This window comes from Miscanthus floridulus, chromosome 1 (assembly GCF_019320115.1).
Source record: "Miscanthus floridulus cultivar M001 chromosome 1, ASM1932011v1, whole genome shotgun sequence".
NCBI classification, from domain to species: Eukaryota; Viridiplantae; Streptophyta; class Magnoliopsida; order Poales; family Poaceae; genus Miscanthus; species Miscanthus floridulus.
Genome location: NC_089580.1, coordinates 202,399,006 through 202,470,250, shown reverse-complemented (window position 1 = coordinate 202,470,250; position 71,245 = coordinate 202,399,006). Strand labels below are relative to the sequence as shown.

Below are 71,245 nucleotides of genomic sequence, written 5' to 3'. Positions count from 1 at the left end.
ACAATCTCAGAAGAACATGGAGGATCTTCTCCGAACCATCGCCAACAACGTTCAACGTGGTAACAATCAAGGTGGTGGCATGGGAGTAAACCAGTACAGCAGCTTCAAAGATTTCATGGACACCAGGCCACCCGTATTCAAGGAAGCAACAGAGCCACTCGATGCTGAGGAATGGATCAACACGATGGAAGATAAATTCCGTGTGTTGAGGATGACTGAGGTACTGAAAACGGAGTATGCTGCACTTCAATTGCAAGGACCGGCGGGAATGTGGTGGAAGCACCATCGCACCACCTTCCCTCTAAATGCTCAGATTTCTTAGAGAGAGTTTGAGGAGGCCTTCCGTGGAGTCTATATTCCACCCGGGCTGACTGAAATGAAGTTGGGAGAGTTTCTGGCATTGAACCAGGGTACCAAAACCGTGACGCAATACCTGCATGCTTTCAACAACTTGTGTCGCTATGCTCCCGACATGGTAGACACAGATGCCAAAAGGATAGCCAGTTTTAAGAGGGGTCTAAATCCAAAAATGATGAAGCATGTTGGTACCAACAACCGCGTCAGATTCAATGACTTCATCAGCGACTGTCTGAAGCAGGAGAAGAATAACAACGCCAGCACCGCAGCCAAGACACGCAAAAGAGCCTTCGAAGGTGGGCCATCTCAAGCTAGAGCACCTATGGGAGGTCGTCCTCCTTATCGCCCATCGGCACCTAGTGCTAGATTCAGGCCACCTCAGCCAAGAAGCCAGAATTTCCGTGGACCTCAAAAGCCGTACAAGATGGCAGTACAGCCCAACAAAGCAGCCGCAACTGCGGTACAAGGCAGTTCCAAGGGAGCTGTGGGATCTGCCGGGACAGTGAGAGGACCCTGCTATAACTGTGATCAACCCGGTCATTTCTCGAGGTTTTGTCCATACCCGCCCAAGAAGAAGCAGCAGACTTATAATGCTAGAGTGCACAGTACAACAGTGGATGAAATTCCAGAGGGAGAGCCCGTCACTGCTGGTAAGTTTACTGTCAATGAAAACCCTGTAGTTGTTCTATTTGATTCTGGATCATCGCATTCTTTTATGAGTCAAGCATTTGTACAGAAACATGAACAACTATGCACAGAATTGGGTTATGGTTACCGTATAAGTTCAGCAGGGGCTGATGTTTTGACCAACCGGATGGTTCGAGGGGCAACCCTTGAATTAGGTAGCAGGAAGTTCCGAGTGAACTTGATAGTTATGCCTGGGTTAGTCTTGGATGTCATTATAGGGATGAATTGGATGAAGGATTGGGGAGCAGTCATAGATACTGGAGGTCGAGTACTTACCCTTAAGGATCCCCTGGGTGAGGGTACTTTCCAAGTACCATTGCCTCGAAGAACAGACCTTATAAGTGTTACATGCGCTACGGCAGTCATTCCTATTCATCAGATTCCGGTAGTGTGTGAATTCCCAGACGTATTCCCGGATGAGCTACCTGGTCTTCCGCCAGATAGGGAGATTGAGTTTGGAATTGAGTTAGTCCCCGGAATAGCTCCGATTTCAAGGAGGCCCTATCGGATGCCTCCTGACGAGTTAGCTGAGCTAAAGAAGCAATTAGAAGATTTATCGAAAAAGGGGTTTATTCGGCCAAGCAAGTCTGAATGGGGATGTCCAGCTTTGTTTGTGAAGAAAAAGAAAGAGGGCACGTTGAGAATGTGCGTAGATTATAGGCCACTCAATGCTGTGACCGTCAAGAATAAATATCCTTTGCCACATATTGATGTTCTGTTTGACCAATTATCCAAGGCCAAGGTGTTCTCAAAAATAGATTTGAGATCCGGTTATCATCAGATTAAGATTAGGCCACAGGATATACCAAAAACTGCATTTTCCACCAGATACGGGTTGTATGAGTATCTTGTCATGTCTTTTGGCTTGACAAATGCTCCCGCATATTTTATGTTCTTGATGAATACGGTTTTCATGCCAGAATTGGATAAGTTTGTGGTAGTATTCATCGATGACATTCTGGTGTACTCCGAGAATGAGAAAGATCACGAAGAGCATCTGAGAACTGTCTTGACCAGACTTAGAGATCATCAATTGTATGCTAAGTTTAGCAAATGCGAATTCTGGTTGAAGGAAGTTCCTTTCCTTGGTCACATTCTGTCAGAGAATGGAGTTTCAGTCGATCCAAGTAAGGTGCAAGAAGTTATGAATTGGAAAGCACCGACCTCAGTTCCTGAGATTATAAGTTTCTTAGGACTAGCGGGTTATTACCGTCGCTTTATACCAGATTTCTCAAAGATCGCCAAACCGATGACGAGTCTCCTACAGAAGGATCACAAGTTTGGGTGGACAGAGGAGTGTGAAGCAGCTTTCCACACTTTGCGGAAACTGTTGACCACTGCTCCTGTTCTAGCACAACCAGATATAGAGAAACCATTTGATGTGTTTTGCGACGCATCAAAGACTGGATTGGGTTGTGTTCTTATGCAAGAAAGGAGAGTCATAGCTTATGCATCACGTCAATTGAGAAAGCACGAGGTCAACTATCCAACACATGATCTGGAACTTGCTGCAGTTGTGCACGCCCTAAAAATTTGGAGACATTATCTACTTGGTAATGTGTGCAATATTTTCACGGATCACAAGAGTCTTAAGTATATCTTTACCCAACCAGAGCTAAACATGAGACAGCGTAGATGGTTGGAATTGATCAAAGATTACAACTTGAATGTGCAATATCATCCTGGTAAAGCCAATGTAGTGGCAGATGCTTTGAGCAGAAAGTCACATTACTTGAATGTGCAGCCATTACTTGAAGATGGATTCGATCTAATGCATCCTGCTGTGTTACATAGTATTCAGATTAGTTGCTCGTTGGAGAGTAAGATAATAGAAGGCCAGAAAACTGACAAGGGAATATTCCACATCAAAGAGAAAATAAAAGAAAAGCCGTCTCAACACTTTAAAGTGGATGAACAGGGCGTGTTGTGGTTTGACAACCGTCTTGTGGTTCCCAAGGATCGAGAGCTTAGGAATAAACTCATGGATGAAGCTCACCTTTCTAAGCTATCTATCCATCCTGGAAGTAGTAAGATGTATCAAGAACTAAGATCTCGCTATTGGTGGACCAAAATGAAGAAAGAAATTACAGCATATGTTGCCAGATGTGACACATGTTGTCGAGTGAAAGCCATTCACATGAAACCTGCTGGTATGTTGCAACCCTTATCAGTCCCTAGTTGGAAGTGGGACGATATCAGTATGGATTTTATCACGGGTTTGCCCACTACTCAAAAAGGACATGATTCGATTTGGGTAATTGTGGACCGTCTTACCAAGACCGCTCATTTCTTGCCTGTCAAAACAGATTATCGACCACCTCAATATGCCGAGAAGTATATCGCAGAAATTGTGAGGTTGCATGGTATACCAAAGACCATAATATCTGATAGAGGCTCACAGTTCACGGCTCATTTTTGGGAACATTTACACAAAGGCTTAGGAACTAGTTTGATTCGCAGTACCGCTTATCATCCTCAGACAGATGGTCAGACTGAACGAGTAAATGCTGTTTTGGAGGATATGTTGAGAGCCTGTGTATTGTCTTCTAAGGGATCATGGGAGTCATGGTTACCGTTAGCTGAGTTTTCTTATAATAATAGTTATCAAGAAAGCATCAAGATGGCCCCATTCGAAGCTTTATATGGCAGAAAATGTAGAACACCATTGAATTGGATCGAGCCTGGTGATAGAAGGTATTATGGCATTGACTTTGTAGAAGAAGCCGAGAAGAGAGTTCATATTATTCAGCAGAATATGAAAGCTGCCCAATCACGTCAGAAAAGCTATGCGGACAAAAGAAGAAGACCCCTTGTGTTTGAAGTTGGAGACTATGTTTATCTGAAAGTCACACCAATGAAGAAGAAAAGGTTTGGAATCCGAAGAAAGCTTGCCGCAAGATTCGTAGGACCATACAAGATCTTGGAACAAAGAGGTCCGGTAGCCTACAAGTTAGAGTTACCTGAGACAATGAGTACAGTTTTCCCAGTTTTCCATGTATCACATCTCAAGAAATGTTTGCGTGTTCCGGAGGAAAGAATAGAACCTCGAGGTATTCAACTCAAATCAGATTTGGTGTATCGTGAACAACCAGTCCGAGTGTTAGACACTAAGGAACGTGCTACTCGGAATAGTGTGGTGAAAACATACAAGATACAATGGGATCATCATGATGAGGGAGATGCAACTTGGGAAACAGGAGAGTATCTACAAAAGGCTTATGAAGATTTTTATAACAAATGGTTCGTAACCCAAATCTCGGGACGAGATTTTTATAAGGGGGGAGGGCTGTAACACCCCGGTGTTATGCCTGCATTTAGGCATTGCTAATTATACATATCGTGCATCATCAAGCATCCTATTCATACACGCATAATCTTGCATATAACAACTGAAACATTACTTCGAAACATACGAAACATGTTTGTGAAAGGAAAATGATGCATACACTTATTAGAGTTGTTTTGCTCTGATTCTTGCTTGCTAGTTGAGTAGAAATTGTTGGTTATGCTTGTAAATCATCTAGAATTGTTTAGCACAATTTTTGGAGCAAGGTTTGTATTTAAATTGATTCAAAATTTTGCTTCCAAAGTAAATTCCCAAAATTAGGGTTTTGAGTTAAAATTTAACTTTGATTCTATAATTTACAATCTAGATAGAATTGGACTTGGGTCATAAAAGCAAAGTTGTAGGGAATTAAATTCTAAGCAACTTTCATTTTTGGTACATTTTCAAAAGAGGTCATTTTCTTGCTCAAAATAATATTTGAAAACTGTTATTTGAAAATTTATTGAAAATGGAAATTGAAAAGAAGGTTTTCTGTGTTAGCGGGCCGCTGCCTCGCTTCTGGCCCGCCAGCCGAAGCCGGCCCAGCGAGCCTCCCGCGCCGCGCGCGCCTGCCTGCGCCGCGCCGTGTCGTGCCCCGACCGCGTCAGAGCGCGCTCGCCGCGTGGCCGCCTTGCGCTGACAACGCCCGCCGCGCGGCAGCCACGGCCTGGCTTCACCTCCACGCGCGCGCCTTCTTCTGCCCCGCAGCGCGCTCCTCTCCCCGCACTCCTCGCTTTCGCCGCCTTGTCTCCCTGCCTCTTGCTCAGCAGCAGCAGCAGCGCACGCGCTCGCCACCGTCGCTGCCCCGCCGACGACGTGCTCCACCGCCAGTGCTTCATTCTTCGATTCATCTCGCCCGGAGCTCCACCTCGCCTAGCTCCTTCGCTTGCGCTCACTCGCGGCTGCCATCGTCAAGGTAAGGGCCGAGCTCGGCCGTCCCCCTTTCTCGCCGGCGAGCGGCTGCCGTGGTCGCGTGGAACGCCACGACGCCGGGCCACCTCTAACCTTCCCGTAGGTGCGGCTCCGCGTGGGGAGCCCGCTGATGCCGCCTGCATCTTCGGAGGAGCTCGCCGCCGGCGAGCACCGGCCGGCGGAGCGCCTCCCCTGCTCTCGGTCGCTGACCGGCAGGGCCCAGCCGCAGTGGCGTGGCCTTGCCCGGCCGAGCTGGGCCAAGCTGGCTTGGGCCGAGCCCCGAGCCAGGCCGCCGCTCGCCCCCTTTCGCTCGGTCTGAGCAGGCCGGCTGTGGCCGTGGGCCAGTTCATCCGCAGGCCGGCCCAGTAGAGTTTTGAAGAATTGATTTCCATTTATTCCTTCTTATTGGAAAACAGAAATGGTTTGCAAAATATTTGGATACTCAAAGTTGCTCCAAATTTGTTGAAACAAATTTTTCTAGGTTCCTTATTACCAGATCTACTTGGGAAAATTATTGCATGTCATGTTTGATATACTTTCCTATAGGATTTTATTTAATCTTGAATATTGCTGATAACTTGAAAAATATGTAGAAAAATATATAGGCTTCAGAAAAATATGATTCCAAGTTTGTTAATCTTCTTATGTCATGTACTTCCTAAGGAAAATCTGTTTCATGCATGTGCTGTGGAAAACTTTGGAGGTGTAGTTCAAGTGCCTTTAAGGGCTGATTTTTGTTATTTTTGATAGAGAGCAAACTTTGTACAAAACATGCATGTGGTAATTTTAGTACAGTCATTATATGCTATGAAGAACCTAGGAAAAATATTAATTCTGTTGTTTGACACTTTTCATAGTACAAAGTAATTTCATGCTCATTTTCATGCTATAGCTTGTCATTTTTGTGTAGGATGGTTTACTTATCCAAATGCCATGAAATTTTTATGGTAGTCTGTTTAGGGTAGTAGTATGCTACTGCAATTTTCTCAGATTTTTAGGAGCATCAGAAATATAGGTTGCTATTCAAACCTATTATTAACTAGGGTTTAAGCCAGTGTCGCTTTAAGTGTGATTAAGAAAGTCGTAAAGCTTTGGTGTATCTTTGAAGCATTTCATAAGATAGGTTAACTTAACATATTAGTAGTAGAAGAGAATGCAGTAGATGACATGTGCTTGTAGTATAGTTCTTAGATGATGTTGACTACCTTGCATTTCAACATATCCATTGCATTCATCTCCTTCGATGCACCGTTTGCATAATCACTTACACGCATTGCATCATACAGGATCGCAAACCGAGAACCCAGTCGTCATACCCGAGGAGCCCGAGGAGCAGCTCGAGGTGCAGCAGCAGGAAGTGCCAGAAGCCGACGAGGAGGACGTTGAGGAACTTCCGGAGTGCCCCGATCACCGTCCGAGCTCCTTCGAGAGAGGCAAGCCCCGGAGCATTTTTCTCCCGGTTTGCAATGATTTAATTAAATGCTTTACTTTAATTGATGCATTACGTTCAGGAGTTGTTTGCAACCGTTGCTGCATTATACCTTGTTTACCTTTGTTATACTATATCCTTGTTACCCTGGTATCCGCAGTCGAGTCAATGCTTAGCTGGCTTAGACCGGTAGAAGTCGGGTGATTTCCTGTCACCTGCGAGCTATAGGTGGTTACCTGGATCTGCTTGGATGACTATGAAGTCATGGTATAACTAAGTGTTAAATGAAGTTGAGACCGGACGGAGACTTGCAGAGTTCTGGACTGTAGTGTTTCCGTCTGTGCCGATTAAGGACCGACCGTTGTTGGGCCTCGAGTCATGTTGAACGCATGCCTTACATTTAGCTGGCCAGATAAAGTACCTTCCGACCGCGAAGCTGGGAGATTTTTCGGGCCGAGTAGATTGCCCGCAACGCACTGTACCGGAGCAGGTGTGGTAGGACACGGGGGCGGGATGATAAGACCAAAGTGCAGTCGGTCGGCCCCCGGGTACATGTGGTTCCTGGCAAACTCGAGATTCCTGGAAAGTTGACTCGGTGATCAATATCTCACTTTAGCGGGTGAGTGAGGTTTGTGTAAGGAATAAATCACCAGCTGGTTAGGAATCGATTCGAATCGCCATCGCTCCTGGACAGTGAGCACTTGACTTGAGTTACTTCATCGTAGTAAATGTTATGGAACACTTGGACAGTTATAGTGAATATGACAGTATGGAAGTTGCTTAATGATCATTGGTTATCATTATCTGCTTAATCACATGTTTACTCTAGCATAGGTGCAAACCTAGTTGACAGGTTAATAATAATTAACTTGGCAATAATGCTTTTAGACAGGTTCTTAAAACACTAAAAATGCTTCTTTTTGCAAATGAGTCAGCTACCCCACTATAAAGCCCTTCATAATCCTTGGCGTCATTTATTTTCGGTTATGTCGGGTAAGTCTGGCTGAGTACCTTCTCGTACTCAGGGTTTTATTCCCACTTGTTGCAGATGGGCAGATGTACTATGGCTACTGTATCAACTGCCTGTATCCTGCGATGGGTGATGCTTAGGACCATGGGCATGGTCATTCCTTACGTCTCATCTAATGCTTTTGTTGGAGATGATCATCCGCTGGCACTATATTTCAACTCTCTGTGTGTGTGTGTGATTTGGACAAAAGACTTCCGCTACTTTTTATTCGAACTTGTTTTGTAATAACTATGTTTAAACTCTGATGTATCTGTTATGCAAACTTTTATGTAATATGTGATTGGTGACCGCTAAACTTATTACGATCATGGCTGGGACACGAGTTGGTTTGAAATCCTTCGTGATTTCACGGACTACCGGGTTATACGGGCTTAAGTTTGCTAAAGCGTCTGCTCTGGCGGATGGTTTTTCTTACTTAATTTCGTATAATTGGTCGGTTCTGTCATAAGGACCGTATTTTTTCAGTCAATAAACAATACTTTCTCTCGCAGATCAGCCAACAGCAGCCATGTCCGCTACGCATGTGGCCGCGCCTTGGCCTCGTTGCTACGCCAGGATCTGCCTCGGCAGCTGCACCTTGATGTGTTGAGGTAGTCAGCAGCCGACGCGTAGGCTTGGCCCTGCTGCTGACGAGGAACTGCTTCAGGTACCGAAGGACGCGGCAAATGGAAGGGGACGACGGGTGTTGCGCTGGGTCGGCGTGGGCGGCTAGGTACTGGGGTCTTGTTTAGTTCTAAAAAGTTTTCTTAAAAAATGCTACAGTACATATCACATCGAATCTTACGATACGTGTATGGAGTATTAAATGTAGACGAAAAAAAACTAATTACACAGTTTGGTTGGAAATCGCGAGACGAATGTTTTGAGCCTAATTAATCCATGATTGAATACTAATTGCCAAATAAAAACGAAAGTGCTACAGTATCCATATTTCTAAATTTCACCCAACTAAACCCAGCCTGGGCGCCTGAAACAGGGACAGCGCCCACTCGCCAGCGAAGATGTCTTGCATTTAACTCTCTCTTTTTTTGTCAGCCCAGGTAGCACGCATGCATTTTCAGACAATTTCAGAGGGAGCAGAAGAAGCATTTCGCCAGTCCTGGTGGGTTTTAGCCCTTGTTTAGTTGGACCCTAAAATCCAAAAAGTTGCTACAGTACCTGTCGCATCGAATGTTTGCGGCCCATGCATGGAGCATTAAATATAGACGAAAAGAAAAACTAATTGCACAGTTTGGTGGGAAATTGCGAGACGAACGTTTTAAGCCTAATTAGTCAATGTTTGGACACTATTTGCCAAATAAAAACGAAGATGCTACAGTAGCCCTAAAATTCAAATTTCGCGAACTAAACAAGGGCTTATTTCCCCCTCGGTCCCCAAACATTTTTTAAAGCTTGTCAGAAAGAGAGGTTGTTTGGGAACACGTGGGAATATACATTTTTTTTAGAGTAAGGTACGCATATGTTTTCATTTCAAAATGTTTACGTCAAGGAACATAGGAGGGGGACCAAGCCAAACATGTCGGCCAGTTCCAAGTGAACATGCATACTTCGCAAGATAATGAGCCTCCCTGTTAAACTCCCTACTTTCACATGTAAAGCGCACATAATCAAAGGATTTAGATGTTTGATAAATATCTGGAAGGATCATCATATAAGCGCAACGAGGCATCTACTTTATATTATTGATTACATTTAAATAATCAGAAGCTATGATCAGTCTATAGACTCTACAGTCCTCTACAAGCGCTAGTGCCTCCAAACAAGCCATCGCTTCTAGTGTTTCAGGATCAGTTATATTAGGAACCACCATAGCACTGACTACAATAAAAATGTCCTTGACTACTCCGACATACAGCAGCCATAGTCCCTTTAGAACTAGCTCTATCAACAGCAGCATCAACATTTATCTTATACATATCCCTCTCAGGAGCTATCCATCGCTGAATTCTTGATTTTGACTGAGGTTTAATACATCCCTTAAACTCAAATCCCTTGACAAAATCAAATCCTTGAATTAAGCGGTTAACTATTGCCACAATGGAGAAAGGGCTATGGAATATTCCTTCATGAATAGCCTTCCTCCTTGCATTCCAAATAGCCCACGAAGTAGCAAGAATCTGTTTTCCTTCCACATGCGGAATATCGCAGCACATAAATAAAACTCAATGCCTTGGATCAATAATATGTAGAGTAGCCAACAAATCTGTTAGGTTCTCATGTACCAATGCCCAAACACATCTAGACATTGTGCAAAACAGTAAGGAATGGTCCCATGTATCTTTTTCTGCGCCACAAATTTTACATTCTGATGTTTTTTCCAGATTCCTGCTTCGTGATTTTAGATGGTAGCTTCATGCTCCACAATCTATTCCATTCTTTTTTATTTCTCTCAATATCAGAGCAATTGGCCTTCCTATCAAAATAATATTCTCTAGTTTTCTTGGTTTTAATCAACATTCTGTAGGCGGAATGTACAGTAAAGATCCCACTTTTCATGGAGCCATGCCCAACAGCCATCTTGTTTTCTCATACTTAGTGGAATCTGGAGAATTGCTTCACTGTCTATCTCATGGAAAAAGTGCCTCACCATATCAACTTTCCATGTCATAGAAGTATGGTCAATTAGCTCACTTACTCATGTCGGAGGGTTAGGTTCCTTTGAAGCCAGAGGTCTGTACATTCCAAATCTTGGTATCTAGTTACACTCCTAAATTTGTGTGCTTTCATCATCACCTATGCGTTTAATTAGTCCATGTCTTAATACATCTATCCCATCACAAATAGCCCTCCACGTCTTAGATGGATTATTCCCGGTCTACGCACTAAGAATGTCATCTGAGGGGAAATAAATAGCCTTCAACAACTGGGAGCAAAGTGATTTTGGCCTTGTGAGGAGGCGCCATGCCTGCTTGGCACGCAAAGCTAAATTAAAAATTTCTATATCTCTAAAGCCCATGCCTTCCATATATTTTAATTGGATCATCTTTTCCCATGCCACCCAGCTCGTTTTCCTTTTGCCTCTTTCACTGCCCCACCAAAAATTTCGTAACTGAGAATTTATATGATCACACAAGCCTTTTGGAAGTCTGAAGCATCCCATAGTATAAGTAGGAATTGCTTGGGCTACAACTTAAGCCGTGTTTAGTTTCAGGAAGTTGGAATTTTGAGCTATTGTAGCACTTTTATTTTTATCTGGCAATTAGTGTCCAAACATGGACTAATTAGGCTCAAAACATTCGTCTCGCAATTTTTCACCAAACTGTGCAATTAGTTTTTTTCGTCTACATTTAATGCTCCATGCACGGGCCACGAATATTCGATGTGATGGCTACTGTAGCAATTTTTGGGATTTTGGGTTGGAACTCAACATGGGCTAAAATTTTCTTCCCTTCCGTGGATAGAGTTTGTTCTATCCGGCCTTAAACTTTGTTCCAAACTCTATCTTTAATGTACCGGAAAGCTCCACCGACCTCCGCGTGGGAATATACTAGAGATGAGGGAAGGTGCAGTGGCAGTGGTGTTGGGCCGACTTGGCAGGCCCACCTTGGGTGTGACGTCGCCCATGCTTGGGGCCGCCCCGCCTCACCCTTTTTTTCGTTTGTTTTGCTTATTTATTTATTTATATTTATTATAATAAGTATAATAAATAATGCAGAAAATGATATACAAGAAAAAAAGATGCTCTCCTAGCCTGGTAACAATAATTGTGCTTTCTATCTAATAAGAAATGACAATTGATAATATAATAAATATACTACTCAGGATGTCAGGACACGACGAGGGTGGGACAGGACAGCCAAGGATGTCATGATGAGAAAGACCCCCCGCGGATCCGATGCAAGTCACAGTCAGGCGTGCACCTACAATTCATGTCGAAAAGTGTATTATTATTATTATTTTATTAAACCCGGTGGAGTTAGGGGGTTCGTATTTACATACTCCTGTCTCAAATTATCTGTCTTTTTTTTCGTGCCACAAGTTTAACTCGATTTATAGAAAATACAGGTAACATTTATATCTTCAAATAAATTTATTAAAAAACTAGATTCAAGAATCTTTCCAATGATACCAATTATGTATCATAAATATTAATATTTTTAATATATATTTTATCAAAATTGTCTCTCGAAAAACAAAAACGATAAATATTTTAGGACGAAATGAGTATATCTTATATATTATGGAGTATTAAATTAAATAAATAAATGTGGTGTTGGGATCCTATGCGCATCAACCCCCTGTCCTTGTCGGAGAGGATGAGGCCATCCGCCATCAGGGGATGCATATTGCAATTGCAGTTGCTTCTAGTGGAATGGAGAATTAGATCGGTGGACCGCATGCATCTGCACCTAATGTCGGCGGCGTCAAGCTTTTCCTTTAGAAAACACACGGACACGGGCTATAATCGCCGCAAACTCCTTTGTTTGTTTGCTTCAATTATTGCCCTTTCCTTAAAAAAGCTTCTTTTGAAAAGAAGCGCAAACATAATAAAAGAACAGATAATGCTTCCGACAGTAGGAGTTGCGTCCAGATCGCATATGCTTGCAAAGGCGTCAATATAATATGCTAATCTGTAATTAATTCTATATATAACCCGCCGTTCAAACTCAAGTCGTACGGTTGGATAAACTCGTGTTTGCTTCCTCTCTTTTTTCAATAAAAAATATATTTAAAACACGTTTGCAAAACAGAAAGAAAGAAAGAAAAAAAAACAGAGATTTTAAGTTTTTGACTTGGTACGAATGTTTCTGTCTCTCTAGATCTACTTCCTCTAGCATAATATATACCAGCGATTTGATTTGTTGTGATCTTCAAGATCACATTTGAACTGCTGATTTTTCTTATATATAATATATAGAGTTTATGATAGAAAAATTTGTCACAAGACACCGTTAAATTATGGCTTTTGCACAGGCCACTAAAGAAACATGTCTTTGCTAAAATACATCCTAAATCTGAACTAATATGCCACGAGACGCTAAACTTATTATTTTAGTTTATTTCAATAGACAACCACGCGAAATGACAAATATGGCCTTGCCTTTCCTCTTCCTGAATGCCTGTGCGGCCCGATTCTTGCAATCCCGCTGCTCCGCGCAACCGTCATCGAGGGCCGCAGCCGCCGCGGAAGGACGTCGCTGCCGTCGTCTGCGGGCGCCGCCCCCATGGAAGGACGCCACTGCCGCCGTCTGCGGGCTCCGCGCCGCCGCTGGTGAAGGACGCCACTGCCGCCATCTGCGGGCGCCGCCGCTGTCTCACAGCCGTGGGGTCCGCTGCTGCTGTCTGTGGCCGCCGCCGGCAAGGGAGAGGTGCGCCACGCTGCCGCTTTCTTCCATTCTTCGTGCGACGCGAGCATACGAGGCATTTGGGATTTGGGAAGAGAAGGAAAGAGCATGTTCGTCATTTCACGTGGCTGTCTATTAAAATCAACTATAATATTGAGTTTGGTGTCCTGTGGCATAATAATTCAGATTTAGGATGTCTTTTGGCAAAGGCAGATTTTTTGAATGGTTTATGGCAAACGCCACATTTCCACGGTGTCTGCTGTCAAATTTTGCCAAAAAAATTTGAATACAAGATTTTCTTTTGTAAACATATAACTCACAGTAGACTAATTATTGACAAAAGAATAAAAAAAGTTTGAATTCTGAACGTGGGAAAATGTACATACATGTAAGCAGAATGTGGGTGAAATCGGATGTGATTGTGAATAGTGCATGCTTAGAATACAAACGTCAGGGCCTTTTGGTCACATCTTAAACGTGATGGAATGAATCGACCTAAGCTCCTTTCCCTGTACTAGGCCCATGCTGGATGGATTACAGCAGTACTGCTAGTAGTACATTTTGCTGGCGTTACGTTGCAAGGTGCAGGCACGTGCTCCCTCCGTACAGGGAAAAACACAATTCAACGTAATTCTAGCTTTAAACCTAAACACAGGACTATAGATGATAAAAATAACAAGCCAAAACGATAGCAAACCACTGCTACATTCACTTGCTTATCTACCAACGGAGATCAAAATCACTAGCGATGTTCCAAAGTGCTACCACCTGATCACAAGCAATACTGTCTCGTTCGGCTGGCTGAAACTTGGCTAAAAAATATGGTTCCAACTGATTTGGTGTGAGAAAAAAAACACTGTTTAACTGGTTTGATAAACAGCAAACTAAAAGGGGAACCGGCTACCAGCGAACGGCCCCACAAGCACAAACATAGAAGCAAGTACAACAACAAATACGCACTACAACGCTCCAAACCCGACATTTAAGCATCTCCTGTTTACGCTAGCGATCAAGATAGCAGCACTATTAAAGCTCAAATTGCGTTTTTTTTGATGGGTGAGTAGTACTGCCGGCATGACTGATGACTTGCTTTGCTGTCGTCGGCGTGGTCGTCTCCTTGCGTTTGCATTCGGCTTGCCTGCACAACTGCACGTGTACTGCATGCACTTGCGGGCGGCGCCCGAAGCAAGCTTATCCTTGTGCTTGTCAAGGTGTTGGAGACGTGGAGTCTTCCAGGAGTGGAACCCAGCGTGTGGTGTGGGTCCCATTCCAGCCCAGGCCCCCCCTGGCCCTAGTAGCCAGCCAAAAGGCACCGCCACGACGCCACACACACAAACGGTGTTCAGTTCACACGGACACGGTGAAGCCGAGGGCTGAGCCAAAACCAAAACAAATTTCTCACCGTAATATAATCAGCGCCTGTGCAGTGGCACGCACGCATGACTAAAAAGTACGATTGACTAATTTATTATGAGAAAAAAAAATTATTTATTAATTAAAAAAATACGGTTTATAAGCCAGTCGAACCAGCCGCTTGTTGCTTCTTTCTCTAACTCACTGAGTGTCCTGCGAGTGGCGCGTGAGTGAGGTTCTCTTTTAATTTGGTCCTTCACAAACGTTTCAACAAATTTATACTACTTAGAGATGGCACAATTTAAAGAAAACGAGTCTGATAAATAAAACTTTGAAGCATGCCACAATTTCAGACATTACATGCTCATAGTACATTCTTACAACTGTTAGATAAATTCTTTTTTTTGTAAAAAAAAACCATAATTTACATTCAAAAAATTTAACAAACAAAAAGTACATATGTTTCTTCCATCCATCCATTCAACAGATCTCGATTTATACCAAAAATGTGCACACGCTGCCATTTGCATTACACTTTGTCATGTTCATTTCTCATTCTCTTTTCCCAATGACAGAAGGAACATAAAAAAACATTCACAGTCACACTTAAATCAAGGATAAGTATACATCGATTCTGGATATTTACTGTACTAGAAAACACAAGGTTAAGGGGAAAATAATGAAACACACACTGTAGAAAATTCTAATCTCTACAACTGACAAAAAGATCCCGCGCTGACCAACTTGTATTTAAATCTGAAGCCAAGAAACTCACTGAGAAAAAAGAAGCACCAGTGTTGTTACCATTTCCTTTTCTTAGTTACCACTGCATTGCCTTTTTCACATGCACAAAGATGCAAAATGTTTATGAAATTATGCCTATACAAATAAAGCTAAACAACATTCTTCTATCCCATCTCTAGTGATCTCAATGAATTCTGCATTAACTAGTTTCGAAAAACAGGTTTAAAAAAAGTAGATTCAGAAAAAGGTACAACATGAAGTAGAACTGGACATTACTCTCTGCCTTTTACAATTTCCCCTCATCTTCTACTACCTTTTTGTAGCCTACAGAGTCTTGGTAGATGTAAATTGTTGAATTATTATTTGATCTGGTCTGACTATAAGTACGTTGTTCCTCTGATATTCCCAAACTTAACTTGGTAGATGTACATTAAAGCAGAGTACAGTATTATATATATAGGATATATAAAGAATAAAATCCATCCTTGGGAAGTGATGAGCAGCAATTCACCGACCAGGGAGCGACGAGAATCGTGGTCTCCTCCATCGATCCAACCTTGTCCGGCAACCTCGCTTGCACCTCACCAGACCCTGATCGCGATCGGTGGAATCCAGAACCTTCCCATGGTTCCAGCCATGGATCCGGAACTGCCTCAGCGCACGGGGAAGCACATGAGCTGTTGTAGGGGTGGCGTGCCTGGATTGGATCCGACGACTTGGAGGGCACTGGGATTCAGGTTCAGGTGGCTGGCTGCACATCTTGGAGTGGGTGGGAGCCGCCATGGGAGCAAGAGGACCGGGATACATACGTCCGCAGGGAAGAAAGAAGAAGAAGACAGAGGAGGGAGAGAGAGAGGCGAGCGATTGCTGACGACAGCCTGAAGGAATTGGTAATTAGTAGAGTATACAGGCCCGATTCACTTGAACTTATCAACAGAACTATTTCATCAAAATAATAATAATTTTTTTCAAAATAAATCAATATCAACATATATCAGCATCAACTGTTTTTTTAGCCCACCAAACAGGACCTACTTTCCTACTAATCTCACCTTTCTCTTCTAATATATGTTTCCTTTCTCCTCTCTATCCATTATACTATAGGAGTATTGATTTGGAAATTGGAATCCCCACGTCAATCCAAGGAAAGACACCAGGCAAACACCACGTCAATCTACACGGAGTTCACACGGCTCGCAAGCGCGAAAAGGAAAAAAAAGAAGGAAATCTTTCCTGCCTTTCCTTCCTTCCACGGCAAGGACTGGGGAACGCGTGCGTCTTTTCTCCCCCACACGGCCACGCCCCTCCTCTCTCTCTCTTCCTTCCCTTCCTTCATATACCACCAGCCGGTCTCGGTCCACCACCTCACAGGCTCGCTCAAAGCCGACCAATACCACCAGAGAGTCCACCACCCCGCTCGCTCAAAGCCACCATGTCCGCGTCGCCCGAGTTCTTCAAGCCCGCCGCGCCGGCCTTCTCGCCGGCCTGCGCCGCGCAGCCGCCGCTCGTGTTCGCCGGGGACGACGACGACTACTACTGCAAGACGCCGACGGGCAGCAGGATCTCCTACCTGAGGGAGCCCACCACGTGCCCGCCGGCGCCCAGGAAGCCGCCGCCGTGCAGGAAGCGCCTCTTCCAGGGCCAACCTCAGGCTCAGGGGGATCAGCATCAGCGTCAGCCTGCTGCCGAGTTCTCCTCCATCCCTGTCATCAGCCTCCGCCTCGACGAGCTCGAGCGCCTTTTCCGCCCGCACCCACCACCACCGACAAGCCGCTCCAGCTCCAGCTCCGCCTCCGCCTCCGCCAACAAACGCTGCGCGGTTTGAATTGATCCTTGATGAAGTTCAAGCTCAAGCTCAAGCTGAGGCTCAATCTTCACCTTAGCGTAGCTTGCAAGCAGTCACTTTTATTTATTAGTTTCTGCTTTATTTACCACTGCTTGTTGTCTTGTTGCAACAAGCAAGCGCATTTACTAGTAGCACTTCTTTTTATTTAATTCGTTTACTAGAGTACTTGTGTAAAAAATCAATATTCAAAGTTGCCGCCTAGCAATACTCCACTCCACTCCACTCCACTCTGTAAAAATCAATTTTACAACTCTTACTTATATAATAAATAATAAATGGAATCAAAACCTTGCTGCTTATTCATTGATTTATTCTCTCCAGAGGAAAGGGAGAATGATCCTTGCAGTGTTTTGCTTTGCCGCCAACGCCAGATTTTCATTTCGAAATCTTTGGTACGATTGCAAATTCGGTTTTGGTACGGAGTAGTAGAAGGATTGGTTGGCCTGGCCGTCTGGGTGGGCGCGGGTCACCTTCCACCGACCGGTCCACCACCACTCGCTCTCGCCTGTTGTACCCGAACGCCTGTCGCCTGCTGATGCGGCCGCCCGACTTTGACTTCCACGGGAAGGAACAGGAACGGCGACTTTGACACTTGACTCTGCCCACAAGTCCACACACATTCATCGCCATTCACCAGTTGCGAGCCAGATTGCATCTCCAGTGAATTTCATTTTTCATGTTGTTTGCAATCTCAGGCCTCACAGGCACAGCACAAACTCGGTAACATATTATATATACGGAGATGAAGTTGGAAACCATCTCATCTTCAGCCTCTCAGGTGACCAGACCAACAACTAATAATCACAGGAAAGGATGACAAAGGATCCAAGAGATTACTCTTTATTCATTCAAGAACATGCACTAGTAACTTTATTATTGTTTTACGCTACTACTTATTATTCCTGCACAGCTGTTCAACAATACGTACAATTTGCTCCTTCAACTATGCGAGCAGAATGTGCCCTTTTCCACGGTTAAGCTACTAGTATTGACAACAGGGGGAGGAGAAGCCCGACGTTTCCGGGAAGGAAGGAAGGAAGGTGCGGTCAGGTCGGCTTGCTTCAGTCGGTCGTCTCGTCTCTTCATCAGTCATCACCATGGTCTACTGTTCTGCTCCCAGAGCCCATTCTTCTGCAGTTTATGTCATACTTACATACTTATTATTAGTACCCAGTACCACCTAATCCCAATGAGCTTGCTTGTTTATACACCAGCACATAGGAACGTGAATCGTCTCAACTGGACCTTCCTAGCGCTCCCCGGCATCCGCGTACTGTTCCAAGTACTCTCTGATCATCAGCCTTTCCTCGCCCGTGAGATCAGGGTCTGGACCAGTCAACCGCTCCCTTAGCTCCTTCTCCTCGTCACAGGTACCGTCTCTGATGACCTGCAACCAACAAAAGCATGCATGCAGCCGTTAGTTAAAAAAAAAAGCATGCGGCCTCAGCCCTCAGATGTGACATCTATCTGGTTCATTCACAATAGCGCCGGCAGATCGACGAGAGGATCTCACCTGGACATAGTTGTTCACGTGTCCATCAGCATTCGGTTTCGTTAACATCTCATGCTCGTTGCATAGCCACTTGCCATCCACTATGTATTTGTATTCGTACCGTCCTTCCTTCAGGAAACAGATATCCCAAAGGTGTAAGATATAGCCATATGACGAGTACAAAATTTAACTCCTATGTTATGTTCAAAGGTATCACAGACAATATTTTGTTAAGAACACTGCAGTTATCATCAGGCTTTATGGACACATAGGATTGTCAGCAGTGAGAGACAATCTTTCCTGACTTTCACAAGTTCGAACCCCCATTTCCTCAGGTGGTTATTCAAGTGTAAAGATATATATAGTATAAACGATCAGGATGGATGTCAACACATGGATGGTCTACATATACCATGTATGGTCAAGAGCTGATTACTTTCGACAATGCAATTATGAATATTGATGAACTTTTAGACGGTTCCTAACATATGCATTTTATACTCACAGGCAACTCTTTCTCAAGAAACCAAGCTCCTTTCTCTTCATCATATGTCAAAGGAATTCTCTGAAAGGATAAATAGCAACCAGTTAAAGACTTTTGCATGGGATTATCCAACAAAAATATTTAACAGGTAGACGGGCTTGTTCAACCATCATAGCCCCTAAGCAGGTGAGGGGAAATCATATTTGTAATTTTGATTTAGGCATATCTATCTAAAGCAGATTGTAAGACACAAGTTGTGCAAAACGGAGCAGATAGTACTGCATACATATCATTTTCTCGATAACTGATATTAAACAGGTGAATTTGTGAGAGCCTTTTATTGTAGTCTGCAGGTACAAAACGTTAACTGTCGAGTGCATACGACAAAACGAATAATATCCGAAACCTAGTTTAAAGTAACCTGCTGCGTTATTGACAACTTGACAGCTGCATTAAAATTATGCTACTTACAATCAGTGCCAACATTAAGAGTTAACTAGGATAACGGCCTTCCTGTTCGAGACAATGTTTCTGAGCTAGCATGCTGAAACCCAGACGAATGGCCTAGTTTCATCCACAAAGCAACCACATAGGGATATATTGCCAGTTTAATCCACTAAGCCTCATACAGAATATATATGTGCTCACTCCAGTGCAATATATATGACATCCCGACCGCAGGGGCCAGTTCAGTTAACAAAGACAGCTTTGTCGGAACGTCATATAAATATGGCCAGAGGTAGACAGGTAGAGGTAGTAGCATCTAATTTATTATGCAACTTCAATAAATGCCCTAATCCTATTCACATTCAAAAGGGAAATCTTTAAGCACACGATTGAAGGAAAAACATACCTGGCCCCAGCCAATGTCGAGCCCAGAAATTTCAACAGAGGAAGAACCATCGTCTTCCCACTTCAAAGTGATTGTGTTTTTGGATAATCCTGTCAGCTAAATAATAAGACAGTCATCGCTTAGTAGAAAAATCTTTGACTCGCTATAATATGTATCCATCTTCTCCATCATAACTACAACTGAGAAATTAGTACAATATTCGCTTACAATGTCAGCAGTTGCAAACTTAATGGCTTCCAACTTTGGAAAGCAAGCCCGTTTACTCTACAAAATGAAAAATGAATTTAAGAACAGATAAATCAACAGAACTTGTCTACTAGCTGTATGGTAACAGCACTAAGGCTACCAACATAAATGGAGTATAGAGAACAGATGCGGGGGACCATCAAAATTCCCACAAGCAGGCAATCATTAGATGTTAGTTTTCCAGTGCACAGATAATCGGCAAATTATCTTTTCTTCCAACAAACAGAACTGCTGAAATATTCCAAAAAGGATGTACCAACTGCAATGAATTACCTGCAGCAGCTGATGTCCTTCGTTGAGACTGTACCCAAGAATCCAGAACATATAAGCCAACTGAAATTTTACAATAAGTGCTCGGACTTAGAAAGCTATCAAACAACAACGCTCAAGGCTGTGGACAACAACAAATTGTAGCCAATGATGTGTCCCCCTAAGTACTATTTTCTAATTAAGTTACATAACTTGGAAGAAATTAGACCCAGTCAAATCTTGAGGTTATTAAAGCGCTACAAAGCTGTGGATTGTAGCATTTGTATTTATGTCAGTGTGTTGAGGTTATTAAAGCACTGCAAAGCTGCAGATTGTAGCATTTGTATTTATGTCAGTGCGCCATGGGATGCTCTTTTTTTTATCTAGGCAAAACTTTGTAACTTGAGAGGATTGGTACTTAGTACTGTTTCTAAAGCACAAAAGCATGGTTTTCTCCAAAAGGTTTCGTTTCATTCAACCTGGCTATGAGCAATATAAGAAAATTAATGTAAACCTACTGCAGCAAAAGGATCTCTAGAGAAACAAAAGAACTCTGTAAAACAATAGGCTGTCTTGGGAAACAAAAAAAAGGGTTATGTAAACCTACTGCAACAGCAGGAGCTCTTCCAAGTCCAGCAGTACAATGTATATATGTTACACCACCATTACAGTTGATAAGCTTGTGCAGTTTGCTAACCACAGCAGGAAGCCTCAATCGCAAATCAAAAGCATCAAAATCCCTGTTGTAATTAAACATAGGAACAGTTTAAATATGCAGAATAACGGCAATAGGGGAAAAAAGGGGGCACTTAGATCAATGCTAGGAAAACAAACTGGCAACTGGCATATAAGTGTCTTCGATGGAAATACAGATCCTCTATTTCCCCAAGAAACTATACAGCTTATAAACTTAACTAATGGGCATTAACCCATGGTGAAAAGGATTTGCTTGATTGCATATAAATAAGGCCAGTGATTTATGCCACAAAGTTCTTGGCCCTAAACTTCCAAAAAGAAATAACGACTGTTTGGGTACCTAATTTCAGCACGGCAGTGCATGATATCTTTGAATTGAAGAGAATAATCTTGAATGGCACCGATGTCAACTCCAAAATATCTGAACAAGTCGGTTGGTAAAGGAAGAAAGATATATTCACGGAATGGAAGCATCAGATGGCAGTGGAAACAACAAAAGACCATTTTATTAAAATACAAATAAACTTTTAGAAGATGTTTTGTGCTGCATTGACCAACATGGACGCATAAAAGATTTGACTACTAGGGCTGATAGATATTGATATCTAACAGAGTCAGCATGAAAAGGGAACCCAGGTAGTTTCTCAGTTCAAATCAGAGGTAGCATCTATTAGTTCATAACAAAATTACAAAGACTGGGTGACTGTTTTGTTGTGTTTGTTGCTGAAATGAAAGGATTAACTTTACAACTGCTAAACGAGCTGTCTGGTTTAGCAAATTTGAGCCCTTAAAAGGGCAATATGAAATTGATGGTTTCAAATCAAAAGATTGGTAAAGGTAGCTGATTATGCGTTACAAAATATTAGTGGGGATACTCAAGATCTGAATCTTGCTGCAAGCAGAATACAGTTTTTACACCAATCTTCCGAAGCTTATCAACATCAAGTGGGCTCTGCACATGAATGCAGATAATCAGACAGAGGTAGGGACTATGGAGCGATATTTCTGTATAAAGAAGGATGTGACAAGCACCTGTAAGCAGGATCCTACAATCAAATCTGGGCGTATGAAATTGTAGTTCATTCCAAGTTCATGTCTATATGTCAACGCTATAATAACAAGGAAAAAAGGAACACATAGCAGAGAAGTTAATAGATCAAACTTACTAAAAGAGTAATGCAATCACAGGGGTTAGATGGCGAGCACAATGTTGAAGCATGAAGTGGGAACACAATTGTTATTGCAACAAAACTACATTTGAAGCACTATCGCAGGATCAGGTTTTGGCAGACTGGACATGGTAAGTTAAACATTCAGGAACAACTGTTCATAATAGCCAAAATGTGTTCGACGGAAATGGAGAGTGAGTGTTTGTTTCACATGTGGTCTGATCACACTGACAGCTCAACACTCTGATTGTGACACACGTAGGAGTCTAGGAAATATTTTATTTCCCGGCTATAAATTCATCAAGTCAGCAATCAATTTGCCCAGAATGTGATAAGACAGTTAGCGTCTAACATGGCCTAACACTACAAGCAGCACACGCAGAAGCAGACATTCTATTTACCTGCTCCCATAGCCTGCGTCATGTTAGTGGTGTACACTTCAGACTTCTCGGTGCCCATCTCCACGGCGCTGCTCTCGGCACCAGAAGTGGACGCCCCTGGTGCCTGCAACTGGCAACCCACAACGTTGATTCAACAGCCGAGGGTCGTCAACGAGGTAACGAAACGACACTCGCAGTGACAGTAACAGTAACCGGCGATTCAGCCATTGCAGGCTGCAGCCTATATCGAGACACCTTATCCTCAGTGTGAGGATAAGATTTCCGTAGTCGGAATGAAATCGGAAATGACGAGGTGGGAGTTAATGCTTACAGTTTTGACGGTGTTTGATCGGCGACTGCCGCCGCGAACCATCGCCTAACCGCCCAAAGACAACCAAATCAGGTTGAGAGAAAACAAAACAGAATGTCCACACAAACGCAGGGATGGGTCCGAAGCCTCACCAGATTAAGCGGAGAGGGCCGCCTCATCGACCTGGATCCCACGATTGGAGGCTCCCTGCAGGAAAATCCATGAGCGGAGCGGACGGAGCAGGCGAGCGCGTAACCGGAGGACGAACCGAAGCGAATCGAGGAGGCAGGGAGGGAGACAGGGTGGGGAGGGGGCGCTTACTTGAGCAGGTTCTGGAGGCAGTTCATGGCTTCCCCCGGGCGGGCTGGTGCGCGCGGGACGGCGAGGCGGGGCAACGCGGGTGCCGTCCCGTAGAAATATCTCGCGAGACGGGGCCGAGCCGAGCTCGCAGTGGCAGTGGTGGACGACGGAGAGGGGAGGGACGACGGGGACGGGCGGGCGGGCAGGAGAGGAGTAGGGGGGAAGCGTCCTCATTGCGTGGACCCGGTCTGTTAAGCCCATGACGTGCGGCCCCTCGTGGACGTGGGCCACGCCGCGTTCCGCGCTGCGGGTGCGGGGACGGGGAGGGGACAACGGTCTATGGACCGCGCCCACGCGAGGCTCTGAGCCCGTGACGTGGGCCGCGGTGGTTTGGCTTTTGGCTAAATCGAGTGGGCCCACCCTGGTTTATAGCCTTTTGACCCGTTCCTCGGTTCCTCTTCCCGCAGCGTGAGAGCGATCGGACGGCGACGGGTCACGTACGCTCCGCTCCCCGGGACCCCGGCGCGCGTCGCATCGGACGGTCCGTGAAGCCGCACGTGTCAGGAGATCGACCGTCCTCGTCTCCTGTGCAGCGTGGATCACGTCTTGTTTATCCGCCGAGATGTGCTGGCGCTCGTCTCTCTCTCCTCTCACGTTCTTTTTATGATTTTCTGTTTCCCACAAAATGGGGTGCGAAGTAGTACAATTGATAATTCAGTTTGGCCATGCATCTTGTATCAGACTGTTAAACTACGTACAATATTTTTGTAGCATGTGTAACAAACTAGTATACATGTCCGTGTTAACGCTAGGAGAAAAACAAAAAGATAATATATTTCTTGAAAATAAAGTAAATATCAGGTTCATTATACAGATATTTGTAGCCTACTCAAGGTTTAAGCATCGAAGCACTGATTTGCACAAGAGGGAAACTGATTTGCTGGCATAATAACAGTGCCTATTTGTACTAAATTATTCCATAAAGCTTGATTTGCATCTAACAAATTTATAATCAGTACTCTAACGGATATAGACATGAACACATGACTCAGTCTGAAGCCTTGATTTCATCACACAACTTAACATGAATCAGTACATGTAGGAAAACAAATCCAAAAACAAGAATGGTGCGGATCTAATCCCCACCTAAAAACATCACAAAACCTGGATATTTGTCCTCATGGAATGAAGCATTGATTTTAGATCTGCCAATAACATAGAAAGTTGGAACTCAAATTAATTAATGGATGGCGACTTCAACCGGATATACAGTGTGGTTTCTCTGTCATACCTGCTTTGTGGATCAATGTAGCACTGCTCGAGGAGGAAGTTTCATCATCACAAATCAAATGTCTGCTCATCTGTCCTATTTTGCATACAAGAGCCCATCATGTTCAGAACTTCGAACACAACAATGAAGTTCCCATGAGGCCATGATCGATTTTCACTATATATCAGGGAATAAAATTGTGCATCAAAATAGATGAGTGCAGCCTGCAGATAGACCCACAAGTAACATACATTAAGTGGAATACCTTAACTTCATGCCCGTGCTAACGCTACGGGCCATATTAGATCCAAGTTAATTCTATCAAATTTAAATTACTTTCTTAAGATTCAATCAAAAACATATTTTCTGTGGCTCAAAAAAATTCAAGTGTTGCAGATACTAATCACTCCAAGATGGACCAAAACACGCCAATTATATTGGACAAGAAAAATATCCCACCTGTTGCACATAGGGATGATATTGCCCGTGCTAACGCTATGGTAGCATCTGTTAATGCAAATCAAACAAACAACGAATATCTTTTAGTAATCAAGCATAGATTCTCACGTCATATATGGTGTATAACCAAATATTTTTGTCATATATATATCAACTCAAGCAAACACAATTCCATTCAAATTGATGATACTCCTTTTGATAGTGCATACATGTACACTTCATGTATCCACTTAAATAAATGTGTATAAATACTCTTATGCCCGCCTCAAAAATATTTTTTATCATTTGACATTGAACAGAATATTTTTCTCATAATAATTGAATGGATGGGAATACCATTGACTTCATAGCATAATCAAGAATTTTTAAAGTAAGCAACATCTCTAAAGAAAAAAAAACAACCAGTTACCTCGCATTGTCAACATTCCAAAAAATTGAGCATCAAATTGAGATACTCGAACCAGAGAAGGGGTCTAAGACTTGAACATACTAAGCTCGAATTGTCAACACCAATTAAAAAAATCAACACCATGTTGACTGAACCAAGCATCCAAGAACTCTCCATTCAAGAATAGAGAATTTCATCGAACACCTTGCGTGCATATGCTTTGACAAAGAGACAGTCACAGACAAAGTAGTTGGCACGCGAAGACGCGGCATACTGAGTTACTGACCCGCATGTCCCTTGTGTGGCCAGCTCCTCCTCCATGTGTCCTCTGTGGCGGCCGCCGCGCGCCTCACTGTTGACTGCCTCCATGCACACTTGCACAGCCCCTAGTGCCCTCCCCAGCTTTAGCTGCCACCATGTCCCCTTCATTGCCAATGTCGGCTTCAACTGTTAGCTCAACTTTCTTGGCTTCAGTATGGCTTGCATGTAGGTCTGGTGGGTGGCAGTGGCCGGTGCACAAGGCCACAGTCACCTAGAGCAGTGGCTCATAGCCAAGCTATTGTCATTCTCTGATTTTATCAAGAATCAATCTGTTGAAATAGTAATATGAAATAACAGATATATGAATTGCTAGTGCCTGATGATAAGACTAAGATACATGTTTCCAGTATTTGAACATCCCGCAACCAAAGCGGTCATTTTACTGTTAATATTGCCTTTGGATTATGCCAGAGCATATCAACCCTCTGGAGGATATTAAGACAATTAGTGGCTCCAACGGAACACTGATTATTTACTTTCAATCAAAGCATTTGTGTAATTAAGTAGTATTGCCAAGTAAGTTTGCAGGTCTCATGGCTTATTTTCTTAGTTAAATGCACTTTAAATTCTTTTTCTTAAGGCCTTATGAGTCTCTTAATTAAGCTTATGGTCATGTTTTTTGTACTTGCTCCTATTGAATCAACTACATAAAGTGGCATGAATTAATTTAACTGGATTACGGATCTGGTGTTAATGCCAAGTAGAAAATTTGAGCTTTGAACGAATGAAAATAGTTGTAATGTATATCTTGATGGGAAAATAAAAAGTTTCAAATATAGCTATTGACAAGATCTGTAATTCAGAGCTTGAGGTCATAAGCAGTTGTCACTGACTTTTGTATTGACCTGTTGCTTAATTCCCCAGTTGTTGGTAAACAACATTTACTATTTTAAGATAATAAAGATGAACAATAGCCGACCAAGGTAAGTGCTCATCAGGTTGCAACTTGCAAACTTGGGGATAGTTTCGATGAAGCCCATAATGACATTGTCTATAGTTCATGGTCTCAAGAAAAAATTCAGAATCAATAGGCCCAAATATTGATGCAAGTGCAATCGGACTGCCACAAGAGAAGACATACATTAAAAATCCCATGTGAACAAAAGGTATCAACCTGGCACAACCAAACTGGATGCCCAATTCACACACATCCAAAGTCGTCCTACAGGAGCAAAATTCACTTTAGTAATCAAGGGTAGGAATTTGACGCATCGATCAGGAAAATAAGGATGATAAGCATACTTCACACCAAGACTATTTTGGAGTCCATTAGATGATCTGATGTACGCCTTCTCAGACATCCCTCTCGTATGCACAACCTCCGCCTGGTCAAATATCACCTGGAACCACAGCAATCAACAAACGAAATGACGTGGGTTACAACAGGACCTAGAAGATTCCTTACATGGGCAATTCATCGAATAGTTGACCAACAAACCCAGACTCACTTGGACGCAGTGATCTCTAGGTAGATGATGGCCCTGCAGGCCTAGCCTTGCAAAAGCACACATGTCTTAGGCATGCCTGCTCGGCGTAAGACGGACGGGAACTCTAGAGAGGGTGGGCATTTCGAGCCACTTACGATGTCGAGGATAGAACAGTCGAAGTTGACGTCATAGGGGCGACGAAGCTTGCTCGGCCTTGCAGATGATGGAGCATCGGTTCATCACGCCCACCTCATTCCTCGCTCCTCGATGGCCAACTCCCATGGTGGCGGCGACAGGAGGCCCTATGATGGCCGACTCCCATGTTGGCGGGGGGCCATCCCACCTGCGCCGGTGGCTCCCTGGTGCTGGGCGTGGAGGAGAGAGGGGGATAAGAGTCGGCGCGTGGGGGAGAGGCAGGGGCGGCCCGTTGCCCTACGCCTGTAGGTGCTCAGCCAGCCCCACACGGCCCCCTCCCACTAGCGGCGGCTCCCTGGTGCTGGGCGTGGGGAGAGTAGTCGGCGCGTGGGATCCAGATCCAGGTTCGGTGGTCGTTTGAGCCGAGAAAAGACAAAAAAATAAAAAAGACTGAGGATCCATGAATCGAACCGTGGCTACAAGGTAGGAGTCGCGCGTGGGCGTGCGAGGAGGGCGCAGGGGTGAAAAGCCTGGCATCCCACGTCTAATCATGGTCATTGGATTTGGTTTAGGTGTTTTATTAGCCCTTGATTTTAATGCAGATGAATCACTGTGTGCATTTTTCTGGGTGCACAATAGTTAGAGGCTCTTAGCGGAGGACTTTTTTCTAGGGGGACTAGTACAATTTTGATTGGTCCATTATAGTAGAGATGCCTGGGGCAGGGGCCTTGGTGACCATTTCACAAAACCACAAAAAGTATAATAACAATTTAAAACCTCTAGTAACAAGAAACTACAACCCTAACAAGGACCCACTTGCATCTGTCTATATATTACACCTAAAAAATAGGTAGAGGTTTCGTGCAACAACAAAAATGTTGCGCACACCTCCATCAAATTCTTGCCCGACTTCCCTGTGTCCTGACATGTGCCATGCCGACATGTGAATCCAGTCGCTCGCACGCCAGGAAACTAGGCATACCCGAGACCCCGACTGATCTACTCCTCGTGCTGCTCAGGAGACGCCTCATGTACCATAGCTCCGACCTATGAGGAAGTTCCTCTACAAACTCGCCCAACATCCTTGCTGGCCCTCCTCGCGCGCGCACCGTCGTGTGTCGCCGCAACAACCGTCTAAAATCTCTTGACTCCTCAACTGGTTCGCCCTCGCCGTCATCGCAACAACCGCCCCCACCGCTCGACCACTCGCTTCCATCTCTGTCGAACGAGGACGACGCGATGCGGCATAGCATGACGCGAGGTCCAGAGGAGAATAATAGGATGTGGTGGTTGGGCGCGAGGAGAAGAATGAGATGCTCCTAGCCTCCTAGGTCACGGACTCTCGGTGAATGGCGCCGGCAGCCCAGGAGACTGCTTTTTGGCAACATTTCTATAATATATGGTCCAGAAATACATGAATTTTGAAGTGTAGTTTTTACAAGATCATTTGCTATAACACTTATATAAATCTGATACATCTATATCCCATTGTGACTATGAACCACATGTTCTCATTCTTGTTTTATTGGTTTTGAATTATTCGGCTCTGGTGTAACGCACGGGCATAAATCTAGTTGACATAAAAATCACTCCATGCCTATTTTTTGATGACAAACAAAATCATACCACCACTATGGCTCTATTTTGGATATGTGCTCTGCAACTTGTGGTGCAGTAGTGGAGCCACGGTATGCGAAAATCGGACTTTCAGTTTAATCCTATGGTCGGCGAGTCACTGACGGCTATGGAAATTGCAAAAAACGCAAGATCTTTGGTGCGATCATTTGTGATCTTACCGTTGGAGATCCATAATTTGATTATAAGTGTGTCTAGGCTGGGTCTATGTTCCTCGAGGGCTTTGCTTGCCTCACACATGTGGCTAAAGTTGTTGTACTTTTATGCAATGACAACTAAAGGGTAAGGCTCTTTGGTAAAGCCATAAATAGGTATATTATTGCAAAACTAATAGCATCTCCACTAGATATCCTATTTCATCTCCTATATCTAAAAAAATGGTGTTTTAGAGGATGTACGTGTTGCTCCTATCATATCTTCTACACCTATGATTCTTACGAGATTTCCTAAAAAATCGTCATTTCTCCTGAATAAATGAGACAACTCGTGCTCCCCTATCCCTAAAGAAATATTGGAGAGAAATTTTAGATAATCCGCTAGTCTCTCTTACTCCCTCTATCCCAAATTATAAGACATTTGACTTTTTTGACCCCAAGCTTGACTACTCATCTTATTCAAAATCTTTGTGCAAACATAGTCAAATTTAAGTCATTCTTGAAGAACTTTTATTAATAAAGCAAGTCACAACAAAATAAGTAATATTTTGCGCAAGTTTTTGAATAAAATGAGTGATCAAACTTGGTGTCAAAAAAGTCAAACGTCTTATAATTTGGGATGGAGGAATCCTAAATTGACTTTAAGGTACTCTCCTAAAGTAATTTATAGGAGATGTAATATAAGAGATCAGGTGAAGATGCTCTAACCTGCTTTTTAATCACGTGATGTTTTAAGTTTTGCTTGTTCTTTTTTCTAAAGGATAATTGAACAGAACGTATGTGAGGTTCTGAGCATCTCATGAATATGTTAACCGTTTGTGGAGGATGCATTGTATAATCGATATAAAGAAATGTCTAAAACTTGAATCAGTGTACATGTGTATAAAACATGCTCCAATTGATGGTTCTGTTTGGTCAGAAGAAAAAAACATTGAAATAGAAATTACTCCAATTGATGTTTGTTCATGTACTTGACAAAATGCAAAATCCAAATAGCCACTTTTTTTGGGAAAAAGGAGAGTTATATTGATTACTCAAGGAACATGTTGCATACTTTCGCAATAAGGCACTCCACGCACTGGGAACTTGCACACACCACATTGTTGAATGTGATGTATGTTTCGTCAACTGCGCAAGCTCATGAGCGATTTTATTCTGCTCTCAACTCATGTACTGGAATCTCACATCTACAATGCTCTAGACATGAGTCTCATATCATTTACAATAGAGTTAAATGCACCGTAGATCTATTAACTTTTAGTGGTGTGTTATCTGGGTCCATCAACTTTCAAACTGTATTTTTGGGCCCATTAACTTTTAGTGGTGTGTCATCCAAGTCCATCAACTTTCAAACTGTATTTTTGGGTCCATTAACTTTTGGTGGTATGTCATCCAGGTTCATCAACTTTGAAATTGTATTTTTGGATCCCTAAACTTTTTAACTGGTTCATCGTAGGTCCATACCCCTTCGTTTAACGAATAGATCGGACATGGCACGCCAAATAAGCAGCCACCATGGAGTAGGCGATTAATGAAGACGGGGATCCCGATCTTCCGTTAGGTGATGATAACTATCGTTGTGGCGGAGAATGACACACCAATCCGGCTTCAGATCGAAAGATCGAACCCTGCAATCTTAGCACCACAGCTCCTCTAGTTATCAACCAAGTCTCGGCCTAGGTTGACCTCGCCAAGAAGGCTAATCCCTGCCTGTGCAACGAAGAACACAAGCAAGAACAAGAAAGATCGCAACCAAATTACAGATGTATGATTAATCTCACGAGTTGGGGTCTCACAAACCGATAAATGGTGAAACTGTTCTTGACAGAATAATCTAAGCAAAACTCAAACCCTAAAGTAGGTGGTGGCTACTGATTATATAGCCTAAATGATATCCAAGGATCCCTATTCACATCCTAAAGGTGTCCCAATACGTTACAAGGCCCAACGGCCCAAAAGAAGGTGTTGTAGCACCGTGATAGATTCTGGATGCTGACTTATTTCGACGATTCCTATTGATTCCGAAGAGATTTTGATGTGAAACCACTTGGATTGGCTTTCTTATCAAATTATCTTTTCATCCATATGTGGATCATCAAAAACGGAGTTCGGATGCGTCCTGGGCGTCCATTTTATTGCAGACTATTCCTGATGGCCGAGGCAGACTCGAACTCGGATTGGACTGGGCCTCTGGCTTGGCTTGGACATCCTTACTAGCCTCCTAAGGTGGTGGCCAAGGAGAAGGACGTCCAAGGCCATCTCTTAGGCATTCTCCATCTTCTTGGGGCGTGCTCCAACTTAGGCCTGGGTCCCAAGGATGTCTAACAAGCCATGACGACAGTGTAGCTCCCGCCAGAAATAGCAACAAAATATATTAGTAATTTGGAGGCTTTGCCGACGTGATATTGAGATGGAACTAGATCTATTTGAAGGCTTATCAAACAAGGTTTCCATCAAGTGCTCATTGACCTCAATCGCACTCCGAATGGATGAGTTATGGCCTTCCCAATGAGGCACTGTCGGGCTGCCGACGAACCAAAAGTTCAATTTTGATGAACTTTCATTATGAAACACATTTGAACCTACAATCAAATAGTGACATGTACATGTGGAACCAAGTGAATTATAACCAAAGCCACTATGCAAATGTAGGAATGAGCGCACCTTATAATCATTGTTCGTATCTGAAGGTGCCATGTCCTCCTCATCCTCCCCTTCTTGACAACAAATCGTCCTCGGTTTGGGATTAGATGAAGAAAACATTGTTGGTAGTAGCCAACATTGCTCCTCTTCTTGAAATTTAACATGTTTCTTTATAACAAAACTAGGGGAACTCGATATGACAAGATTATAGCAATTGCAATCCTTTGGTTGATCATACTTTTACACAATATAAGGAGATTTTAGATTTGAACAAATATAGACACGATGCTCCATATACTCTCCTTTACAATTATATTTTCCAATAAAGTGATATGTATGTCTAGAGAACCATGGCAAATCAGCATATGCATAAAGTTTATCCTCTAAAGAACTAAGATTACACGGAACATCAAATTCAATATAACCCAAAGTATTTAAAGAAGACAATAATTTCAGCTCATCAACTTTACTAGCATTATGAATAACAAGTCTATTTTTAGCACAAGTGCTCATTTTTAGCACACATACAGCGTGATCATTCTTCAATGATTGCATGGGTATAACATAAATATCATCATGCAAGTCATCTTCATCACAAGAAACATCAAGCAAATCATCTTGTGACAAAGGTAAATCAAGCGAATGCTCCACTAAAATTTGCTCTATCATAGCATGATTGGTGGAAAAATTCAACACATCAAGAGAACTCTCACCTTCTGTGAGTTTAGCATCATGGGCATTACCTTTGCTCTCATGTTCAATAGGGGTAATAGTTGATGGTTCTGAATTTTCACATGAGGCTGTGAGCTTCTCATTTTCTGTCATGGCATCCTTGCTCTTTTCTACATTGTCCTGCAAAAGTTTAGGCATAGTAGAAGGAATAACAACAGACTCTTCCTCTAAATGGTGCACCTCATCATATAAAGTCAAAACAGGAGGTGGATTAATAAAAGTTTTTCGCATAAGAAGTTTCATATCATTCCAAGTTTGAGGCTTATCCGAAGGATCTAAAGACTCCCACCAAGATAAAGTAGAATGTCATAAAACACTAACTGTATTTTTTACCTTCCTCCTTGGACACATAAGGCGAGTAGCAAATATGTTATCGATAGCAATTTCCCACTCCATGTACTCATCAGCACCTATACCATCAAAAGTCGGTGGATACGAACAACCTGTCATTGTAAACACAAAAACAAGGAACAAATAGTGAAGGTTATCCCTAATAATCCTACTACGCAGGTGGAGTGGTGCTGCCTCTCAAGATCACAGCAAAAGGAAACACCTTATCAAGCTCTTACAAGGTTCTTACCAACGCAAAGCAGTGGACGGTACAACCGGTGGCTGGTACGTGATACCTGTGAGGGTGTGATACCAAGATTACAAGGGTCTTTTTCTGTACCGATCTGAAGTATATGTGGAGCTTGAGAGACACGCAAAAGAACAAATATGTATATGTGGCACACAAGTCAATGACAGACAGCAATATTGAATAAATGTCCAGAGCACTTGTTCAAGTTGCTGCCCTATACGTGTTCCTATCACCAGTTGTGATAAATAAGAGAGAAAACAAGGATGAAAGAAAACAAGTATTAAAGGTAGCAACGGATATGAATAAGGCAAAAGGTACCACAAACAATAGAGCTATTGAGTGTTCCTTATGTGCTCCTTTTCGATATCTTATATTCTCTTTTACTATTTTTTTCTTTTATTTTTTTGTCCAATCTTTTTTTTCTTGCTTTTGCTCTTTTGATATTTTTTTCTCAGCAAGGAGCACACAAGAATAAACCACAAAAAATTTGAGCTCAATTGAATAAAAGATGTGGCCTATAGAAAATTAGGACTGTGCTCTAAAAAACATAACAAAACTTGTGGGCCCAGAAACTCAATTTTCCTAATCGAATTTCGCAAATCTAATTTTTGCGAACCTAGCTATGCTGGGATGAAATAGATCTAAAATTTTCTGGCGTTCTCCATAGATATAAAATTTTCCTCGTTTCAAGTTTCGATGCAAAAGTTATGACTGTTTTAAGAAAGCTGCTCGACTAAGGGTTTTAGTGAACACAAGATGCAAACTGATGGTGATACGGAATAACGGTGGGTGGAGGGATCAACACAAACTAGAAAAGAACATAATCTAAACCAGCAACAAGACTTTAACTTAGGACACAAACTCAACAACAGAATCTGAAACTGAAATATGCAAAGGCTATGGCACGGAAGGTTCTAGGATAGGAAATAAAAGTATGGCACTGGACTATAGGACGAATGCAAACTCTCAAACTAGGGAATAAAAGTGAACCTGACGGTATACCTTAGCTCTGATACCACTTAATGGAGACGGGGATCCCGATCTTCCATCAGATGATAATAACTATCGTTGTGGCGGAGAATGACACACCGATCCGGCTTCAGATCGAAAGATCGAACCCTGCAATCTTAGCACCACAGCTCCTCTGGTTATCAACCAAGTCTCGGGTCAGGTTGACCTCGCCAAGAAGGCTAATCTCTGCCTACGCAACGAAGAACACAAGCAAGAACAAGAAAGATGGCAACCAAATTGCAGATGTATGATTAATCTCACGAGTTGGGGTCTCACAAATCGATGAACGGCGAAACTGTTCTTGACAGAATAATCTAAGCAAAACCTAAACCCTAAAGTAGATGGTGGCTACTGATTATATAGCCTAAATGACGTCCAAGGATCCCTATTCACGTCCTAAAGGTGTCCCAACACGTTACAAGGCCCAACGGCCCAAAAGAAGGTGTCGCAGCACCGTGATAGATTCTGGACGCTGACTTGTTTCGACGATTCCCGTTGATTCTGAAGAGCTTTTGATGTGAAACCACCTGGATTGGCTTCCTTATCAAATTATCTTTTCATCCATATATGGATCATCGAAAACAGAGTTCGGATGCGTCCTAGGCATCCGTTTTATTGCAGATTGTTCCTGATGGCCAAGGCAGACTCGAACTCGGATTGGACTGGACCTCTGGCTTGGCTTGGACATCCTTGCTGGCCTCCTAAGGTGGTGGCCAAGGAGAAGGACGTCCAAGGCCATCTCTTAGGCGTTCTCCATCTTCTTGGGGCGTGCTCCAACTTGGGCCTGGGTCCCAAGGATGTCTAACAAGCCCATGACGACAGTGTAGCTCTCGCCAGAAATAGCGACAAAATATATTGATAATTTGGAGGCCTTGCCGATGTGATATTGAGATGGAACTAGATCTATTTGAAAGCTTATCAAACAAGGTTTTCATCAAGTGCTCATTGACCTCGATCGCACTCCGAATGGATGAGTTATGGCCTTTCCAATGAGGCACTGTCGGGCTGCCGATGAACCGAAAGTTCAACTTTGATGAACTTCCATTATGAAACACATTTGAACCTACAATCAAATAGTGACATGTACATGTGGAACTAAGTGAATTATAACCAAAGCCACTATGCAAATGTAGGAATGAGCGCACCTTATAATCATTGTTCGTATCCGAAGGTGCCATGTCCTTATCAGCGATGAGTCCATAGCTCCTCAAGATGTTCATGGAGACTTGTCTAGCAATAATTTAAATGTAGCAGCCGGTAATTCGTTAATATCCTCTGGTCTTAAATTTGGGACTATTATTTTTAAGAATAAATATATTGTGGACATGGAGAAATTTACAACTGTTGAACTGTCATCAAAGATATTTTATAGAGGTGCCTTATTATTGCATGGAAAGGAGGAGAAAATGAAGCCAACTAAATATATCAGTACTAATTTTAAAGAGGTGGAGATCATCAATGGAATTTTCTCAACGTGATTAGCATCTTTGCCGTAGTATTTTATTATTTCCATGCATTAGTTTCCTATCCAGTTGTGACACACGATCTTTTATCTAGCATCTAGCTTTTAGTGCCTACGTAAGTCAAATTGGTGGTTGCGTTTGGGCGTGCCGTGCATGTTAGCCGAATCAGGGACTCAGGGTCAATCGGTCCTAGTTGGGCTGGTGGAGTCCGAGTTTTGTTTAGGTTAGGTGACCTGCATGCCTATACCTGTGGCCTTTGGCCTTGTACCAGGTAGGTTAGACTGGATTTTATTGTGGAGTTTATTCTCCGTCGAACCGCCGCTCGAGAAATCGTAGATGGTGATCCCATCAGGTTCTTCGTATTGAAGATTATCTCCGGATGGTGATCTCGTCCTGTACTCCACGGTGGCTGCTTTTTTTGCGTGCCATGTCAGATCTATTCGCTAAACAAAAGGGTATGGACCTATGGTGAACCAGTTAAAAAGTTTAGGGACCTAAAAATGTAATTTAAAAATTGATGGACCTGGATGACACACCACCAAAAGTTAATGGACAAAAAATGCATTTTAAAAGTTGATGAACCTAGATGACACACGATCAAAAGTTAATGGACCTACCGTGCATTTAACTCTTTACAATATATAAGAGGGAGAAAACTCCAGAGATAGAAAGCCCTGTATGGTGAACTATAAGTGACTAACTGAAATAGCATACCATGAATTGCTACTCTAGAAAAAGTCTAGGATGACAAGGAGATTGGAGTTTTTAAACTAACCTTTAGAGTGATTTGCATACCTTACTTGAATTGAAATATATATGGTACTATGACACACCCCAATCCAGTGAGTAGCAAGGTTATCGAAGCACGTGCTCACTTGTAAACGAGGCTGGAGTGCTCACTTGTAAACGAGTCGTTCCAAAATTTAGACTTTAAATTATTATTTGGAGAGTTATTTGAGTAAAAATCATGTTCTATGTCTTTGTACCCTCTAACAACTGTTCTATATCTTATGCGTACTATAAAAAGTCGAAATCCGAAATATAGAATATCTACATTTGAAAATCTAATTAAAGAGGCTTGCGAGTATGTTTCATTAAAATATTTATTCCTATAAATTAAGAAGGATATACCGAATCTGTTGGAGTTGTTGCTCTAAGTATTGTTTTTTAAGGAAGTTGTTATATTTTAGGTGCTAGGTTTTCAGACTATAGTCTTTGACAACAAGCTTTATAATTAAAAAATATTTCATAAGCTATAAATTAGTCAAAGAATAATAAAATAAAATTAAATATAATCTGAAAGCACACAAAAAAAGTAACCACCTGAGATAAAAGAATACCTTGCTTAATCCCTTCACATCTCGGGATAAGAAAGAGACGAGTAGGAGTAATAGTAATAACGGAAAAACGCTTTGGCTTGACAAGAAATACACTCCAACTCGGCTACTCCGAGGAGAGGAGAGAGCAAGGAAGGCGAAAGGGTTAGGGCCTGTTGAGATTCCAAAAAATTTTAGACAGTACCCGTCACATCAAATCTTGCGGTACATGCATGGAGTACTAAATATAGACGAAAAAAAACTAATTGCACAGCTGGGTGAGAAATCGTGAGACAAAACTTTTGAACCTAATTAGTTCATAATTAGACACTAACGCCTTGTTTAGATGCCATCCAAATTCCAAGTTTTTTCACTCTCTCTCCATCACATCAATTTTTAGCCGCTTGCATGGAGTATTAAATGTAGGTAAAAAAAAACTAATTACATAGTTTAGTTGAAAATCACGAGATGAATCTTTTGAGCCTAGTTGGTCCACGATCGGACAATATTTGCCAAATAAGACGAAAGTAGTACTATTTATCGGGTTAAAATTTTTTGCAAAAGAGAACGAAAGTGCTACGGTTGAGACTCGAGAGACTTTTGAGAGTCCACGACGGCCCAGCGGCCAGCACAGCACAGCAGCCGATGAGCCGAACCAGCAAGCTCTGAGAAGAAGTCGTGATGTCCCGAAGCCAAGCAAAAGCATAGCAGAGACCACACAGGGGCGCGTGAGCTCCGTCCACCCGCGCCCCCGCCATGAGAGATCCCAAGCCGAGGAGAAGCCCAGCAGCCCCCACCCTCGCCGCCAAGCTGCGGAAGCACTCCACTTTGCTCCTCCTCCTGCTCTGGTTCGCCTTCTCCCTCGCCCTCTTCCTCTCCGCCACGCCGCCCGCCGCCGCGCCGCTCAGCCGCTCCTCCTTCCTCCGCTCCAAGCCCCGCGCCCTCGCCGCCACCACCACCGGCGCAGCCGCGCCCCCCGTCCGGATCTACGTCTACGACCTCCCCGCCCGCTTCAACCGCGACTGGGCGGCCGCCGACGCGCGGTGCTCGCGCCACCTCTTCGCGGCCGAGGTGGCGGTGCACGAGGCGCTGCTGGCCTACGCCGGCCGCGCCGCGCGGCCCGAGGACGCCGACTTCTTCTTCGTCCCCGTTTACGTCTCCTGCAACTTCTCCACGGCCAACGGCTTCCCCTCGCTGTCGCACGCCCGGGGCCTCCTCGCGGCGGCCGTCGACCTCGTCCGGGCCCGGATGCCGTACTGGAACCGCTCCGCCGGGGCCGACCACGTCTTCGTCGCCTCCCACGACTTCGGCGCCTGCTTCCATCCAATGGTGAGCGTGTCCGCCGAAAAGCTCCCGACTTTTTCTGGGCTCAGTTTGTTGCGGTGCTTGGTTGGTTGCGTGCTGCTTGCGCACCTAAATCTCTTGCGTGTAAATAGGAGGTTGTAAGTAACAAGTTAGTACTACTAATTTGCTTGCGCTCTGGCTTGGAAATAGCATATAACAGCTAGTCGTGACTGGGATTTAACACTGTGGAATGCAGGCAATCAGGCATGCAGCTCACCTAGTTCTGAATCCAAACCAGATACAGTTCATTTATTTCTTGCCAAATTGAGCTTAGGCCATCTAATTTCCCACCCCAGATACTTCGAATTCATCTTGTGCTGTCACAATGGAGCTCACAGCTCAGTTTAAACTTTAATAACTGATTGAAGACACCTTGCCAATCCGGCTTATTTAAGGGAACTTCGTGTTCACTGAAAAAGTTCCTTATTTTTAATTAGGAGGATGTAGCCATCGCCGACGGCATACCAGAGTTCCTGAAGAGGTCCATCCTGCTACAGACATTTGGTGTCCAAGGCCATCACGCATGTCAGGAGGTGGAGCATGTTGTGATCCCACCTCATGTGCCGCCGGAGGTGGCTCATGAACTACCGGAGCCAGAGAAGGCTCAGAGGGACATTTTTGCCTTCTTTCGAGGCAAGATGGAGGTGCACCCCAAGAACATTAGTGGCCACTTCTACAGCAAGTAAGCATATACTGAAAGCCCTTGCTTCTCGTTTAGTCACTTCATCTAGCAATTATCCATGATGATTTGTAAGGGGAGTGATTATGGGGTCATTCCTAGGCTCTGCTTCATTATCCATAATAGTTAATTTTTTGGTCAATGCTTCTACCTATGAATAACATAACAATATCTTAACATAAACTAGATAGGACTAAAAATAACTTCTCCTTGTAACAGGAAGGTGAGGACTGAGCTTCTACAACATTATGGTCGCAATCACAAGTTCTACCTTAAGAGAAAGCGGTTTGACAACTACCGATCTGAGATGGCTCGGTCGTTGTTCTGTCTCTGTCCGCTGGGATGGGCACCTTGGAGTCCTCGGCTTGTGGAATCAGTCCTCCTAGGCTGCATTCCTGTTATAATTGCTGATAACATACGTCTGCCGTTCCCTTCAGTCCTCCAGTGGCGAGAGATCTCATTGCAGGTGGCTGAGAAGGACATAGCCAATCTTGAGATGGTGCTTGACCATGTCGTGGCAACCAATTTGACTGTGATACAGAAGAATTTGTGGGATCTAGTGAAGCGTAAGGCTCTAGTTTTCAATCGTCCGATGGAAGTGGGTGATGCTACATGGCAAGTGTTGAGGGAGCTTGAGGTTTTGCTGGACCAGTCTCAATGGAGGAGATATGTTGGATCCTGGAGGAGGTGAAAACCAGAAAATGTCAGTTTTGTATAATCTGTTGCAGCTGTGCACCCATGGTCTGCACTCTGCAGTTCACAGCATGCCGCCCTGGCTGACAACATCGACATTGAGTCGAGACTTAAGCCTGAGATCCATCTCTGACATGGTTTTTTCTCGCCAGAAATTCAGAATGTCAATCTCAAACCAGAGCTCTACTTCTGACATGGATTTTTCTAATCCAGAAACTCAGAATATTGATCTCGTGCCAGAGATCCCAACTTTCAGTTAGTCAATGGGAATATGGGATGCTAGCTCAACCTTCATTGGCTTGTTGTTTGGTTAATGCCTAACTGGAGATCCCAATCTCGGCTGACGAGTTGACCAACTCTGTATGCACAGGGAAATTTTTTTACACATTTATTTATTCTTTTGAGAAGTAGGAAGAACATAAATCTTATTGTATTACAGGTTTTTTGCTTTTCTTGCCATAGAAAGAAAATACATCTTATTGTATTACAGGCTTTTTTTTCCCTGGTTGTACACCTGTATAGCTGCCGGGCTGTTCCAACTTGGTATTGGTATGCTACTTCAATTCTTCTGTAAATAGAATGATGTCAAAGAATGTATGGATTGTAAGATAATCATAAGCACTCTAGCCTATTAAAAGAACAGCAAAACATTACTAAGATCTATTCTTGGCACCTTTCTGTAGCAAATATTGTTCAGATGAAAAATTCATGTTTTGGCTGTTTTCTGGAAATTCAGCACAAATAAGTATCTGAATGATTGCAAGAAAAGATCTGGTTTTTTGTTTCCTATACATGGGCCGTCTGTAACCATTATCCTCAACCATGATATATATCATCTCAACAGCGCAAGTATCGACAGTTCATATTTTACACGCCTCCAGAAATACAGCAGAAAAATTAGTACTACTACTGAAGTCCGACGCAACACCTAAAGTAAACACCTCAGTGTTCGCCAGCAGACTATGTCAGACATTACCGCAGCAGTGTTGGAGCCAAAGAATGAGCTCATATGTAAGATACACATTGTTGTTGATTCAGGGTTTATGTGAGCAGAATCCATATTTGAGCAAGTCGAACATGCCTGATAGAACCAAGGAAAAATTGTGGCAAAAAATGTAGTGTGAATGAACATACTGCAGATTTATTCAGGCAAAAGGGATCAATGTGGTCAACTTTTTTCGCCACGTTACTTTGGCAACCACAATGAAAAAGTGTAAGGATATAAATCTCTTCGTGAGTATCCACAAAGAGTAACTGGAAAACAATTGTGACAAAGGGTAGAAATATGCATGCTTGTTGCGGAGAACATAGAATGAAAGCCAATTGAAAAGATGTGAATGCACATAGGTTGATGGAAACAAAACATTTCCAAGCATTCCAAATGCCGTTTACAGTTTACATGCCGTAAGGTGGCATTAACTTGTTATTCATTGGAACAATTCACGTGGTGTCATTGTTGATCCATCCAATGGACATGGAGACATGTCATTTTATCAATCTAGCCTGTTGATAGGATCAATTTCTCGAAGCATAGAGCAACATCTGCCTTGAGTTCAGATACAGTATACAGTATCTTAGATACTCAAGAGCATACACCCTTGCATGGAGTGTCCTTGCAGCGGCAAACGGGCCTCCCTGAAAGCTCCCATCCATTAAACCCACGTTCTAGGACCATGATGTTCTTTACCCCTGAATCTTCCTTAGCCTCTGAAAGATAGTCATGGAACAGCTGTGCACAAGATGGGCCCCGAACCTGCAATGAGGGAACATATTAAAAAGAACAGTAGCAGTGACTCTAGAGATTGAAGAACACAAGTCATATAACATGTAGAATTCAAAAGGACGGATGGATTCATGGCGTGCATTAATCCTACTTATATACCAAGCAAAAAAAGAAGCCTTATTGGTTCTATGGCAGTAGAGTTCGCTGGACACTGTTACATGAACTAAGAAATGCTAGGTTGTAGACTTGCTTTAATAATAAGAAAAAAACTCTGTCTCAGGATTATTGATTCAGTCAAAACAAGCAATCAGACAAATGGCTCATAGGCCCTGACATTGTAAGGAATCAAGGATAGATCAATGGTAACTCTGATGTTGAACAAGTAACTGAGAGCATGGTTGGAACAATAGATTTGTAGTAGTAGTAAATAAACATGTGAAATAGAAACCTGATGGAAGGTGGTCTCTTCATTAGATTTCTTCATGAAGTTCACCCAAAGGTTTTCTTTATATATAGCTTTGAAAATTGCAGTGTTAGGGGTCTTGAATCAGGACAGTACCATAGAAGAGCTAAATCGAATTGGTATCAGCAGCTCGTTCCACACTACCAAACTCCAGTGAGGGCGCGAGGCAATGCGTGATTACATGGAGCGCAGGGAGATCCCCCTCCCCAGGACCTAAACTTTTTCAACTTGTTATTACTCCTAGTACAAGTTTGCAAGTGACGCTAGCCGCTCGGCTGCTGCATACAGGAACGGAGGGAGAAACAAAGCAGAGCAGGGGCGCGTGGAGGATGCCTTCACCTTGCTGAGGGCGCAGTGGAAGACGAGGGTTTCCTTGGCCCCGGTTGCCCGGGCGAGCTCGGGCATTCGCTCCGCGAAGGTGTCGCTGGCGTAGTGGTGGGACCCCGCGATGTGGCCGTCGTAGCCCCTCTCCTCGTCCCTAACGTCGACGATGGCGACGCGGGCGTCGCTGGCCATGGAAACCAGCTGCGTCGCCGACACGTACGACACCCCCCTCCGAGCCATACTCGGGCGGCGGCCGGCGCTGATAAGCAACGCCCCCCGGCCCCCGGAGAGAAGGGTCAAAGGGTGGACGACTGTGGAGAGGTCAGATTCCCCCCCTCGCCTCCTCGAGCGACGTGTGTGTATACACAATCAGCGAGGGCTGGGCCGAACTTGGGCTCTCGCCTTTGTTGGGCCTCTCACGTGTGGGCCATAGAGATAGGGTGCACAGCACAGGGCCGGCCTAATTAATTGGCTTCTCGCCTTTGTTGGAATTCGAATCGGAACTGTATCCGGTTGCCCCGACAAACCCAAAACAAAACAAACAAACACTTCTCCTGTCAAAACAAAACAAAACAATCAACCGCCTTCGTCCACGCCGCAGTCCCCCAATGTCGTGGAGGCTTTTTCGTATGTACCATTAAAAAAGATGGCCCTTTCCTACAGACCACTAAAAAATTCGGACTTACCTAGATGCCATGACACTTTTTTTTTTGCCCCTCGAGCCATTCCGTCTATTTTCGCTGGCAACGGTGTGTAACTGGGAGGAGAAAAGACCGAAGTGCCCTCAGTCTAGGAGGATAAGTAAAATTGCCGTTTGCCCCGTGTGCCACTCCCTGACCAGCCCTTTTTGTTCCCGCCCGGGGGCTACCTGCTGGCCATCCATCATCCGCGGAGCGAATCAGGCAGCTAGTTTGCCTGGTGCTGGTCTGGACTTCTGGTGGATTGGTGGCCGGAGTGATCGGACGCTTCATCATCGTCCGAACTGCCGAATTTTTGGGTGCAACGGTCGGCTGGTGCCGTGGCTTTGGCACGTACAGGAAGTGGAGGCAGAGAGAAGTGTGATCCGCCACGGGTTGACTGACAGACAGGTCGGGCACTTGTTGGACGTGCAGGTGCAGCCACGGGAATGGAACGGAATGCCACTGTTTTTTGTCCTGCAGGCAGCTCTGCCATCCTGTTCCAGTGTTCCTGTGTGTTTGACTGGTTGGCAGGTTCCATTCGGTGAGTCACGGACCCGGCGGCACACAGGAAGTGGAGGCGCAGATCGCAAAGTGGCCAGCGAGGCTGAATGGCTGCGATCTATACGACCACTGATCCCATGTCCGGCAGAGTCAGTCTCAAACTGCAGCGCTCTCGCTCCATGCTCCTCACTGCCATCTCGAATTCGTGCTGGGTCACGCGGCAGCTGCAGGCCGTACTATGTCACAAGTGGCTCCTGCTGCGTCGTGTCAGAGTTGCAAGTACACTGATGTCGAGACTTGGAAGGGCCACACAATGCAATGCAATGCAACGCAACACACAGGCTGGCTGTCTACTCCCTCCGTCCAGAAAAACGTTGCATTTTTTGCTGTTGTTGACTGTTGCATGATCGATCCATCAGCCAGGCGTTCACGCGTGAGGTACAGTAGGAGTCACTAGATAGTCTGCCAGTGCTGTGCGTACGGCATGCCTACACATATAGCACCGCTGTTTCGCTTATGGACACGCACGACAGGTCGGGCACCGCTGCTTGCTCGGCGGCGTGAGTCCAAATCACAGCTTTTCGTTTCGCGTCGCTGGTGGTGTGGTGATGGTACTCCCTCTGGGTAGCGTGCCAAATAAATCAAAATTTTAGTGAATCATATTCATATTTATAACTCCAAATTAATCTATTATAAAAATATATTTCATAATTTAAGTTTTTTTATCTATAACTGTTTAAAGATATAATATACTAAAACATAGTACTATACTAGAATTACATGTTGCCGTTGCTTGTTACATCGACTTGAGATGAGGCTGCTCAGGTCGGGAAGCTTTCCTTTTGGATCTGGAACTTATTGGATGGGACAAAACTGAACGGTAGGGTAATCGATTAATCCTAATTACTGCACCAAATTAACGCGTTGCGTGCCATCATCGCAGCCAAAAACCAATGCTTGCCCAACGACTACCGCTGGAGGAGTAGGAGTAGTAGCATTGCAGTAAACCTATACCCCGCAAATGAGCGACGTGTAGCAAGTTCAGGAGGAATCCTGCGCTTTTTATGCTTGGAATCTTGGCATACGTCGTAGCAAGCATTCTTTTTCTGAGCAAGTCCTTTCTGCTGAAGCTAGCGTTCGAACGAGATGCTGCGCCGGATATCAGGAAAGGCAAAGAAAGGGCACGGCGGAGGAGTACGTGTAGAGTTTTGAGTGAAGTAGTGTGCACTCCTGTTGCTGTTGGTCTGGTCATTCGTATTCATGTTTGGTCGTCGCGTGAATGATGAGAGGGGCCACTCACTGTTTTCTCGCGTAGTCGCATCGCCCTGCTCGGCTGGACGCCACGGAATCGGCTCCGCGGATGATGGATGGCCAGCAGGTAGCCCCCGGGCCGGAAAAAAAGGGCTGGTCAGGGAGTGGCACACAGGGCAAACGGTAATTTTACTCATCCTCCTACACTGAGGGCACTTCGGTCTTTTCTCCTCCCAGTTACACACCGTTACCAGCGAAAATGGACGGAATGGCTTGGGGGGCAAAGAAATAAAGTTTCATGGCACCCAGGTAAGTCCGAACTTTTTAGTGACCTGTAGGAAAGGGCCATCTTTTTTAATGGTACAAAGGGAAAAGCCTCAATGTCGTGGCCGGCCGCGCGCGCAGAGGAGGACCTGGAGCTGGAGGGCGCGGGCATGGGGATGGGGGACGTGGCCCAGCAGAGCGGCCACGAAGGAGGCGAGACGGGGCACGGCGGAGCTAGGGTTTCCGCGGCGGCGGCTGAAGGCAGCGACGTGGGTGGGAGGCCCACTTGCTGCGTCTGCATGGAACCCTGGACCGACACCAGCGCCCATCGCATCTGGTGAGTTGTGATTTTGAGAGGGGCGCAAATATTTTTTCTGCAGTTTTGCATAGGAGCACATAATCCAAGGGGATGTAAAGCGGCTTATTTCCAGGGGCGACTGATTGCCGTTAGATTTGTTATCAGTAGCAGAATTTTGTTTCGGAGTTGTGAATTGCTGCCAATTCAGACTCAGAACGACTATATATACTCGTTTACTCAATTACCCCCAAAAATGAGACCATGCCTGGTCTGCATTACTGTTAGGAATCTTAATATGAGATGAACAGTATCTAAACATTTAAGCTTTTGTGGTTTCTGCTCATTCTTGGGATTTACTAGTTTATTATTCAGATCATGCATGTATGCATGGCCTGTGTGTTCCAGCTTCCAGCGATGTTACTATCGAGAATTTGATTTGGTGCCATTGATCATCATGTGTCTACCCATGCAGTTGCATTCCCTGCGGGCATGTCTATGGTAGGTCATGCCTGGAGAGTTGGCTTTCTCGTGGCGGAAGCACGAGTGCAAAGGTACCATTATTCATGATTTTGTTTAGGCAAAGTCATGCACTCATGCTGAAATTCAGACGCTTCACAGAATTATATCAAACTGCTGTGCTCTTTGCTGCATGCATGGATTTTCTGTAACTTGCTTCTGCACATGTCAATCATTCTTTGCAGTGTCCTCAGTGTGGTAAACGATTTGCACTCGAGCATATTATCAACCTCTATGCACCAGGAAACCTGTGGGATCGTTATACATGCACACGCTGCTATATACAGGTTCACTTTGTTCCCTCAATTGTTCTTCTATGCACATATTGGCCTTCTAAACTAAGCATGCATGCATGGAATTAATCTTTTTGCAGTTGCATGATTTTATACTGCTGAGCTTTAGCTGAATTTAGTTGTTACTAGTTAGATGCCTGTGTGTTCCTATGGACGTGTTGGTATGGCTCAGAGGTTTTCATGATGCAAATATAGTTCTTCGTTCATGTCATTCCACCAGGTGCAGGACCTCAGTCACGTTGGCATTTAATGTGCATTACATTTAACAAGCGAATGAAATTATAGTTCATAAACCATGAGTAGCAACTAGCAAATGAAGATTACTTCTACAGCCAGACACTGATGACGCTATTAGAAAAGGCACTGCCTTAATACACAAGGCTAGACAGTAGCATGTTCCGCATTAGATCAAATATGTGTTTTGACAATTCAGTAATTCAATTAGAATAGTGACTGTGTGGTTATCCATCACAAATGAGACAAGAAACAATATAACATTTAGTTAAATCTTCCTTAAAGAAATCTTTTAATCTGCCCCCAAAATCCTCCTTCACGGAGCTGGTCGTATCATTCATCCTTTCTGTATAACAAAACAAAATAATACTAACCATGATCATCTTTTCATGTACCTTTTGACCACCCCACATCTGTTCATTGTTGTTGACCAAAAACCCTGTCTTCCTGCATGAGTTTGAATTCCCACATTTAAATATGTTCCTTTTTTATGTATAAGTTATACAAGAAACTTGCTTGTGTACTGTTTCTCACAAGATATGGTAATTTACACTGCCAATCATATACGTTCTCATTCCATGCGGGATTTAGAACTTCGATTGGCCAGCGCATTTCCAGTCTTCTCTATTCTAGGAAGATAATAACTGGATGCTTCGTCTCTTTTAGCCCATTTGGGTATACAATTAGGATACATTATGATGATAGTTCTATTCATCATTTCAAACAAGAACAAACTGAATTGCCCATCAAAATGATGAAGTATTAAGTACCACTTATATAAGCAAGCTATCAAATAATTTTGCACAGCTTACCAAATCATCTGTGATTATTCACTTCAATATGAGGCCAGCTTAAGCTACCAAGTTTCAGGCTTCACATGGTAAGTTACATGCTGTCGTTGGCACGGGATCTGGTACCGGATTCTATCCGCGTTGGGCCTCAAGATCGAGTACCTAGCTCATGAAATTTACTTCGCTGACTGGTGGCGCAAAGCTACTAAGAAACTGCCGAAGGAAAACAAGAAGGCACTAGACACGGTCATTATCCTGGGGGCATGGATCCTTTGGAAGCATCGCAATGCTTGTGTCTTCGATGGTGCTCCACCGAGGATTTCTAGCCTCATGCAGGCTTTCAAAGAGGAGGAGTTGTGGTGTCTCGCGGGTGACGAGCCCTACGGACTCTCGGTCTAGGTCACGGCCTGGGCTAGTTAATCTAGTTTGTCGGAGTTTTTTGTCAGGCGGTCAGGCCTCATCCTTCTGGGTTTTTTATTCAGTGCAAACTATTTTGTTTCATTCAACCCCTCATGGCTCGGCCCAGAGTGAGGTGGTCACGGCTTTGCACTCATTCTTGTTTATGGAAAAAATTGCTGAATTAGCTATTGAAACACCATCCCAATGAGTGCAAAAGGGAATCATATATATCAAAATAAAATTAGCATACCCCAAAGGCATTGTCTATAGACATGATAGGTTTGCAAAGTTTTCGTCAACTATATCAATTTCGTTCACGCACTCATGCTCACAGTCAACGTGAAGAAGAAATAGAGTTCCCTTGTCTTCTTTTTTCCTTATGTATTGCATTTAAAATCATGCAATCCTTTGGATTTATTACATCTTCATGATAGCTCATCTCTTCTAAATCCTTTAATTCTTTATACTACTTAGGGGGTGGCCCAACAAATATGACAGCTAATTTAAATCTAAAACTAATCACACCGGGCTACAAAAGTAGTGCAGTTGGCATCAACTTTTTATGTAAAAACTAACAAATTGAACATTGCACACTTACATTGTCGGTTAGGCTATCTTTGAAATCCAATTGAGCAAGTTGTAGTTCCAATTTTGCATTGACCATTTAGTCAAAACTCAAAACTTTTGCAGTTAAACATGTCTTACTGATTCATATAGGCACCAGTGACTAGTGGACCAAGTGGATCCGAGACTGATTTGTTCAAACAGGTCCTGGATATATTCCTTGAACCTGCGAACACGTAAGTTTAACAATTACTTCTTCACTTAACAAATAAATGTTGAAATGTTTCAATGCGTGGGATAGTAAATTACTCATCTTGTTTGTCATTTCTAGTGATAAAGAGCACGGGGTTCATGTTGATGAAATAATCAAGCGGTTCAAACTACCTGAGAGGAAGATCTTGTAGAGCTCTCTCTCATCTTTCACTAACACACACAGGAAAGAGCAGAGAGAAGTAATCTTAGTGGCTAATATTTTATACGGCTTCATTTGTTATGCAGGGATGCTATCACGTACCATGTGGATATGGGGAATATTTACTGAACAATTGATGATTTTCACTTTAGGACAGCTTTCGACTGGGATCCTGCAGTACAGCAAACTTATTATCAACAGAGAGTGTTAACATTTCAGGTTTTGTGCCTTTATTATTATTATCAACATATAAGAGTTTTTCATTTAGAATGGTGACTGTGTGGTTATCCATCACAAATGAGACAAGAAACAATCAACATTTAATAAAATCTCCCCTCAGTAAATCCTTTAATCTGCCCCTAAAATCCTCCTTCAGTCCTACACAGATCTGGTCGTAGCATTCATCCTTTTTGTATAACAACATACCAATCAAGAACCACTTCCTAAGCATGCACAAATCATGTATTGGGTATTTTACAGTTAGTAAAGCCAAATTGATGAAAATATGTCCAAAATAACATACAAAATAATACTAACTATGAGGATCTTTTCATGTAATTTTTTACCATCCCACATCTGTTTGTAGTTGTTGACTGAAAACCTTGTCAATCCTTCATGAGTTCCCACATTTAAATTTGTTCTTTTTTATAAGATGTACAAGCAACTTGCTCGTTTACTGTTTTTGTCACAAGATATACATCGTCATTCCATGTGGGGTTTAGAACTTCCATTGGCCAGTGTATTATCCGTCTTTCTATTCTAGGAAGATAATAACCGGATGCTTCATCTCATTTAGCCCATTTGGGTATAGGATTAGGATCCATTGTAATGACAGTTCTATTCGTCGAATAAGAACAAACTGGATTGCCCATCAAAATGAAACATTAAGTTCCACTTATATAAGCAAGCTGTCAAATAATTTTGCAAAGCTTACCAAATCATCTGTCAGGAGCTGGAGGCCGGGCAGCAGAGGATGGCGGCCCAGCTGGAGGCGGAGCGGGCCGAGCGGCAGGCCCAGGCGCAGAGGCTGACGGACATTACGAAGTTCCTACAAGGGCTTGGGCAACGTGTGGGCTTCTCTCTGCCAGCTGGGCTGTTGGTTCCACCTCCGCCTCCGTGTCCTGTAGCTGCAGCTACTCCTGTGAGTATGAAAGTTTTTTTACTTTCGCTTGTGCTTTGCTTGTATGACCTCTACCTTCCTAGATTAGCTATCCAAATAATCTTATCTCACATGCAATCTTTTCTCCTTTGTGCAGTCTCTATTTGACGGTGGTTCGAATAATCCACCTCATGCACCTCCGAATGATGGACTTGGGCCTTCACCACAGTCGTAGTAGTCGAGATGAGTGCACGTTGTATTTTTTTCATTTGTTGTTCACTTGGTGATGGACTTGTGATATACTTGTGATGCACTTGTGGACTTTGATGGACTTGTGGATTTATTTGGATGGACTTGAGCACTTATTACTTGCGTTCGCTGGTCTGACCAGCCAGTTTCAGCCGGCTGCTCCTCCTCACAACAACCAGCTAGTTTCAGCCGCTACAGTACTTCTCTCTTACAACAACCAGCCAGTTTCAGTCAAGTTTCAGACCAGCGAACGGAACCATTATTATATATGTGATATATATTGTGATGGATGCGATATGTGCAGATGAATGAGATATATATGTGATGGATGAGATATATATGTGATGGATGAGATATATATGTGATATATGTTTGTATGAATTTATTTGTCATGATGGAATGTAAAAAAAAATTAAAAATTGTCGTTTTGGGTCACTTTGCCGAGTGTTGCACTCGGCAAAGTACCCCGTTGCCGAGTGCCATGGTCACAGCACTCGGCAAAGCTGAAAAAATGGACGCTCGGAAAATCATTTTTCCAGCTTTGCCGAGTGCCATGACCATGGTACTCGGCAAAGATTTTTTTAAAAAAAAAAATCAAACTTTGCCGAGTGCCGGCTAGGGGGCACTCGGTAAAGAATTTTTTTTAAAAAAAATCAAACTTTGCCGAGCGTCAGCCAGGGGGCACTCGGTAAAGAATTTTTAGAAAAAAAAATAAAACATCTTTGCCAAGGGCCGGATAGAGGGCACTCGGTAAAGAATTTTTTTTAAAAAAATAAAAAATCTTTGTCGAGTGCTTGCAGGGTTGCCACTCGGCAAAGTGACCGTCAATGGGGCCGGCGCCGTGACGGTCGCTTTTCTTTGCCGAGTGCCCCCGGGGCTCTCTGCAAAGCCTTTGCCGAGTGCCCGATAAAAAAACACTTGGCAAAGAGGGCTTTGCCGATCAATTTTTTGCCGTGTGTTCTTTGCCGAGTGCCGCACTCGGCAAAGGCTTTGTCAAGTACAATTTGGCCTTTGCCGAGTGCCTCAGGCACTCGACAAAGAACCTGAATCCAGTAGTGAGTGATATATACATATATGCTGCGCACCAGGAAATTTGTTTGGGAAGTCTTAGATCAAGAATGGTTGGGTACTCTTAAATAGTCATCAGTCATTGCTGGCATTGGCGGAGCCAGGGCCGGTGCTGACGAGGCTGCAGCAACAGCCTTGCCGCACGCTAGGCTCATGCTCACCATCGTCATCCGATTTGAACAGCCATATATATGTTTCACCCAGGACCCCACTTCGGTTGCTTCCATGACAAAGCAAGACGGCGTTGGTGTCGGTGTCGGTGTCGGCACAAAACAGGAACAACCATCTCCGAGTACGTGGCGATGAGCAGCAAGGGAACGGGCCGGGCTGCCCTCCTTCGTCACTGCCAGCAAGAACTTGTCCGTGATTACCCAGCTAACTCCTGAAGGCCTCTTCAACAACTAAAATACACTCAAATTTTACATATTAGGTTTGTGATGAATGGCATAATTAATAACTAGGATAGGGATAGGGATAGGGAAAAGATTTGCTCATTGCTTCAAATCCCATCTGTCCTCATGCATTGCGTATCCCGTATATAATCCGGATTCACGGTCCGCACGCATACGAGTTACAACACAAACAACAACTCGCGTGCATCAATCCAATTCCAAAACGTATTAATTGGATTCCCTCGCGTGCATCAATCCGATTCCAAAACGTATTAGTTGGGTTCCGTCTAACCCACGATGGAGTTTGTTTTTGCCGAGTTCGATTCGATGCAATGTATCTGTACTTCTGTATAGGCAAGCAATATTACGATATATTGTCGAAAACACGGTGCTGGTAATCCTGTCCATCATATATCATATCTGCTAGCCTGCTAGAGGAAGCAGATCGAGGGCTACATACATACGGAGGTGCAGATCCAATCTAAAGATATGGAGCTCTCTCGGAGGCGTATGTACGGGTGCGAGGAGGAGGATGCCATGACCCTCTTCCGCGCCGGCGCCGGGGCCGGCCGCTCCATGCCGTCCATGTACCACCATGACATTGCAGCAGGTGAGCAGGCCGACGACGACGTCCTCAATCTCTACGGGAACGGGACAGCGGCGTCGTCGGCGACGGAGCATCACCACCTCTGTCATGAACATCGACAGGTTTTGCTTTGCTTTTTCGTCTTTGATTTTGTATAGATACTAGATAGATATATACTCTATATTTCCTCCACAGCTAAGCTACATGTAATACTATATTCGGGATTTTTAATTTAATCACAGGCAAGAAGCAGCCGCCGCAGCCATGTCGACGTTGCAACAGACGACGACAACGACGAAATTGAAAAGGCGGTGGCCCTGAGACGACGGCGGCAGCAGCGGCAGCGGCAGGTTGTCGCTGACGACGCCGCCGCAACGGATGCAGTGCTCGTAGCTCGGGACAACCAAGAGGTGTCCCGGCAGAACGCCGAGGCAGCTGAACGGAACGCGGAAGCCGCTCGGGAGCACGCAGAGGTGGCAATGGCATCGGCGGCTCCACGCGTCGCGGGGGGTGGCGTTGCTGCGGACGTCGCCGCCCGGCGCCGGCGCCGGCGGCATGACGCGGAGGAGCCGGCGCTAGCGGTTCAACGGGATAACGACGCAGGGGCAGCAGCGGAGGCCGCCGCTCGGGCGCACGCAGAGATAGCTCATCTCATCGCGGAGGGCGTCGCGGAGGTGGCCCGCCTCAGAGCGGTGGTGGCTCGGCGCAGCGACGAGGCCGCGGCTGGGATCATCATGTCGTTTGCTGCCGCGCTCTTCGCCCCCTTCCTCATGGCCGCCTTGCTCTACTACATCTTGCCCCTTACCCTAAAGTAATTGTGATTATTCGTTTCGATTCTCAACTGCTGCATGCATGCACCTCTCCGTATTTAATTTGTGAAGAAAAAAAATTACTGCTGCAGCTGCAGAAGCAGAAGCACAGCTAGTATGTCTTGATTATTAGGGGAATAAATAATATAATGCTCCCTTAATTAATAAGCAACTTAATTGTTCGTTGCCGTATTTCGTGCAACTTATCCTAGCGTCCGGACGTCCGGTGCCCGAGATACGTCTAGAAGCCACTCCCCTTCCCAAACTCGCCCGCCCCATGCATCGGAATAGAACAGAATGAAAAGCGGATCGGAATAGAAAGCGGATCAGAATAGAATGGAATGGAATTGCGTCCACCACGCCCCTGTCCTCCGCTCCCCACCGCGCCTATGCCCTCGTTCCCCAGCGCACCTCGTTCCCCCACCGCGCCCCTGTCCCAAAGAGTACGAAACACTTCAAGTGCAACATCGCAAACACATGGGAATGTAGTGCAACACTGGGATATAACTACTGCAATATCATAAAATTATGTAGTGCAACATCGAAAAACATGTACTGCAACACCGAAAAATATGTGCTGCAACACCAAAAAATATGGAGACAATTCCCTGTGTGCCATTAAAAAGATCGCAATGCCCTGTGTGGACAACACCAAAAATTATGGAGACAATTCCGCAAAAAAAATGATTTGATATGATTAATATATCTTAGAAAAATCATATTATTTTTTTACAAAATTAAATAAAAATAATTTTTATATAAAAATTATAGATCTCGACGAGATCTACAACTTTCTAGTTTTGAGTTTTTCATTTGAAGTCGTTGAGATGCTAAAAAAATTAATGACATATTTACACTTAAGGGCATTTTCGTCTTTTCACACCTGCAGTTTGACGGTGTTAGAGCCCAAACTGACGAAAGTGGCATGGAGGGCACGAAAATGTTGGAGCAGTGGCGCTGAAGACCGCTAAACTTTTTCAGGGGCACACAGGGCATTACGATCTTTTTTAATGGCACACAAGGAAATCCCCCAAAAATATGTGCTGCAACATCGAAAATTATGTACTGCAACATCGTAAAATTATGTACTGCAATATTGCAAAATTATGTAGTGCAGCATAAAAAAAAATATGCACTACAAAATCAAAAAATATGTACTGCAACATCAAAAATTTATGTGCTGCAACATCAAAAATTATGCACTGCGACATCTCAAACAGTAGTACCGCAACATCGCAAAAATCAACCATGAAACATGGAAATGGAAACATTTGAAAATCATCTATTGCAACAACCCAAAAATCCCATCGCAACATTCAAAAATCATTTGTTGCAACATCAATGAAAGGATCAAGATGCCCAAGAGGGGGGGTGAATTGGGCTAATTCTAAATTTTCTTGCAATAATCAAATTCTACGGATAGCCCAATTAACCCCTTGTGCCTAGAAAAGTGTTTATATCAAACTAATGCACAACAACCTCTCAACCTAAGTTCCAAACTTACTCTAGTAAGCAATTCTTATGGAAATAAAAACAAGTATTGAATTGCTCAAAGTAAATGCTCAAAGTAAGTGCTCAAAGTAAATAGAGAGAGAAAGGAACGCGGCGATGTTTTGCCGAGGTATCGGAGAGTCGCCACTCCCCACTAGTCCTCGTTGGAGCATCCGCGCAAGGGTGTAGCTCCCCCTTGATCCGCACAAGGATCAAGTGCTCTCTACGGGTTGATTCTTTGACACTCCGTCGCGGCGAATCACTCAAAACCGCTCACAACTTGAGTTGGGTCACCCACAAGCTTCGCCGGGTGAACACCAAACTTCCAATCACCACCAAACCATCTAGGTGATGGCGATCACCAAGAGTAACAAGCACGAACTCTCACTTGACCACGCGAAGCCTAATGAGAAGATGGATGCACACTTTGCTACTCTTGATTTGCTAGTGAGGCTACTCTCTTCGATTCTCAAATCACAAACACCTCACTAGGACCTTGCTCTTCTTGACGCTCACAAACGTGTTTCTCAGCTGTTGGAATGAGCAAAAGATACTCCACTCACGAGTGGAGCTTCTATTTATAAGCCAGCCTGAAAAACGAACCGTTATGAGCTTCTGCGGGATGACCGGACGCTCCGGTCGTGATGACCGGACGCTCCGGTCAGTTCAACCCGCGAACCAGTTTTCAAGTGATGACCGGACGCTGTCAGGGTCCGGTCAGTACCGACCGGACGTGTCCGGTCGCTCTTGGATGCTTACTGTAAACGACCGAACGCTGGATACTCAGGGTCCGGTCACACTGACCGGACGCGTCCGGTCACTCTTTCCCAAGTCTGGACCCTTACTGGAGTCGACCGGACACTGGCCCTCAGCGTCCGATCACACCAGACTTGATCTTCACGGTCAAATGAACTGATCGGACCCTGCGGCCAGCGTCCGGTCGCACCGGAGCCAGCGTTCGGTCAGTATTTGACCCTCCATTCACTTCCAACTTCCGAACATATGTGAATGAAGTTTGCTCCAAAGGATCTTAGGCATTCATAGGAGCTACCTAGAGCTAGTTTTAACAAGTGTGCACCACACCTAACTCACTAGACTCAACTAGGTCAAGCTACCCGTTCATACCCCCCTTCATAGTACGGCCAAAGAAAAAAAAACAAAGTCCTAAACTACTCTAAGTGTCTCTCCAACTCCGTTGACACTTAGAACTAGTTATCCTTAACCTTATCGTCCAACCTTTGAAAACCGAAACGATTTCCATCGTAGGGGCATGACAACCTCGATTGCCCAATCGATCTCTATTACCATGACCTAACTTAATTGTCTCTGCAAAACACACGTTAGTCATAGTAATCTTGTATTGACATTAATCATCGAAATCCAACTAGGGGCCTAGATGCTTTCAATCAAAAAACACATGCAACACGGAGAAACATCAAGGACGTACAAAACAGCAGAGGGATGGGTTCTATGTGCAGGCTGCTCCAGCCCTGGGCCCATCACCTTCAAGCTCACCGGAGGAAGGAGGGAATAGCATCCCAGAGCTCATCGAAACCCTGGCTACCATTGTGTCCCTCAGATCCAGAGGATGAGAAGAAGGACGAGGACTTAGATCTAGAGGTGGAGGAGGAGGAGGGCTCAGATTCAGAGAAGGACCGACCTACCTCATCGAAGCCGTCGTGGACCGACCTACCTCGTTGGAGCCATCACCGTTGGCTTTGTCTCCGGTGGGGGAGTGTGGCAGAACTGTTCGAAATAACACGCTTTCGGATGCGCTTGTCTTCCACTAGACACTAAGCACCCTAAAAATTAGCTACATCGGATAATTCTGTCAAGCCCACCCTAAGGGAGAACTCGAAACAATCCATGTTTTACTGCTATAATCTAATAATGAGTACGAGCTTACAACACTTAATCCATTTCATACAACAAGAGTTCTTAAAAATTATTTATTACAATACCAGAGTTCAGAGTGCGGTAATTAAACAGCGGAATGGAAATAAACATCTAACGAAAATGATACAGGAATCTGTCTGTGCCCACCAGAAGAATCCTCCACATAAGAGCTACTCCTCAAGCTGCACCTGCAATAGGGGTAAAACAAACCCTAAGTACATAATGTACTCGTAAGACTTACCCGACTAGTGGGAATAGTTTCCCGACTCCAAAGAATATGATAGGTAATATGGATTTGCTGTTTTCTTTTTATTTGCGAAAAGCATCACTAATAGTTCATCCTTACAGTTAAGTTTTATTAGCAGTCATAATTACTTCATTAGCTAACCATTCTAGGTAAGCACCTGTTCTACTTTTAAGCAAGGGTTGAGCCATCAGAACCATTTTACTATCTTTCATCTTCTAGTTCTTACTACGGTGCTAGACCATAGTCGTACCGTCTCACGAAAACGGTGATTCGTGAACCAATGTATCCCAGCTGGGTACCCCGAAACACATGCCCCATTTGTACCGTGGCCACAAACAAGACCAACTCATTCCACTCCTGTCATGGGGTCCAGATCCCCGTCCAAACTTGGACTTCAAGCCTCCACATTTAAGATCCGGTCTTAGTATGGTGCTTAGACCTTCACCTATCTCCGCCTCCAATAAGTCGGTTTGGAAAGAGCCAAAACTCACGACAAGAGCATAACGAGCCTTTCCGCTCCCATAAGCAAGCATGTGTTTAGGAAAAATAAGTATGTGACCTGACTACCATCTACAGCAACAGACGATCCGTAATCGACATGAACAGGAAAAACAGTATAACCAAGCTAAGCCTCGATGGCCACGGGACACGACCTGTTACACCCACCAATACCCATACCATATCCCTGCTCTATCTTCATTTTGTCCTTTCATCATTTTATCATTAGAGTAATTATAATCACCTATTGTGAGTAACGATAGATTACTCACGCTACTGAAAGCATAAGCATAGCAGCTACTCGAACATGTACTAGTAGGACTCATAGAACAGTTATATCTATGCATATGGTTTTCATAAAATTCCTATAACGTAAATGCACATCACGCATATATATATATATATATATATATATATATATATATATATATATATAGTGATTATCAAAAATAAGAGTTACATACCGGGGCTTGCCTTGGACAGGCGCGGTGTCAACTGAGTCAGTCAGTAGCGGCTCCGGGACATCCTCCTGCACGAGAATCTCCTCCTCATACTCCTCGACGATCTCCTCGAACTCGTGATCACCGGTGGTCATAATCTCCGTCAACTCGTTCTCTACATGCATGCGATGATGATGCAACACTTAGCATTTATGCAACAGCAACACTTAAAATAAGAATACACATACTAAGCTACTAAGCTAGCTCTAATGAGTAAGATACTAAGCTAACTATCATCTTCATCAAGCAAAGTGTTGGGTTCAACTAACAAACACCTAGCTTTATAAATGAAGGATATATCTTTATTTCTACTAATGATTTAATGTATATTGAAACAAAGAATATTTAACTACCCTAATGCTTAGTCTATTCTAAAGCTACAAAAAATACAGTGAGCACATAATAATACAATGAAGCTACCATAAAAATTTTAGAACTAAAGATATCACCAATTTACCATAAAAATTCCTACAATATTTAACCTAATAATATTAAGCACTCTCAAATGATTTAATAGCTCCCGGTATCAACATGTATATATATGAACTAAATACACTGACAGATAGAGCACAATTTTAGAAACCTAACAAAATTTGTTTTATAATTTTTAGACACCTATATGATTTTATATGACTTACCAAAGATCAGCTCAAAAAATAAATTAGAAAACTATTTCTAATTCCTTATGAAAAAGAAAAACGAATTCTCCCGCGCGGCCCACGCGACACATCGCGCGCGCGCGAGCGCACGGCGGCCCACGGTGCCGCCCACGCGGAGACGGCCCGTGGCGGGGAAATCTCGCGCGCGTTGATATTTTTGCAAAATAGACTTTGCACTTCTCCCGAATTACAACTAACTACTAACATTATTTCCCCTCTCTCAAACCTTCTCACTTAACCCCCTGATTTTTCTCTAATTCACCCACGCGCACCCTAGGCAACTCAGTGCACGGCTACGCGGTGAGCGGCGGCACTGAGCGCCTACACCGGCCACCTAGGACTTGCACAGGCCCACCTAACGGGTCGATCACCATCTCTGACCTAAGCGGCTACGCTAAGCGGCGGCGAGGGGTGGCGTGACGTGCTGGAGCAAGCTGCAACGACGCGCGACCATCCGCTACGGCGGCGCAACTGCCTCGGCGATCTAGAGCACCTAAGAATCTTACTGGCTAGCGATGGAGCATTAGTAGACTACCATGGACCTATCCGAGGTGACGGCTGGGGTGGAGGATGGCGGAGGAGGGCTGGCCATGTGCGGCCGAGCCATACGACGACGCACCGCGGCGGCACAGTCATGTCAATGACGAAGGGGAGGCGGTTGCGGTTCGGCTAAGGTGCGCAGGGTGGAGAGGGAGGCAAGGTGAAGCTAGCGGTGCAAATGAATTGGCTCGGGAGGGACGGTAGGAGGGCTACCCACATCCACGGCCGAACGTGGCCTTATCGGCACGGCGGCGGAAGAAACTTCAAATTGGGGCTTTGCCGGGCATGGTTCAAGGCTGGGTAGTGTCGGGCAGCAAGAGGACCTGATGGTGAAGCCGTAGATACGATGAATTGAATGGAGGTGATCATTCGCTGGGTAAATTGGATGGTGCGGCTCGTGGCGACGACAGAGGGAGAAAGAGAAAGAGAGAGACGGGGCGTGGCAGGTGGGCTCGGCTCGTCCTCGCCTTGGCGGGATGCGGTCGACGTGAACTTGGAGGCACGCGCGTATACGCTATGGACAAGCACACGCGTCCCGGACCGGCATGGCCCACGCGGCCGCAATGTCTTAAATGACAAGGCGATGGCGAGCCCAGCCACGTGCGTAGAGGGTACAACAGACAGGCGTGGACGCGACGACGATGCGACGACAGCGGCAGCGTCGCGGTGTGAGGCGGGTCGGCAGCGCAGCGAGGCAGCAGTGCGCGGACGCGACGACGAGGTGATAGCGCCGGCAGTCGCTTCGTCATGGCGCGGGGCGGGCGGCGGCTGCTCTACGCGACGGGGCCAGCGGCAGCCGGGCCACAGCCAGACCAGAGGCAGCCACGGCTGGCCGCGCGCGGCAGCGCATGCATGCGAGACCAATGCGGCGACGCCGAGCACCCGAGCGTGGTGACCACGCCCACGCGGTCAACCAGCCCGAAACCGAGTCGTGCACGAATTTTAAAGCGTCCAAAACAACTAAACGGTTGCTTCTGGAGCCAAACCATTTTCACCATGCTTAAGATGGCATATGAGACTACCACATCGAGCTATAACACTACACCACCCCTTAACCCAATCTCTCAAAATAATTTACTAAACATAACAATATCTAGCTGTTGACAGACTTGGAAATTTTCTAAGTTTCTGAGCTGAACATGATTTTAATTTGCAATTTGTAAGCTAGTAAAAATATTAGCTAGTAATATCATTTTTCGACAGCAAGTATTTCACTATCATCTATAAAGTTTGTACTTCAAACTTTATTTAAGTATCACACACATATTCTATAGTATTTTTGCTTAATAAAAATTAGTTTTAAACCCTACATGATATACATGAACTATTGAATCAACTTTCGTTTAACATTTTTATTAGTCATTTTAAGTTACAAGAAATTTATCTACACACTCTATTATATGCATTAACACATAAACATGATACTCATGACATATTTTAGTAAATGATTTACAGCATGTTCGCTTGTTGGTTTCAGCCAGAGCTTATCAGCCAGCCAACAGTATTTTCCTCTCACAACAAACCAGCACCAGCCGGACTTACCAGCTGGTGGGTGATGAGCAGGAGGCGGGTGCGGATGGCGGGGATCTGCACGGTGTGCCGGAGGGCAGGGAGAAGCCGACCAGCACCGGCAGCAGCAGCAACAACAACGTCTGCAGCGTGTGCCATGAGCCCTGGGCCTCCTCCGGTGCGCATCGCATTTGGTACCAACCATACCCGCCCGACATTGTTGCTACCACTACCAGTTCTTGCTTCGTTTTGGGGGGCTTTAGTGTTTTGTGTGTACTACTATACCACCCTACCTGCTCAACCTGCTTCTTCTACTTGGGGTAAAGAACAGTGTACGACAGATTAGTAGTACATATATTGTGCTCTGCATGCTGCTCCATCTCTCGATCAATTTGGTTGGTTGCATTTGCATTTAGTCAGTCAGTGTCGATCTTTTGCTGAAATTAATTAATACTAGATTGCATTCAAGCAAACCTTTTTTTTTCTAAACAAAAAGAAAGAGAGAAAGAAATGGAAATCAATCAGCAGTGTTTTGTTTGTTAGTACTACTACTAGTAGTAGTAGCCTAGTAGGAAATTTCAATGGATGTAATCAATCCTTGGCCTGCTGCAGCTGCATCCCGTGTGGGCATGCGTATGGCAGATCCTGCCTGGAGCTATGGCCTATGGCTGGCCCGATCCCAATCCAGATCCACAACCAGATCATCAGGCACGCCTGCTGCTGCTAGCCTGTTCGGTTGGCTGGTTCGTATCGTTGCTGGTTCGTGAATAAGTACTGCTGACTGATTTGTGTGAGAGAAAAATACTGTTTCAACTAAAAATTTACTATCATTTACAACAAGCCACAGCCAAACGAAAACGAACGGGCTGAAGGTACGTAATTCGCCTTCATTCCCCAATTGAATGAAATCCACCGAAATTAAGATGCCTCCGGTCCTTTATCTATCTAGTATCTTTTCTATCTGTTTCGTGTTTCCTAGAGATGGATTAATTGGAACTGACAGCGGCTGTCGATCAATCTTTATTTTTTTGCACTTTGCAGTGCCTGTGGTGTGGACAAGAGTTCAGGCGCGACGACATGATCAACCTGTACGGGGCAACGGAGAATCTGTTGGAACAACAGCAGGTTTGTTGCTTGATTTCCCTAGCTAGCTTCCTCTTGCATTACATTACATTGCTTGTTGTTAAGTTTTCCTTTCCTACATACATGAATGGGAATCGGGAACACGTTCGTTCGATCACCGTACAGGTTGCAACGGAGGAGGAGGAGGAGGAGGAGGAACAGCAAGAGGAAGAAGAGGCACGGGCGCATGACGAGGCTGCAGCGATGGAAGCAGACGAGGCGGCGGCACGGCAGTGGCAGCAGCAGGCGGGTCATGGGCACGACCTGCAGGAGGCTGCAGTGGACGCCATAGCCTGGATGAACGAAGCTGCAGACGTAGCTGTAGCTCGGAGGAACCCGAACGCCGAAGTAGCAGCAGCAGCAGCAGGCTTTTCGTGGGGAAACGGAGCCGTAGCCTGGAAGCGCATCGGGCTGGCTTGGAGGATCGATGCGCCTCTGGTAGCCGACGTCGCTCCAGAGGATGGGGTTGGAGATGGAGCCGTGGCGGAGGCAGCAGGTGCTCCGGCGGGTAGCAGCAGCGTGGCCGTGGAGTTGGGCTTCGAAATTCTCGTCTTCATCGTGGCGGCTCTGCTCTGCCTCATCATGTGATGAAAATGGAATTCATGCACGCATTCAGCTAGCTCTACCTGTCGTAAGCACTGTTGTCTACTGCTACTAGCTTGTATACTAATACAGGAGTATGAGTATCATACTGTACCAGACTTGGCACGATGATGGTAACTAATAAGTGTGGTTGCACTGGATGAAGCTTAATCAGTAGTATTATTATTATAAACTACGTATTCTCTCTCTCACTGGCTAAAGGTGCATTTGATTGAAGGGCAAGGACCCAAGGTTGATGGATACGTGTATCTATGGATGTCTAGATGTGGTTATCCATGCTGTGTGTTTGGTTGGATGGATAGGGAAAACTATTTTTATGTTTGGTTGGATAGATACCACGAGACGAGTTATTTTTATGTTTGGTTTCATGGACGATAATAGCCATATTGATTATGTCATATGGGACCCACTTATCATTTATTTAATTTTTGTCACAACATAATTATATGAGATCCAGGTTTTACTCAAGACTAGAGCCTCTAAAAGCTAAAAATATTGTACGATAGACATGATAAGATGAAGATAAATACGAGTGTCCAGTGAGACATGATAAGATGAAGATAAATACCAGTGTCTAGTGATGTGGTCCATTCACATCTTCCATGTCCTCGTCAAGCTATCGATGTGAATAAGATGAAAATACAATTGCAAAGTCATGGTCCTCTTCATTTTGAAGAACCTATAGCTGAGTACATCCATGAATCCATCATTCATTGGAATAGAAATTAATAATTAGAACAAGAAAAATGAAATCTGAACTCATATGTACCACTGGCTCAGAAGTCAGAACTGAAGAGGGCCGGAGGGAGGGAGCAGAGTAGCAGGCCGGGCGGGAGCAAAGAAGGGCGATCGGGAGGGCGTTGACGGCTGCCGGGCGCCGGCTGCCCCTGGCCGCGTGGCCTTCTCCGTCCGCAGCAGGGGGAGGGGCAGGGGCGGACCTGGGCGCTGGGGGCTGGCCGCTTGGGGCATCGACAGTGGGCAGTGGCGGCCGGCGCAGGCTGCGCGGCGGCGGCGGCGGGCGGTGGCCGCCTGACGGCCTGAGCCTCGACGGTGGTGGTGTGGCCTGGCTAGCTAGCCGCCTGGGCGCCGGCGCATCCTATCGATCGGGGAGAGGGCGCCGGACCGCGCGGAGCCGCGGATGGGGGCAGGGGCTCGTTCTCGGTAGCTCACGAGAGGAATGGGCTTCATTTGAACACTATATGGGCTATAGAGTGTTAGTGGCCCAATGAGTATGGCCTGGGCCGCAGATCCGCCCCATTGCTGCCATGTGAGCAAGAGCCACGGCATGCAAAAAGTGAATGCGCTTGGCCGCAAGTTTTGTGGTGGCAACTTTATCCACCATAATCAATCAATATTACATATGCCTAGTCGTCGCATCCATATTGTCACCGAGCCAAACACATACAAATTTTGGTCCTAGCCGTCCTATCCATGTTGTGATCGAACCAAACACATACAAATTTTTGACCGCCATAATCATCCATGGTGGATATCCCGCGAACCAAAGGCACCTTAAGTGGCCAGGACTATATATATAAGAGTCCTTATTAATTAGGCAAATTAAATTAGATTAAATTGCTTGGACATCATGCATGCATACTTCATGTATTTTCATTAGACGGTATTAGAATCTAATGCGTAATGAATTGAAACTCATTTTATCTCTCTCCTTATAATTCCTATGGTACACCATCATTTTCTCCTGATGTCCCTCCTCGTTAAATGGTAATGAAACTCTTAGGACCCATTTATTAGATTGTAGGATTGGTAAAGGAAAAGTACAGGGATCAAGATTCCTACAGGGATCAATTTATAATTAAGTGTGGTTGCACTGGTATGGTTAACTACTAGACTTGTCACGATGCCCATTGGAGTATCTTTTTCCTTGGGCTGGGATATTATATTTTTGATAAAATTTTGCCAAAAAAAATACAACCTTCGTCCTACACAATGGATTTCCTACAATGCTGTACATTATTATCTATAGTTAGTGGCAGTGACAAAAACAAAGTTTTGGCGCCATATATAGTTGGTTGGAGAGCAATATTCTCTAGCTATGAAGAAGCGCATCGCATCGCATAATTAAGTGGAGAGCCATCCTAGGAGCTAATCCTACAGTTGCAATAGCATCAGCTGTCTGCTCCATCCGCCGTCGTCGTGTCCAGCACAAGCACAGCAGTCTGCTCCATCCGTCGTAATGACATGCTATTGCAGTTTGATAACACAGTTGTCGATAGAATATCGTCGGCAGGCCACCGAGAGGTATCCCGTGATGGTAGATTGATCGGCAGATGAGCGTGTAATCAAGAACAAGAAGGCAACAGAGACACACGAGTTATACAGGTTCAGGCCATCAGTATGACGTAATACCTTACTCCTGTGGTCTGTTGGTTTGTATTAGCTATCGTATGATTTGCCATGATTTCGTAGGGGGTCCCTGCCCGCCTTATATAGTCCGGGGGGGCAAGGTTACAAGACGGTTAGATCTGAGAGATAACCGGAAAGTAATAACAGATTACAAGAAACACGGGATCGTGCATATCCTATCAGACTACGTGACATCTTCCGGATATCCTTCCCATGCCTTGCGGGAGGCGCCGAGCATAATTGTGCCCCGCAAAGCTCCTTCTCGTGGGCTGGACCGCCCCTGGAGGCGTAGCCCATGTGGCCTGCCGTGGGTATCCGGGGTCATACCCCCCACAGCTAGTCCCCGAGCGCCTTGTATCCGTTGAGCAACGCCGTCTTGAACTTTCCTGAGCAGGTGCGAACAAAAACCGAGCTGTCCAGATCATGGTCCGACCACCATAACAAATCGCCGATCAGTTGTGAGCAGTTGCCGAGCAGCGTGCACCATCGCCGACCAGTGTGTTCCGAGCAGGCTTGTCATAAGGGTGTAAGGAGCTCAATTTCAGAATTGAAAATTCCCGCGTGATAAAATGAAGTGTGCCCACTTAGAGTCCGACCACGAGGTTAAAGAAATCTTGGTTTAACTTTTAGAGGCTCGGAGTCTTTCGAAAAAAACAAACACATTCGCCGCGAGGTGAAGTGTGCCCACTTAGTCCTCGAGCCTGACAGTAGGTGACGTAGTCAAGTGGTGCCAGGCTCAGAAAATATTGAACCAGCCGAGCAGGTTACCAGTCCCCGAGCGTAGTCTCGAGATGAAAAACAAACACATTCACCGTAAGGTGAAGTGTGCCCACTTAGTCCCCGAGCCTGACAGTAGGTGACGTAGTCACGTGGTGCCAGGCTCAGAAAAAAGTAATCCATCCGAGCAAGTAGCCAGTCCCCGTGTGTCGGGCGTAGATATCGGATAAATCAAACCGTGGAGAAAAAATCGGAGTAATGGTTGTGCAGCATCGGGTGCTGAGCCTCATTAAATTGCGGAGAAATTGTGAATATTTGTCGGCGATAAATGAGCGACGTGGGCTACTGTTGCGTGATAGCCCAACTTGCGGCCCATTAAACCGCCTTGGTGGAGTCGAAATAGCGCTAATGGCGAGAACGGATTCCAAAAACCCTCAGGCGCAATGAAACCCTACGCAATTAAACCGCCTTGGTGGAGTCGAAATAGCGCTAATAGCGCTAAGTGCTTTATAACCGCGCCGCCACATACATCGTCTCCTACCTCACTCAGTTTGCCTTTCTTCCTTCCTTCGCAAACCCTACGCTCCACATTCCGCACCATCGCGAGCACTCGCCTCCAACCCAGTTCCAATCCGAAGAAAATGGCGCCGAAAAAAGGAGCCGCAAAGCCGAAGAAAGTGGCCACCGGAGCCAGCCGCGACGAGGAGTGGGTGCCGTCAAAGACGTCGGCGGCGGATCTCGATAGGATGGTGGCGGCGGGCGTTCTCCCAGACCGCCTCACTGCTGGATGGCGGCCGGCTAGTGGTGAGCCCTTCCTGACACCACATACTGATGAGGCTGTAGTATTTGAAGAATATTTCTGGCGAGGATTAGGGTTTCCTGTCCACCCCTTTCTAAGGGATCTTATGGAGTTTTGGGCAATTAGCCTCTGTAATCTGCATCCCAACACCATTCTGTAAGTTTCTATCTTTATCCATTTCTACGAGGCGTTTCTCGGTGTTCTTCCACACTTCAACCTCTTCAGGCACCTGTTCTGTCTGAAGAAGAAGGGGGTAGCAATTCCAAGGTGGTCGGCGGTGTGTACCTGCAACTCAGGGATGGGATGGCCAGCGAATATATCAGCGTACCGCTAAATACCTCCCTTAAAAGTTGGAATGCTAGATGGTTCTATATCAAACAAAGTCACCCAATGATTCAATGCGACGTCCACCACATCCCGGTTAATCATATTAACTGGTCGGAGAGACCCAACAATGCTGAGATGGAGCAGGTAATGGAACTGCTGGACTTGATTAAGGGCGTTGAGCTTAGGGGTGAACTGGTGGCGGCTAGCTTCATAGTGTGGCATGTTCAGCCCTGCAAAGAGAGGGCCCACCCGGCATTTGACTATAAAGGTGACAACGACGGTACCCGGGAAAACACAGACCGTCTGACGAAGAAGGAAGTGATAGATTGTGCCATGGATCTATTTACTTCCAATGTCTCATTCAGCTGGCCAAAAGGAACGAAGGCTTTCAACTACACCAATCCACCTCCTCAGGTAACCATTTCGCTTCGCGTCGATCAGGCATTAATTGCCGAGCATAGGACTGACTTATTTATGAAAAGATCCATTCGCAGGATAGGGCAACATACTTTTTAGACGTGCCGAGAGCCGATTGGGTGAAAGGGGTGGACATTCGGCAGCCGCTACAGCCCGAAGAGGAGGAGCGGAGCTCCTCGTCGGATAGTCCATCCCCAGTATCGGAGAAGATTCGCGGGAAAAGGCCGGCAGTAGATGAGCCGATCCAAAAGAGGAGGAAACCGCAAGCTCTCATGCACACAAAGCAGGCAACATCTCTCTTGGTGAAGACCGAACAGTTCGACCATGAAGAACCGCTGTGCTGGAGTGGTCGGATGATGACGAGGACCAGTCAGTGCTTCCGCCGAGCACGAAGGAGGCATCGGCAGACGCTGAAGCTCTCAAGCAGCAAGAAAGGGAAAGTTATGTTCGAGCAACGATGGAAATCCCGGCAACACAAACTACCGGAGTCCCCGAGCAACAAGAGGGGATAACCGCAGAACCACGCACAGAAGGTGGGGCCCCCGGGCGGTGAGAAGAGCAGCAGTCCGCTGTAGAGGCGCAGGGGTCCTCCCATCGAGCTGACCAGGCAGTCGCGCCAGGGGGATCAAGCAGGCATCGCTGATTCAAGAAAATCAATCAAAAGACCAAACCGTAAGTATATTTGCCTTGGAGTAATAATATTGTTCCTTGATTTCTCTTGGTTACTGACAAGCCGACATTACGCAGAGCAACACCGAGGCCCGTGACCTCAGAAGAAAAAATGACAACTGCTCCCGGTCGGGAGTCCCCGAGTGCTCGACGAACAGAGGATGGGCCAGCCACTGCTGCCAGCATTCCTAGCGATGGTGAATCATTGGCGCACATGACAGGCGCATCGGTGACCGCGACCGAGACTATGACTAAAAAAGTTGATACTTTGGTAGCGGAAACTGCAGCTGTTGTTGATGCGCCGAAGGCTATGGATGCAACTCCGCCAATGGCCGAGGAGCAAACGTCGTCACCCACGGGGATGTCGGGAGTGGTCGGCACAGCAGGCCAACCACAGAGCCCCCCAGTGGTGCCCCATGCGACGACGGAAGAGGACGAGGTTGTGGAGATCGAGCATGCCGCACCTAAACCCCAGTCCGTCCGAATTCTCTGAAAACACGGGGAAGAGGTAGTAGTTGTTGAAGAGGAAGACACCACCAGGGAAATAAAGAGGTTGAAAACCACCGTTGCTGGAGTAATGACTCAAATCGAGGTTAGTACCTCACCTAGAACACTGATATATGTTGTTGGAGATCAAGGTTTATCTTTTGTCATGTTAATCCACAGGGGATAGCTCGAACAGCCGATCAACGGCACCAACTGATGAAGATGATGGAGCCCCTCACCGAGGAGAACAAGATACTCCGGGAAGCGTTAAGTCTTTCGGAGAAGAGTATTCAGAGGGCCCAGCGCGAGCGGGACCTTGCGGAGTCGAACTCGCGGGACCTTGAACATCAGAAGGAGGTTCTGTCCGAGCGACTAACGACTGCATCCGAGCAGCTAAAGAAGACGTCTGAACAACTGGCGACTGTATTCGAGGAACTAAAAAATATGCCTGAGTAGTTGGGCAAGAAAAACGGAGAACTAAAAAATAAAACTGAGCAGCTCGACCGAAAGTGCCAGCAGTTCGAGGATGTATCCAAGCTGAAATCCGGTATTCCTTTTCACATAATGTACTTTGCAGTAGTTGGCCGTTCGTTTTTTTTAAACAGTTGATTTTGCAGAGCGAGATGCAGAACTCAACCAGCTTCGCCAAACTGTCGAGCAAATCCGACAAGAGAAAACGAAAGAGTCAGAGCGAGCAGATAAACTGGCTGAAGAATTGAAAGGTAGGTACCCCCTGATCGGAAGTAATGTCGTAATACTTTGTTGTCGTGACGAACCGTTGTAATTCTTGTAGATTATCGACATAAAACCAAGGCGCAGTTCGATGCGCTGGTGTAGGAAGCCAAAGTCCAGAAAGATAACTTCAACACTATAACTACCGCAATAAAACTAGTACTCGACTGCATCGACGTTGAACCAGCGCCCCGTCCTGACAGCAGGCAGCAAGGGCCAGACACCATCATTCAAAGATGCAAGGCAGCGTGGGAGAACTTCAAAAACTTCAACCGCGATGCCGTTTTGACCGCCGCTACTCATGCCCTTGCAGTGGTTCGGTCCCATTATCCGTCCATCGACATCCAGTCGATAGGTGGTGGGTTCACCAATAGGCTTAGCGATGCGTAAACCCAGCAGCTAGAGGATGACATTGAGGATGTAGCAAAAATTCTTGTCGGCGATATAGACCTGTTTGGCGAAACAGAAACTACCGGCAAAGCTTAAGAAACTGCCCGGATATTGTCGTCTGTAACACTTTAATTAACCTGGCGATGAAGAATCATTGTATTTACTTCCTGATGCAGTTATGCATAAGTAGTGTTTGATCAGTTAGTTTTCACTAAACTTGACGCCTTAGCTAGGCCGTAATCCGTAACGCGTAACGCGGAGCTCATGCGTATTTTGGAAAAACAAGCGTTATCACAAGACCGTAGCCTACCATCCAACACGCAGAGCACGGAGCTCATAGCACGTTTGGTGGGATGTTGGACCCTTGGTGTCCTCCGGAGTTCTCATTGCAAAAAACATGCTGTTCAGCAGCCAACTTGAGTAACTTGGCGAGAAAAATAGTTCAAGTGGCGTCCGAGCAGTTAGTTCATGCCTGAAATCTAGGCCTTGACTAGCCTGTAGTCCATAACGTCGAGCGCAGAGACCCTGACACTTGTAGGATGAACAGGCGTGACCAAGGAACCGCAGCCGACCAACCGTAACACAGAGCGTGGAGCCCCTAAGCGCGCGTAGGATGTAGTCGAAGACTGGGTCTTCTCCATAGAAAACAGAAGGAAAAAACGTGTGCTGCTCGAAGATTGGCTAGCTATGTTTTGAAATTTGGAGCGAAAAATCGTTGTCGTTTTTGGTAGAAAAACCTGTGTGATCCAGAGAAAACATAGTAGGCGATTTATGGAGAAATCGTACTCGGCGAATTGGAGAAATCATGTTCGGCGATTTTTGGAGTTAACGTGTTCGACGAATTGGAGAAATCGTGCTCGACGATTTGGAGAAATCATGCTCGGTGATTTGGAGAGATCGTGCTCGGTGATTTGGAGAGATCGTGCTCAGTGATTTGGAGAGATCGTGCTCGGCGTTTTGGAGAGATTATGCTCGGCGATTTGGAGAGATCGTGCTCGGCGATTTGGAGAGATCGAGCTCGGTGATTTGGGCGTACTTGGCGAGCGTATTGGAGGCCGTCATGGAGTGGCGTATAGCCCGCTAACGGTAAGTGAAGCTTATGATGAAGGAAAAAATGGAGAAAAATTATGGAGACCTGAACTTTATTAATATTAAGGTAAAGAATAGATATCTATGTTATTTCAGGGGTAGAAACGTATAAGGTGCTCTATGTGCCAGGAGTTGGGAACATCGAGTCCATCTAAGTCGCATAAGCGATAAGACCCTGGTCGAGTAACACCTTTTATGACGTAAGGGCCCTCCCATGGTGAAGACAGCTTGTGAAGCCCTTCGGTTTTTTGTTTCCGACGTAAGACGAGGTCGCCGATCGTGAACGAACAACCTTTGACATTACGGTTGTAATACCTCCGCAGACCTTCGATTACTTGGATGTATGAACGCAAGTAATCAGATGTTCTTCCTTGGCCCGATCAAAGTCTTCTGTCCGAACAGCTGCGGCTTGGTCTTCATCATAGTTTTCTACTCTGGGTGCTCGGAATGCAATATCCGCTGGAAGTATGGCCTCTGAGCCGTAGACCATAAAATATGGAGATATGCCGGTACTGTGACTAGCTTGAGTGCGCAGTCCCCAGACCACAGCTGGTAGTTCTTTGAGCCATCTGCCCAGATGCTTTTCTTCTTTTTGATAGAGCCTTTTTTTAAGGGCGTCGAGGATCATACCATTGGCTCGTTCGACCTGGCCGTTAGCTCTAGGATGAGCAACGGAAACGTATTTAACAGAGGTGCACCGTTCTTCACAGAAGTCCCAAAAATGATGGCCGATAAAAGTGGTCCCGAGGTCGGTGATGATGCTGTTCGGGAGACCAAATCTGTGTACGATGTCTTCAAAGAGCTCGACTGCTTTCTTAGCAGTAGCTGCGATGAGTGGTTTGTACTCAATCCACTTGGAGAACTTATCAATGGCGACGTACACATACCGGAAACCTCCTAGCGCTGGTTTGAAAGGTCCGATCATATCCAGTCCCCAGCATGAGAATGGCTAGGAAGCTGGGATGGTCTGTAGTTCCTGTGTCGGCACATGTATTTGCTTGGCAAAAAACTGACAACCCTCACATCATTGAACGAGATTTTCCGCATCGGAGATGGCCGTGGGCCAGTAAAAACCTGCTCGGAAAGCTTTGCCGACCAGTGTTCTCGAAGCCGCATGATTGCCACAGGAGCCAGAGTGAATTTTGGAGAGTAGCTTCACACCATCGTCTTGGATGATGCACTTCTGCAGTATCCCTTCCTTGGCACTTTTCCTCATCAAGCTGCCATCTACCAACACATAGTGCTTACTTCGGCGAATTAGTCGTTCGGTTTCGATTTTGTCGGCGGGTACTTCGCCGTTGGAGAGGTATTTGATGAACTGTTCCCTCCAATCGGCGACCTGCGAAGGTATCGTGAGTACCAACTGCTCGGCAGGGGGTACTCCTATAACTTTCTTATCTTCTTTAATGGATGGTGTCAAGAGGTCCTGAACAAAAACCCCCGCCAGAGCCGCGGCGCGAGAAGATCCTATCTTTGATAGCTGGTCGGCTATTTGGTTTTGATCCCGTACCATGTGGTGGTACTCGATGCCGTAGAATTTCCCTTCAAGCTTCCTGATTTTGGCGCAGTATGCGTCCATCTTCTCACTGGAACAGGACCAATCTTTATTGAGCTAATTGATAACCAGCGCAGAATCCCCGTATACCATGAGGCGTTTGACGCCAAGCTCGACGGCTATACGGAGGTCGTGGAGACATGCTTCGTATTCCACGGCGTTGTTGGAGACCGAGAAATGTATGCGAAGAACATATCAAAGTTTATCCTTTGTCGGTGTGATGAACAGAATGCCTGCACCAGCACCATTGATATTAAGGGCGTCGTCGAAGTACATCACCCAGTGCTCAGGGCAAGTGGCGGAGATGGGTTCTTGGAT

General features: G+C 45.0%; 4 protein-coding genes and 1 long non-coding RNA gene across 7 annotated transcripts; 2 read left to right on the top strand and 3 right to left on the bottom strand.

Moving 5' to 3' along the window:
* The first annotated feature begins 16,467 nt into the window (after nucleotides 1-16,467).
* LOC136450830 (cyclin-dependent protein kinase inhibitor EL2-like) lies at nucleotides 16,468-17,265 on the top strand. Its single transcript, XM_066451464.1, has one exon. The coding sequence runs from the start codon at nucleotides 16,555-16,557 to the stop codon at nucleotides 16,945-16,947; it is 393 nt and encodes a 130-aa protein (XP_066307561.1). The 5' UTR covers nucleotides 16,468-16,554; the 3' UTR covers nucleotides 16,948-17,265.
* Nucleotides 17,266-17,787: 522 nt separating this feature from the next.
* LOC136450820 (phosphoglucan phosphatase DSP4, amyloplastic-like) lies at nucleotides 17,788-23,335 on the bottom strand. Of its 2 annotated transcripts, none has more exons than XM_066451450.1 (14): nucleotides 23,169-23,331; nucleotides 23,000-23,054; nucleotides 22,869-22,913; nucleotides 22,559-22,667; nucleotides 22,021-22,097; nucleotides 21,864-21,940; nucleotides 21,329-21,409; nucleotides 20,900-21,032; nucleotides 20,317-20,376; nucleotides 20,005-20,061; nucleotides 19,798-19,893; nucleotides 18,966-19,025; nucleotides 18,482-18,589; nucleotides 17,788-18,355 (listed from the first exon to the last, which is right to left on the bottom strand). In XM_066451450.1, exons 1-14 carry the CDS (start codon nucleotides 23,192-23,194, stop codon nucleotides 18,218-18,220), a joined length of 1,122 nt encoding a protein of 373 aa, XP_066307547.1. In that variant the 5' UTR covers nucleotides 23,195-23,331; the 3' UTR covers nucleotides 17,788-18,217. The 2 variants fall into 2 exon arrangements, 1 of the variants encoding a protein (XP_066307547.1); XR_010758449.1 differs by having other exon boundaries at nucleotides 18,217-18,355; nucleotides 18,482-18,585; nucleotides 23,169-23,335.
* Nucleotides 23,336-37,308: 13,973 nt separating this feature from the next.
* On the top strand, nucleotides 37,309-40,070 carry LOC136509604 (probable glucuronosyltransferase Os03g0107900). 2 transcript variants are annotated; one of them, XR_010772399.1, is made up of 4 exons: nucleotides 37,309-38,011; nucleotides 38,464-38,708; nucleotides 38,925-39,837; nucleotides 39,889-40,070. XR_010772399.1 is itself a non-coding variant. In XM_066504354.1 (3 exons), exons 1-3 carry the CDS (start codon nucleotides 37,439-37,441, stop codon nucleotides 39,394-39,396), a joined length of 1,290 nt encoding a protein of 429 aa, XP_066360451.1. In that variant the 5' UTR covers nucleotides 37,309-37,438; the 3' UTR covers nucleotides 39,397-40,070. The 2 variants fall into 2 exon arrangements, 1 of the variants encoding a protein (XP_066360451.1); XM_066504354.1 differs by having other exon boundaries at nucleotides 38,925-40,070.
* Nucleotides 40,071-40,711: 641 nt separating this feature from the next.
* Nucleotides 40,712-42,240, bottom strand: LOC136509595 (arsenate reductase 2.2-like). The gene is made up of 2 exons (XM_066504347.1): nucleotides 41,924-42,240; nucleotides 40,712-41,151 (listed from the first exon to the last, which is right to left on the bottom strand). The coding sequence occupies exons 1-2, from the start codon at nucleotides 42,146-42,148 to the stop codon at nucleotides 40,981-40,983; spliced, it is 396 nt and encodes a 131-aa protein (XP_066360444.1). The 5' UTR covers nucleotides 42,149-42,240; the 3' UTR covers nucleotides 40,712-40,980.
* Nucleotides 42,241-55,666: 13,426 nt separating this feature from the next.
* Nucleotides 55,667-62,531, bottom strand: LOC136509586 (uncharacterized). Its single transcript, XR_010772382.1, has 4 exons — nucleotides 62,149-62,531; nucleotides 61,948-62,064; nucleotides 56,911-57,061; nucleotides 55,667-55,889 (listed from the first exon to the last, which is right to left on the bottom strand). It is a non-coding gene; the product is annotated as an uncharacterized lncRNA (long non-coding RNA).
* Nucleotides 62,532-71,245: the final 8,714 nt, after the last annotated feature.

Excerpts from the sequence above, each read along its gene's own strand:
- LOC136509595 (XM_066504347.1), bottom strand. The coding sequence starts at position 42,148 with ATGGCTCGGAGGGGGGTGTCGTACGTGTCGGCGACGCAGCTGGTTTCC. Across the intron at positions 41,152-41,923 it reads TCCACTGCGCCCTCAGCAAG|GTTCGGGGCCCATCTTGTGC; the intron begins GTGAAGGCATCC and ends CCCTCATTGCAG.
- LOC136450820 (XM_066451450.1), bottom strand. The coding sequence starts at position 23,194 with ATGAACTGCCTCCAGAACCTGCTCAA. Across the intron at positions 22,098-22,558 it reads GACGCAGGCTATGGGAGCAG|CGTTGACATATAGACATGAA; the intron begins GTAAATAGAATG and ends TTGTTATTATAG. Across the intron at positions 21,941-22,020 it reads TTGTAGGATCCTGCTTACAG|AGCCCACTTGATGTTGATAA; the intron begins GTGCTTGTCACA and ends ATTCATGTGCAG.
- LOC136450830 (XM_066451464.1), top strand. The coding sequence starts at position 16,555 with ATGTCCGCGTCGCCCGAGTTCTTCAAGCCCGCCGCGCCGGCCTTCTCG.
- LOC136509604 (XM_066504354.1), top strand. The coding sequence starts at position 37,439 with ATGAGAGATCCCAAGCCGAGGAGAAGCCCAGCAGCCCCCACCCTCGCC. Across the intron at positions 38,012-38,463 it reads GCGCCTGCTTCCATCCAATG|GAGGATGTAGCCATCGCCGA; the intron begins GTGAGCGTGTCC and ends ATTTTTAATTAG. Across the intron at positions 38,709-38,924 it reads AGTGGCCACTTCTACAGCAA|GAAGGTGAGGACTGAGCTTC; the intron begins GTAAGCATATAC and ends TCCTTGTAACAG.